General features: G+C 45.6%; 1 protein-coding gene and 2 pseudogenes across 1 annotated transcript; all 3 read right to left on the reverse strand.

Annotated features, from left to right (window-relative positions):
• Window positions 1-12208: 12208 nt before the first annotated feature.
• On the reverse strand, window positions 12209-34931 carry LOC148119089 (uncharacterized). Its single transcript, XM_087897885.1, has 5 exons — window positions 34449-34931; window positions 15510-15583; window positions 15211-15407; window positions 12753-15116; window positions 12209-12448 (listed from the first exon to the last, which is right to left on the reverse strand). Exons 1-5 carry the CDS (start codon window positions 34781-34783, stop codon window positions 12263-12265), a joined length of 3156 nt encoding a protein of 1051 aa, XP_087754011.1. The 5' UTR covers window positions 34784-34931; the 3' UTR covers window positions 12209-12262.
• On the reverse strand, window positions 30342-30540 carry LOC148119090 (Nuclear RNase P; annotated as a pseudogene).
• Window positions 34841-34987, reverse strand: LOC148119091 (small nucleolar RNA SNORA70; annotated as a pseudogene).
• Between the last annotated feature and the right edge of the window lie 24540 nt (window positions 34988-59527).

Here is a 59527-nt window from a genome sequence, read left to right on the forward strand (position 1 = left end):
AGCCATAATCAGGATATATTATGTGAAAAAAATAATATGTTTTTAATAAAAAGGAAAATATAACAGTCTTTAACTTTCTCACAAAAGAATGTGGGCTTCATCTAAAATCACTTCTTCCAGGGAGAACTTGGGGGTGGCAGAAACTGCTTCCCTTTCCGATGTTAAGAGATGACCCTTAAGGAACTTTGTGCAGGACATGTACTTCCAGTTTACAGAATGAACTTTCTTTTCCCTTTCACAAATGGGAATAGTGTGGACCCAACACTCACCTCTAGCATCTCTTCCGAGCCCTGCAGACTCTGAAGAATAGCCAATGATCTTTTCATATAGAAATTCGGTTGCGAAAATTAAAAATTTGTAGTTAATGTAAAAATATTGTGAATAGCAAGAATCACTAACATAGAGAGATGACTTCAGAATAAAAACGTGTAAGCATACCAATAAATTATACATATAGGAATGCTAATATAAAATAAATAGTGTAGGAAAATAACATGAGACAAAGTGTAATTTATGAGAAAAAATATACAATTAACTTAAAAGTTCTTACATTATTCAATATATATTTATGTGAATTGTATATTTAGCACATGTCCAAATATGTTGTGTTTATATAATATAAAATTCATAATAAGCTTATTAAATACCTGAATAAAAATTTGTGCTACAAGAGATCCAAAAAAAAAAAAGAAATTCGGTTGCGAGCCCAGCCAGAATTTGTTCAAGTTTAACGACATTCAAAGGCCATCCAAGGCTTGACTTTCTCTTGAGCTGCCTCGCTCACTTTGTGTCCTCATGTCTTCTTCCTGATGTTTGGATAAAAGAGCATCAACTTCACAAGAGTTGGGGTGAGGAATCCCGCCTTTGGAGGTGAGAGCCAAGCCCTGGTGTAAACCCAGACTCTCATTCTCTAGTGTGATCAAGGGCTAAGATATACGATTCACGGAAATCCTACTTCTTCATCTGTAATTTTACCATTTGGTAACAGTAACAAGTATTATTCATGTTTTGATATCATAACTGAAAGGACTGGAATTGGCACAGGACACCCCAAGACCAAATTCTCAACACAAAGGAGACTTATTTGACCCAGAGGAGCAAAGGGCAGGAAATAAGAGACAAAGACAGGAGACAGAGAATGAGGGAGAAGTGAAAAGAAACAAGGAGAGAGGGACAGAACATTTGTCCCTAGAGGGACAAAGGACTGCCTCTGGATGGAGAGGAAACAGTTGTGACCTATAGGCAAATGGAAGTTTATAAAAGGGAAAGGGAAACCCTGTATTAGGATGAATTGGTGTGTTTTGATTGGGTGTGTTAGAGTAGCCTAAAAGGGGGTGGGGTGGTTGACTACTAGACTTTAGTACTTTGATAACTGGATCCCGGTGGTCAGCCTCAGGAGGAGGAAGTGATCGAATAAGGGAATAGGCTTTGGTGCCTAGTAATCTAACCGTTTAGCAAGGCAGAGGGAATAGGGAAAGGCAAGGCCTGCCAGAGCCGTGTTTGCCAGGCTCGGGCCTACTAGAGTACTTCAGAAACTTTCAATATGACAATAACTGGAGGTGTGATTTTTGACTATGCGAGTTAGCTACGGTTTAGAGGGCTCTGGACCTTCACGATGCAGCTTACATCTTTATAAAAAGAGGTTCCACAGAGCCTGCTTCCTTCCATTCCTAGCTCACAAGTTAGAAATCATATAAACATAGTCCGCCAGCTCCACCAGCAAGCTAAGAGGAAAGGCTTTGGCTGAAACATGCCGCTGTGGTGGCTTGAATAGTGAACCCTCAGAGACTCAAGGGTTTACATGCTTGACCCACAGGGAACGGCCCTGTTAGGAGTGTGGCCTTGTTGGAGAAGGTGTGCCCTTGCTGGAGGAAGTGTGTCACTGTGGGGGCAGGCTTTGTGGTTCTCCTGTGTTCAAGCTATGCCCAGTGTAGGACACAGTTGCTTCTGCTGTCTGTGGATCAAGATATAGAACTCTCAGCTCTGTCTCCAGCACCATGTCAGCCTGCATGCTGTCATGTTTCCTGCCATGACAGTAATGGACTAAACCTCTAAAACTTTAAGTCAGCTCCAGTTAAAACTTTCCCTTTATTAGAGTCACTGCGGTCATGGTGTCTCTTCACAGCAATAGGAATCCTATCTAAGACACCTGCCGACTTCTTGATCTTGAACTACCATTCTCTAGATCTATAAGAAATGCATTTCTAAGCCAGGGGATCCCGGTGCACGCTTTTGAACCCAGCACTCTGGAGGCAGAGGCTGGTAGATCTCTGCGTTAAAAGCCAGCCTAGTCTACAGATTAACAGCCAGGACAGCCAGGGCTACACAGAGAAACCCTGTCTCCAAAAACAAAACAAAAACAAAAACCATTTCTAGGATTTGAATCATCGGTCTGTGGTAGTTAACATGGTGACCTGCATGGAACAAGATTCCTTTATCATCTTATCTGCACTCTCCTTGTCCCAATGTGACAGTTTTCAAATCTTACCAAATTAATAGTCTCTCCTTCCAGCCTGGAAGCCTCTCCTCTCCCCCACCCACCACCACCTCCAGAACAGCCTTGAACCCCTGACTTTCCTGCCTCACCTCTATTTGATTGTGTACTGTGGACATGCACCACCTTCCACAGTCCTTCATCTCCCTGTCCTCTGTCTTCCCCGCCATGCAGCCTGTCACCCGTGCTTGCTTTCCCAACACCTTTCATTCTTGAGAGCCAGCCTCCCCATTCAAAGTCTCCGTCCATAGAAACAGACCTGCTTTTCCCCCAGGAATATGTGATGTTCACTTCCATAAAATGTGATCCTGTTCATCCTTCCCCGTTCTTAAGGGTAAAAGGGAAGACGTGGATTCTTTCTAACTTTTTAGAACTTCATATGGCTGTGGACAACATCTGCACCCCAGAATCACAGCATCCTCCTCTCCATTCCTTAGGAGGCACAGCACAGGCACAGTATGTGGGGCTTCCTGCCCCTGCAGAGACCTCTTTCTCTGGATGCCCTTAGCAGTTGTAATTGTCTCAGTCAAGCTTTAGACTGCAGGTCTTTGCATCTATTAGGCTAAGTTCTCAGGGCCTTCAGTTATTTCTAGGGACTCTTACACATGTTTGAGACCTGGAAGCATTTTGACATGAAATACGTTTACCAAATCAAATTTTGCTGGGGACATGGTCAGTTGGTAAAGTGTCTGTCATCCAAGTGTGAGGATCTGAGTTCAATCCCTACAACCCACATAAAAAGCTAAGAGCAGTGGTGGTGTTAATTCCATTGGATGAGACTTAAGATCACTGCTACAATTTTGAATCTAATTTGAAGCAAACTTGATTTTTATAGGGGTGTACCCAAGTGCTGGCCAGCAACTGCCTCCTAAACTTGGGTTAAAGAGAGCAACCCTGAGTCCATTTCTTAAAGCCCTTTTAAGGAGCAAAACCATGAGTAGTAGCAAAGCAGGTTTACAGAATCAAGACAATGGAGCTATAAGGAAGTACAGAAAAATCTAGAAAAACAGCAGTCATCCCCATGTCGTCACCATGTGGGTAGGAAGGATTAGTAAGGCAGGGAAGGTCTGGGAGGGTTTGGGTGTTCTCAAAAACAAGTCAAGGTCATGGGTTGGAGCAGTTCAGGCTCCAGGAAACAGAGACTTAAAAACAGCACCTCAGCTCTTAGAGTAAAGAGAAACTTATTTTTAACAGTGCAGCATAGTGAGCAGGGCTTGGTGGTGCATTCCTTTAATCTCAGCAGGGGGATCTCTGAGAGTTTGAGGCAGCTCTCCAGAGTGAGTTCCAGGACAGTCAGGACTAATACACAGAGAAACCCTGCCTCTAAAAGCAAAAGCCAAAAATCAATCAAACAAACAAAAAACAAAAGCAAAACAAAACAAAAGACAATATGGCAAAATGACTCCAGCCTTCAAAATGATTCCTCATTGTCTGCCTGTAATCCTGTCACTAGGGATGCAGAGACAGGAGCATCCCTGGGGCTTGACTGTTGGACATTCTAACCAATGCGCTACAGGTACCAGTGAGAGATCCTGTCTTTAAAAACAAGGTTAGTGGTCCCTGAAGACAAACTACACCCAAGGCTATCCTCTGGTCTCCCGGCATCTCCCGGCACAGAAGCATGTGTGTATATGCACATCCTCATACAAACATGCACATATACTTGCATATATATATACATAAACATATGCACACACATATACACATATCAACCTTAATATACGTATCTTTAGATGTCTAGGATTAGTGTTACAAACTAATCGTATCCTAATTAGACTGGTAGGTTATGCCATAAAGATATTTGGAGGGCCTCCAGGAGGAAGAATGGGTTGGTGGGGATCTACCAGAGCTATAGACTGCTCTGCCTGATTATGTATTATTTTATGCTCGGTTCTAATTTCTTATGACAGAAATTAGATAGAGCTGGAAGGTAATTGAATCCCTCGACATCTTTCTGTGTCTACTATGTGTTCAGTACAGTACATATGAGGAAGGGGAGACAGAAAAGACAGTGTGGGCTCTTTAGCTTAAGGAGTTCAAGGTTTGTGTTGGTCTCTTTGTTAGTAATAGTCCTTAAAAAATGCTGGCGTGACCCCGGCAGGTTCGCAGAGTAACCACTAGTCCGGCAGAGACAGCTGTGGGTACCTGCAAGGTCCCCAGGGGCCATGTCAGAGCAGGCGGGAGCGCATCCTGGGCAGGCTGGCTGTGGGCAGGCAGGAGACAGAGACATGGACATGTAAAATGAAATTAAAATATTTATTCAGAGGGTTATGGAGGAAAGGAGGAGGGGGCAGAGAAAGAAAGGGAAAGGGAGAAGGAGAGGGAGAGAAAGAAAGACAGAAACAGAGAAAAGAAGAGAGAGAGAAAAGACAGAAAGCACGTGCGCACACGCCAAGAGAGAGAGAAGGAAAAAGGTTAAGATGGCAACAAGAGGTCAGAAGTCACTGGGAGTGGGCGTGGCTTGTCCCTTAAAGGGACCAGAGACCAAAAGGAGTAGCAGTTAGGGCTTCAATTGTAATAAAAACACCACGAGCAAAAGCAACTTGGAGAGAAAAGTTTATTTCTCTTATTCTTCCAGGTATTGTCCATCACCCGAATGACGTCAGGGCAAGAACTGAAGCAGGGGCGACCCTGCAGGAGTGGGTGCTGCTAACTGGCTCGCTCCTCCAGCTGTTTGTCTGCTTTCTTATGCGACTCCGGGTCCCCTGGCCAGGGTGGCAACTCCCACAGTGGGATGGCTCCTCTTTCATCAATCAGTGAATAAGAAAATGCACACAGGCTTATCTGGGGCATCTTCTCAAGCGAGGGTCCCCTTTCCAAAATGACTCCAGTGTGTGTCAAGTTGACACAAAACTAGCAAGCCCAGTTGGTACAAGGGGGTCTCGTCTTTCCTCCGTTTCCTTTTCCTGCCTTGCTGGGGTTAGCTCCTTCCTGTCTACCTAAGGACGGCGTTTGGAGACGCCATCTTTGGGATCTGTTATTGTTGCTCTCTCCTTGGGTTCCTAATTCCTGTCCATTTAGTCATATGCTTGTGTGGCTTCCTTTGCCTTCTCCCTCCACTCCATCTAACTCGGGGACTGTATCATTGATTCATGGTTTTGCTGACTGTGCCATTGCCTTTGTTTTTGCCTTTACAGCATGTTTGTTTGTTTGTTTGTTTGTTTGTTTTTCAAGATAGGGTTTCTCTGTAGCTTTGGGAACCTGTCCTGGAACTAGCTCTTGTACACCAGTCTGAACATCTTAACATGTAATTATTTTATGCTTGTATATTTGTTTGAAGTTTATCTTGCCTGTGGATGGTAGATAAAAGGAATAAGCCAGAGAGAGCTGTTTTGTTCATTGCTGTAGATTCGGATGCAGTCAGTGATTTTGTTTGGCAGGTCATAACTGTTCACTAAGCATTTGTTTAATACATGAGAGAGGAAGGGCACACTCCTACCGAAGTGAAATAGCAATGCAGAATGCCTAGGAGTAAAAGGTTTATTATTAAATTTATTTTTTTTTGCTGTTAACAAATACTGACCAGAAGCAATTTAATTGTTAATGTGTTTGCTGGGACACATCCACCGTGGTGGGGAAGAGATAGTAGCGGGATTGTGAGGTCCCTGGTGACAATGCATCTACAGTCAGGGAACAGAAAGCGGACAGGAAGTGGGGCCAGGCCACTACACCTCAAGGTCTGCTTCTAAAGACTCACTTCCTTCAGGGAGGCCCCATTTCTTTTGCCACCTTCCAGAACAGCACCACAGTCTCCGTTTCCTTTCTGTTTCTGTGATAAGATACTTGGACCAAATGTGACTTGTGGAGAAACATGGTTTATTTGGTTTACACTTTCAGGTCAAGTCTATCAAAGGGGAAACCAGGGCCAGGAACCGGGGAAGAACACTAGCTCATTGCTTTCTGTCTGGCTTACTCACCCTCAGGCTTATACTCAACTGGCTTTTCCTTTACAGCCCAGAACAACCAGCCTACGAATGGTGCCACCCACATTGGGCTAGGCCCTTCCATATCAATGGACAACAAGAAAATACCCCCATAGACATGGCCACAGTCAGTCTGATGAAGACAATGCCTCAATTAAGGCTTTCCTCTCAGATCACTATAATCTGTGTCATTGACAATTAAAGATAACTGAGAGGTCAAGTCTTCCCCCATTTTATAACCAGATCCAAGTTTCTGTTTTTTAAGTCATAAGACAACAACAGGGGCGAGGAAGAAAACACATATGAGACCTGACCCAGTCCCACAACATCTCTAGGTGGTGAACAAAAAAGGGTAGTTCCTATAGCCTCCTGAAACATGCCAGACTTCCCCAAATATGTCAAAACATGGAAAAACTAAAGCTCCAGCCTATCAAAAATGTACTGATATAGCTGGTGCCTTCTTAACCAGTTATGTTTGAGATGACCTAACTGTTCTGGGAGTTCTCCTAGCTATGCTGAGAAGGAGCCTGCACGCTCCTCTCTGGGAGCCATTTTGGACGTATGGCTGATCATGCATGTCTGTTGTTCCTGAAGAATAAATGCTCTTTGTTTTTACTACTATTCGAGTATGGGTCTTCAGAGTTTCTCGGACCTTTCTACAACCAGGACAGATACTATCTATGGACCAAGTTTTCATGAGCCTATGGTGAGCATTTCTCATTCAAACTACCAAAAGCTATTAGAAAAGATATGTGAAGAGCAGGGGGTAGATTGAGAAGTAATTGGTGAACCTGGCAAAGAATATTGACAGTGTTCAGAAGGACCAAGTAGCAGCCTTGCAGTCAACCCTGGGTAAGATTCCAAAGGCCCTCAAAAGGCAAGGATTCTATTTTATTCTCTTATATCTATCACCAAACTATATTGAATTCTAAGCACTTCCAGGCTTGGGTCATAGCAGAAATAGCAAAATGTACACAACCTAAATATATATATATATATATATATATATATATATATATATATATATATATATATCCCCAGCACAACAGCTATCTAGTTAGAAAAATCTGAAAACACGCATTTCTGTAAAAGTTTACATTTACTTTTATTTTTTATTTTTTTTTAAATTTTTATGATTTATTTATCTTTTATTTTATGTGCATTGGTATGAAAGTGTCAGATCCCCTGGGACTGGATTTTCAGACAGTTGTGAGCTGCCATGTGGGTGCTGGGAATTGAACCTGGGTCCTCTGGAAGAGCAGTCAGTGCTCTTAACCGCTGAGCCATTTCTCCAGCCCCTTACATTTACTTTTAATTATGTGCATTCATGTATGTGTGCCTACATGGGAATATATGCCAGTGAGTGCTATTACCCACTGAGGTTTGAAAGGGGTCAGACCTCCTGAAACTAGAATTCAGTGCGAATTCTGAGAACCAAATGTGAATCTCTACCAGAACAATATGTGCTCTTAACTGCTGAGCCATTTCTCCAGCCCCTCTTTCTTTTACTGTTATGTGTTGTTTATTTATTCTCCCTTGTATGAGTGTGTACACACACTGAGATCACAGGACAGCTTGCAGGACTCATTTCTCTACCAGGTGTGGTAGAGATCAAACTCGGGTCATCAGACTTGGTGGCAAGTGCTGTAATGGTCTGTCCTGTCCCTTTAAGAGACAAGCCCCCCCCCCCAACCAACTGCTGAGGTAGGCAGATCTTCCTTCTGCTTCCAGCCTGAGCTCTCTTCCTTTCAGTCTCTCCCAAAGAGGAGGTAGCTGTTCCCATGGCTCCTCTCTCATTGGCTCCCCACCCATTCTCTCTCTCTCTCTCTCTCTCTCTCTCTCTCTCTCCCTCCCTCCCTCCCTCCCTCTTCCCCTCTACTCTTCTCCTTTCTTCCTTCTCCCCTTTCCTCTTCCCTTCCATAACCCACTAAATAAATATCCAACCTTACTCTGCATGGCATGCCTATCCATCTGTCTCTCACCCGTGGGGGCTGTGGCTCCTCACGGGACTGGCTGCCCCACCAAGGTCTCTCACCCACCATGTGGCTTCCTGCTTAGGACCCACTGGTACTCACGGGCCACTTGGGGGCTTCGTTCTTGGGACTCGGTTGCCTTCCTGGCCTGCCGTGCTCTCAGGACCCACCACTCAGGGACCTGCTATGTGGTCTCATGGCCTGTTGCCCACTACCGCCACTTGGGGATGGTACAGAGTTTTTATTTAAACCATTACAAGTACCATCACCCACTGAAACATCTTGTCAGCCACAAATTTCCTCTGGAACAATTTGAACCTTGAACTTATTTTGTTTTATAATCAAGTGCTTGAGGTCATTAGAGCGTGAGCTTATACTGTTCTTACTAAAGAAAGAAGAAAATACTTAAACTTTCTTGCTTAAATAGAAAGCAGGGGCACATGGAAGAAATGAATATTATGCTATACTTGCTCAAGTATTGCTAAGATTTCCTGTGTGCTGCCTGCTTCAGCATCACCTGCCTGCTAAGTACTAATCTTTGTTTACAGCTACTTTATAGCCACAAGGCTCACCACTGTCCCTGTTGCTGCATGACTTTCTTACAGGCCGCTTTGGGATGCTAGACGTTGGGTACCATAAGTTACAAACTGAGGTTCTTTCTTTCCAATTTTTAGTCTCATATTAAAAAAAATCCAATAAAGAACACAAAAAGGAAAATCAAGGATAATTTATTAAAGTCTGAAAGAAAAACAACCAGACAGGCAAACTGTAAGTCCCAGCAGCTTCCTGGAATAGGAAGATGGAGAAGAGAGAGAGAAAGCAATGCTTGTTGAGTTAGGATCTAAGGAAGAAGGAAGGTTCAGCAGTGGAGTTTGGCAAGCAGCTACACAGTGGAAAGAATGAGGGGAGATTTGGCATCTGGGAGAGCATGGTTGGGGCAGCATCTGGAAAAGAGAGGGATAGAAGGGAAAGTCCCGCCTTTCTCAGCCAAGTGGGCAGGTTGCAGGTGGAGGCTCCATGGTGCTGCCCCATAGAAGCTCTTAGTGCTACCCAGGAGCGGGATGGCTGGGAGAGAAGCTGTGTAGTTTCCTTAAGGGAATTACTGCTCCTCTTGAAAGACTCCCCGCTGGGCGTCTTCCCTCGGGAGAGACCCCAAGCCCAAAGACCAGTCAAAGCACGCAGCCGGATGCAAGCAGCAAGAGGTTTATTTGGGGTACACAGGTACCTGCGGGCGACAAAGCCTCTCGGGGACTTTGCGCCCCGCAGGTTGGGGGTGAGGGGTTTTTATAGGGGAGCAAAAAGCAAGGTTTACAGAAGCGAGATGCAGGGTGGTAAATTGTTAACCTAGATAACATTGAGGGGACTGCTTGGCGGTTTATTGTTCCTCTCATCCTGCCTTCCCCTTTTCTGGCTGGCGACTAGATGTCTGATAGCATAGCCCCTGATCCGTGATGAGCCCCGCTTTCTACGTGACTCAGGCCTCGCAATCTTCTCTTTCTTTGTTCCTATGACCTATCCATAAATCTTATGTTTCGCAGCCAGATGAGGCTATCTTTGCTCAGGTGTCTTTGCTCAGCATTGTGGAGGTCCTGAATTAGGCCTGTTATTTGTTCAGCGCCCTGGAGGTCCTGACTCCGGAGGCCTTAATGGAGCTTGCTATCTGAAAACCTTTGCAGAGCGTTATAACTGTGGTTAAGGTTAAAAACCAGTTTTAACTGTGACCCCAATGAAGTTGGGGTCCTTCATTCCCTCATTTTATGTTTTTATCATGGAGTAAAACCTTTTACTCCAGTATTTACAGGATCTCTTTCTCGCTTTGGCTCAATTTTTGGTACTGGCTGGTTAAGACCAGGGTTTGAATGACTGAAAGTTTGTCCTTAGTAAATTGAATCAACCGATTTACAATGCAAGGGCCAACTGTAAGAATTAACATCAACAGGATTATGGGTCCCATTAGGGAAGAGATTAAGGTAGTGAACCAGGGGGATCGGTTCCAAAGCCCTTCGTACCATGTCTGCTGGGCCTCAAATTCTTTCTTACGTTTTTCTAGCCTTTCTTTTAACTTATCTAAGGTTTCAGTTACCACTCCGGTGTTATCAGTATAAAAACAACATTCCTCTCTTAAGGCTGCGCAAAGCCCTCCTTCCTTTAGAAAGAGCAAATCTAATCCTCTCCGGTTTTGCAGCACCACTTCGGATAAGGAAGCTAATGACTCCGTCAGGGCTCTAACCGACTTTTCAAGGGCCCTCAGGTCCTCATTCATAGCTTGATGTAAAAGCATATATTGGTCCGTGCGCACCAGGGCGGCGGCCCCAGTGCCTATTCCTGCCGCCACCCCCCCCACCCCTAGGAGCACGGCCAGGGTCAAGGTAACAGCCTCCCGCTTTTCCTTTTGGGGTAAGTATCCGTAATATTGGAGGACGGTCTCATCCGAGTGGTATGTGATGCGTGGCCAAATTTGTACCAGAACACAATACTCATGAGTTTGGTTGAATACTGCTGCCGATACACAGGGAGTCAGGCCAGTGTTACACGCCCAAATGGTCCCCTCCGGTGGAATTAAATAATAGTCCCCCTTGATGACGGTCGTGGTGGAAGTGCAAAAGGGCCGGCCAAACGCAGCTCCTATGCAAGATCCGGTGCCTGTCACCTGGGTAAGGGTTAGATGGTGATCCATGCCCTGGCAGGTGGGGGGTGGCGAAGTGACATTACTATGGTTACCCCAGAGGGCTATCCCTTCATAGTATGGGGGACTTGGGTTAAGGCAGAGCCAGCAGTTGTTGGCCCGATCTGGATCTGAATGATTTAAGGCCTGGTAAGCCCCCCTAATGAGACCTAAAAGACGATCTCCCGTTCCTCTTTCCGGCTCAATTGTGGCTGCTGGGGGGTTAGGGGTGGGAGTTGGGCCATGGGTCCTAGGTGGACTGGGCATAACAGGTAGTACATTGTGCTTAATTGATGGTCCCTTATATTCCTGTACGGATGGAAGCCGCTGGTCTGCCAAAACTTGATTAGGGCCGACTGGTATGGCCGCTGTCTTTACCTCAAGTTGTATTTTGAATATCACCCCTTTATCTGTCCCTGACATATGCCAGCGTAGTCCCCAGGTATAACCTTTCTGCCATTCCCGGGCTTGTCTACCCTTGTCAGTGAATGTAATGTTAAGGGGCAGCGAAGTGGTTCCTGCCCCATTTTTAACCCAGCCTTTCTTGACAATAATTTTGTCCCAGGAGGAGGAGGGATTCCAGTAGGCATCCCCAGTGGTTTCACATGTCCATTGAGCACAGAAGTATTGTTCATATCCGCCACAAGCATATGCTTTGTCTCTGCTTCTATCATCCCTAGGGCATACATAGAAATCTAATGAAGCCAGCCTATCTTTAGCCCAATTGTCCCTGCATCCGGGGGAAGTTTGTATGTGTCCGGATGAGCTAACCTCCATAGTCGCACGCCTGGCGCGTGGCAGGTTGTCCTCAGGGTTGGTAGGATCCTCGATGGGAACATCCCAGGTGTCTAAACCAGCTGCTAATTGGCAAAAGTCTGGGGTCAGGGGCGGCCACCAGGTGTTGAGGGCATGCTGGCCAGTTTTTTTCCAGACTATTTTCCCGGTCTGGGAAATAATCTGCCAAGTTAAGGAGTAAATTATGTGGGGGCTTCCATTACGAGCCCCCATGGATCCCGAGATCAACATTGGAAAGAGTAATACCCATAACATTATTCCCGCACCAGTCTTATCTTTAGGGGGTTCTGGGAACGTTGGGCCTTCCATCCTTTCTTCTGGCTAGTCGTCTGTTCTCCTGGGCTGGCAGCTTTCACGTGTGAGGCGTGGATCCAAGCAGCAATTCCGTCCACCTTAAGCGCCGTTGGGGTGGTCAGGAGAACAGTGAACGGTCCTCTCCAGCGCGGTTCCAGGTTCTTGGTCTGATGTCTGCGGACCCAAACGGTGTCTCCAATCTGGTACTGATGGGGCACCACCGGCTGGTTGAGGCTGTCTTGGTAGGCTGCTGCCAGGGGTTTCCAGACCTCTTGTTGTACCAGCTGCAGGGCCTGTAAATGGGCTTGTAGAGAAGGGGAGTTAGCATAGTCTGCAATGTCCGTATCGAAGAAATGTACGGCTGGAGGTGGTGCCCCATACAATATTTCAAATGGGGTAAGGCCATGTGGCCCAGGAGTATTCCTGGCTCGATATAGAGCCAGGGGTAGGAGCAACACCCAATCCTTTGTACCAGTTGCGAGTGCTAATTTAGACAAAGTCTCCTTAATAGTTCTGTTCATACGTTCTACCTGTCCTGAACTCTGGGGTCTATAAGCACAATGTAATTTCCAATCAATCCCCAGTAACTTGGCCACCAACTGACTTACCTGGGAGACGAAGGCTGGCCCGTTATCAGATCCCAATACCTTTGGCATCCCGTATCGGGGAAAAATTTCTTCCAATAACTTCTTGGCAACCATCCTGGCTGTTTCATGTTTGGTGGGATAGGCCTCTACCCATCCTGAAAAGGTGTCTATAAAAACCAGCAAGTATCTGTATCCATACAAACCAGGTTTAATTTCGGTGAAGTCTATTTCCCAGTGGATGCCAGGCCGGTGTCCTCGGAGACGCACCCCTTGGAGGGTTTTCGAGTGGCCTGTATTAATTTGGGCACAGGCCCTGCAATTGTCTATTGTCTGTTGGAGTGCCTTATCCCTGTTCAGGAGGAATTGTCCAGTCTCCATTCTGTCTAGGAGGATTTTCATTTTCTTTGTACCCAAATGGGTCAATTTATGTAAGTAGTTTATAAGTTCATGGGTTATTTTTATGGGCACTGCTATTTTTCCCCGATAAATCCACCGTCTATTAGCTGAGTTGTATTCTGCCCCCAATTTTTGGAGCATGTGTATGTCCTCTTTATCATAGGCCCAGTCTATTGTGGATTGGACGGCCTCGGATATTAGGGGAAGAATTTGTGGTCCCAATGCAGCCTCTCGGGCTGCTTCATCCGCCCGCCGATTTCCCCTGGCCTCGGCGTGATCTCCTTTTTGGTGCCCGGGACAATGCATAATGCTCAGTCTTTTGGGGAGGAATAAGGCCTCTAATAGAGCAAGGATCTCTGCTTTATTTTTAATTTCCTTGCCTTCTGAGGTCAGGAGCCCTCGTCTCCGGTATATTTCTCCATGTATGTGTGCAGTGGCGAAGGCATATCGACTATCAGTATAAACATTCAGCTTCTTACCTTCTGCCAATCTAAGAGCTTGAGTTAAAGCGATGAGTTCAGCTCGTTGGGCCGAGGTGCCGCTGGGTAAGGCACTGGCCCAGATTACCTGGGTCTCCGTGGTAACTGCGGCTCCCGCCCTACGTTCTCCATTCAGCAGGTAGCTGCTCCCATCAGTGTACCAGGTGTGGTCCGCATCTGGGAGGGGCTGATCAGTCAAGTCCGTCCGGGTTCCGTGCATTTCTGCGAGGATCTGAAGGCAGTCATGCTGGTCTGGTCCTTCCGGTGCGGGTAGCAAGGTCGCCGGATTAAGGGCGACTACAGGTCCGAACTGGATTCGGTCCGTATCCAACAGCAAGGATTGGTAGTGGGTCATGCGGGCGTTGGAGAGCCATCGGTCAGGGGGCTGCTTAATCAAGGCCTCGACGGCATGGGGTGCCAGAATGGTCAAGGGCTGTCCCAAAGTCAGTTTGCCAGCATCCTTAATAAGGACGGCAATGGCTGCTACCATCCGTAGGCAAGGGGGCCAGCCTGAGGCCACTGGGTCTAATTTCTTTGATAAGTATGCGACAGGGCGCTTCCATGGTCCAAGTCTTTGGGTCAAAACCCCCTTGGCATATCCTTGTTTTTCATCAACAAACAGTTCGAATGGCTTAGTAACGTCCGGCAGACTCAGCGCCGGGGAGGAGAGGAGGGCCCGTTTGATGTTCTCGAAAGCCCTTTGTTGTTTATCTGTCCATTCAAATGGGACCCCCTGCTTGGTAAGGGGATAGAGGGGAGCTGCCATTTCAGCGAAGCCTGGTATCCATAAGCGGCAGAACCCAGCTGTCCCCAGGAATTCCCTCAACTGGCGGGGGTTTCGGGGTACAGGTATGCGGGATACAGTCGCTTTGCGTGCGGCTGTGAGCCAACGCTGTCCCTTTTCTAACTTATATCCCAGATAAATCACCTCAGTCTGGCATATCTGGGCCTTTTTGGCGGATGCCCGATAGCCCAGCCGTCCCAGGGTCTGCAACAGGGCCCCCGTACCTTGTCGGCAGTCATGTTCTGTGGGGGCTGCCAGCAAAAGATCATCCACATACTGGAGCAGGATCAATGACGGGTGTTGAACTCTGAAGTCTGCAAGGTCCCGGTGCAAAGCCTCATCAAATAGGGTGGGGCTATTCTTATAGCCCTGTGGGAGCCGGGTCCACGTCAGTTGGCCTGAAATCCCCAATTCGGGGTCCCTCCATTCGAAGGCGAAAAGGGGTTGACTTTTGGGGCTTAATCTGAGACAGAAGAAGGCGTCCTTCAAGTCTAGCACCGTGTACCAGGTGTGAGAAGGTGGCAGGGTACTTAGTAAATTATACGGATTGGGGACGGTCGGATGTATGTCTTCAACTCTCTTATTTACCTCCCTGAGGTCCTGCACCGGCCTGTAATCCTTCGTCCCTGGTTTCTTTACTGGGAGGAGGGGAAGGCGGCGGCAGAGAAGGCGGAGGAGGCGGAGAAGGCGGAGACGGAGGCGGAGAAGGGGCCGAAGGAGTGAGACCTAGGGAGGGTTGGGATTTCCCTGGAAAAACAAAGGGAGCCACCCAGGGGGGTGGGTCGTTAGTCAAACTCTCCCAAGTAACGATGTAAGCGACTTGGTCAGGGCGCCCATGGGGCCCTTTATCGAGGACTCGTTCCTTGACCTGCAAAATAACATTCTTGCTGAAAGTGCCGTCCCGCGGCCAGCCCACATTGAATGTGGGCCATTCCGAGGAACAGAGACTCTGCCATTTTTTCTTCTTGACTTCTAGCATTTGATTGCTCGCTCGTTTAGAGACATCTGACCAGTGATCTAGAGTCAGACTTAAAGGGGTGGTTAGAGACTGCCCCATGCTGGTGTTCCAACAACAAACAGGCAAACTTCAAAGATGCACGGTAGGACAAACAGACCGACAATCAGACACGCCACTCAAACGGAGGTTACCATAGGGGCTCCGGACACCCCCACCTCCCAAACGAACCCCGTACCTTCAGACGATTGGTCGTGGGTTCAGACAAATGAGCCCGAAAAAAAAGAAAATCGAGCTTCCAAACTCCCGCGGGACGTCTCCCCGGGTGCGGGGGGGAAAGTTCGAGCCCGTCAGCTCATCTCCAAGGCCCGCCCAAATACAAACCGACCCAGCTGAATCGCACAAATTCAAATTCGCAGCGCAACAATCAGACGCCAAAGACATAGGACATAGAACATAGTAGAACATAGGACAACATAGAACATAGAAGTGCTGGCCAGCTTGCCTCACCTCCCGACAGTGATTCGGCGGTCTCCGGGATAGGGGCCTCCAAATTCCCGGCCAATGCACCAAATGAAAGACTCCCCGCTGGGCGTCTTCCCTCGGGAGAGACCCCAAGCCCAAAGACCAGTCAAAGCACGCAGCCGGATGCAAGCAGCAAGAGGTTTATTTGGGGTACACAGGTACCTGCGGGCGACAAAGCCTCTCGGGGACTTTGCGCCCCGCAGGTTGGGGGTGAGGGGTTTTTATAGGGGAGCAAAAAGCAAGGTTTACAGAAGCGAGATGCAGGGTGGTAAATTGTTAACCTAGATAACATTGAGGGGACTGCTTGGCGGTTTATTGTTCCTCTCATCCTGCCTTCCCCTTTTCTGGCTGGCGACTAGATGTCTGATAGCATAGCCCCTGATCCGTGATGAGCCCCGCTTTCTACGTGACTCAGGCCTCGCAATCTTCTCTTTCTTTGTTCCTATGACCTATCCATAAATCTTATGTTTCGCAGCCAGATGAGGCTATCTTTGCTCAGGTGTCTTTGCTCAGCATTGTGGAGGTCCTGAATTAGGCCTGTTATTTGTTCAGCGCCCTGGAGGTCCTGACTCCGGAGGCCTTAATGGAGCTTGCTATCTGAAAACCTTTGCAGAGCGTTATAACTGTGGTTAAGGTTAAAAACCAGTTTTAACTGTGACCCCAATGAAGTTGGGGTCCTTCACTCTCCTCTCCTTAGCAGGCCCAGATAGAGCAGCTCTCAAGGAAGTAAACAATAGTTTGTGATGTCCTCCCATGTCTGAGGCAGATCAGACTGTCCTGTCTCTCTGCTTCCAGGACCAGGAGATTTTCATTCTTCTGAGGAGAAAATAGCCTTCCCTTAATTGGTCTCAGAAGAGCCTTGATATCCAACCTCAGTGGAGCCTAAGATTATGGTAACGTTCCCTTCTCAAGAACGGAGAATACAAAATAATTTAGGAGATGGGCTGCAATTGGGAACTAGACATGACCCATTTCCACGGTGAAAACCCAGAAGTCTAGCTCCAAAGCTGTTCTCCCAAAGAGATTGAAGTCTGGACTAGAGTTTCAGTCAAGGCCTCACAGACAAAGTGCTCATTTAGGACAGAAGACAGGAAATGAGAATTCCCTGGGGCATTCCTGGCCTCTGGCCAGGACAGAACCAGGGGCTTTCTCTGCTGCAGACAACGGACAAGAATTAGAACCATTTGCCTTCAGGGTTCTCACCCTTAGATCTGTCCAACTGTTTTTCTGTTTTGTCCTCCGAGAGCATTTCCTCTTCTTGTTTAGTTCCTTAAAAGTTGCCCTTTGAAATAGAGATTTATCCGATAAGTGTGAGAAATGCTCCCTTTGTGTGAAACACAAAGCAGGCACTAAAGTGTCCCAGAGGGCTAGGGATGTGGCTCAGTTGGTAGAGTGTTTGCTTAGTGTGCAGGTGTCCCTGGAGTTAACTCCACGTCACCGAAACTGGGTGTGGCCGCACAAGCCTGTGACCGCAGCTAGAAGGAGGTGGGGACAGAAAGATTGGGAGTCAAGGTCATCATTCATGGATACCTAGTGAACTTGGCCAGCCTGAGACAACAAAAGACTGTCTCAAAATACACTCATTTATTTAATAAAATAAAGTAGAGCCAATGGGTGAGATGATTGGGTAAAGTTGCCTGCCACCAAGCCTCAGGACCTGAGTTTCATCCCTGGGACCCAAGCGTGGAAGTAGAGAACCAAACTTCCAACATTACTCACCTGCCTCCAACACACACACACAAAATAATTAAAATTTAATTTAAATAACATAAAGTGACCTTCAATTAAAGAGGAATGTGAAGTACAATTGTTACAGATTTGTTAAGAATGACAATATTGCTCATATTTTTAGATGTATAAAAATCCTTTGTGAGCGCAACCCCTATTCCCACTTTCCACTTAATCCATAAAACAGTATAAGGTAGATGAAAAGAAAACACAGACAAACAAGGACCCAGAGACCTAACCATCTGCTTGTAGCAACTATCCTCAACCTGTGGGTCGTGACCCCTTTGGGGGGGTTAATGACCCTTACACAGGAACTGCATATCAGATATCCTGCTTATTGGATATTTGCATTACTGTTCATAACAGTAGCAAAATTACAGTTACAAAGTAGCAACAAAAATAATTTTATGGGGTCACCACAACATGAGGAACTGCACTAAAGAACTGCAGCATTAGGAAGATTGAGAACCATTGGCTTATAGGCTGAGGAAATTATGGAGCAAGGCAGGAGTGTGGGGGTGGAGGGGGGTGAGACATGACTGGACACTGAAAAGTTTCCCTTTTTGGCCCAAGGGTGAGGAGGGATCTGCCAGTGAAAGAATATCAGATGAAGGAGAAGCATCTTCTTTGACTGGCAAGAGTCTAGAAAAATGAGTTTCTTTATTTCTGAAAAGCAAATTAATTTAGTTTGGGGAATTCTCATTGTTCAACCAAAATGGAGGAGCTCTACAAAACAGTAAAATCGTGTCTAAGAAGCAGTGAGAAGCTGGTGAACTGGTCTCTGGAGCAAATTGTTTATCCTGTCATCTCTTGTCGCTGCTTGCTAAGGACATATGTCAAACTCTTTGACGATGATGATATGTTCATGTAAGAAATTCGCATATTTTATATCATCTTCCTTCTGAGAAGGCCAAGATCTTCTTGTATGTCTTCAGAAAGAACATCTCTTTCATTAAGCTAAATTCCAATATCCATCGTGTTCATGATACTATAATTCTTCCTTCCTTCCTTCCTTCCTTCCTTCCTTCCTTCCTTCCTTCCTTCCTTCCTTTCTTTCTTTCTTTCTTTCTTTCTTTCTTTCTTTCTTTCGTTTTTCAAGATACAGTTTCTCTGTATAGTCCTGGCTGTCCTGGAATGAACTTTGTAGACCAAGCTGGCCTCGAATTCAGAGATCCGCCTGCCTCTGCCTCCCGAGTGCTGGGATTAAAGATGTGTGCCACCACGGCCCAGCTGGTACTATAACATTTCTATTAAGAAAATTTGCCTAAAAAACCAACCGTTGTAGCTAGGTTTACATAGCTCAATGACAGAGCATTTGTTTAGCACATACAAGGCCGTAGATTAGTCCCCAGCAAGAGGGGGAAGAAAAAAAGACAGACAGGACCAAGGACTTTACAATCGCCTCAAGAGAATTATTTTTTATCTACTTCAATATCTATAAATTTCTTTGAAAGAAAGCAGAACAATGAAAGATAAAAGCAAGTGTTCTAACTTCACGTTTAAATGTGCAATCAGGTGCAGCTGAAAGTCTCTTCTATGTCCCGTCTGGGCCCACTGAACCAGTTTCTCTCCCTCCCGCTGGTCACCACAGCTGCTTGTGAAATAATTATTCAGAGGCCTAATATTAATTATAATTGTTTGACCAATGGCTCAGGCTTCTCGCTGGTTAGTGCTACCTATAAATTAACCCATTTCTAATAATCTGTACATCGCCCCGTACCCGGTAATGTTCTGACATCTTACTCCTCCTGTGGCTGCTAGTGTCTACCTGCTTTCTCCCTGTCTCTCTGCTTGGATTTTCCACCTAGCTATATTCTGCCCTGCCATAGGCCAATTTTATTAACCAATGGTGATAGAGACCATAGTCACAGCATACAGAGGGGTATCCCACATCCATCATGCTTGTGACAATTATTCACAGGAAAGCCATTTAATCACCCATTTAACATTTTGATACTCAACTCAGGGTGAACAGAAACAGTCAACACTTGCGCATCTTACTGTCAGATCTGATACACTAGAAGTTTCCATCAGTCGGGTTCTCTAGTGTCAACAACAGATGCAGACTCTAGCTAATTTAAGCACAGAGGAGATTTATCTCCAATGTGTCGGGAAAAGTGTACAATTTTCCCCGGGTTTGAGAGCTGGGCTTAGTTTCCATGTTGTAGTGTTGACTTTTCAGAGGAATTTCAAGTTCTGTCCTTACAAGTAGAACTACCTAGGAAAACAAAATGTTCTGGCTGACAAAGGCACAATTTAGTGCCCCTGGTATGCCCTTGAGGGAGAAAGCATAGTTGCCTGTAAAAACAGGAAGCAGTGCCTGTAAGGATTAAATAAAGTTTACATGATAGATGATGACCACTCTTTCAAATTTAATTCAAGTGCAAACACATCTCCCATCTCATAAATCTTAACAAAGTTGAAACCATAGGACATTTTAAATAATGCATGTATACTATGCTTTGTATAACAAACACAGATTAACGTGCCCAGTGATGAATAGGCACCTAATTTATTTGTGCATATTCAAGGTTCAAAAAAATTGACCTCCCCCACAAAATTGCCGCCCTCACTGAAGCGGCTATGAGGAATATTAAGGGGATTAAAATGGGTTACTGGCAGTGCTGAAGGCTTAGTCGAGGCAAGGAGCCAGTCCTGGCCTTCTGACTGAGAACCTGGCAGCCCAAAGAGGCATGCTCAGTCCCCCTTACCCAGAGTAAAAACCACCTCTGTCCCCTCCGCAGGTGATTGTTGTGAGCGCCAAGATGCTTTCATTCTGCCTGGCTTGGGTGTGAGAGCCAGGGTGGAAACACTGAGGCTTTGTGGACTCTTGGTGCTTTCGCCACCCAGGCCGAAGGCGGACGAATAACCAGATCCCTAAATTGTGCTTTACTGAGAGGTGGGGAAGCAGCAGATTAACGTGTTTTTAAAAAGCTGCCTTATATCTCATCCCAAGCTAGCATGCTTTACTGGGATGGGGTCCCAAGCTAGCATGCTTTACTGGGATGGGGTCCCAAGCTAGCATGCTTTACTGGGATGGGGTCCCAAGCTAGCATACTTTACTGGGATGAGTGTGGGGCGAGGTGGGTGGAGTTTAAAGGTGGTCAGTCATTTTGTCCCTCTGGCCAGGTGATCAGTCGCATTTCTGCAATGTGTGATGTCTCTTTCCTTTGTCATTCTTGGCACCCTTTTACCTTCTGTGGATGCCCAGACTCGGTTACTTTTGTAAAAAGCTGTTTAAAACAGTTGTTTTATATGTATGAGTGTTAGTTTGCACATATGAATAGACGTGCACTTTATGTGTGGAGGTGCTAGCAGATGTCAGGAGAGGGTATTGGACCCCCTGAAGTGGAGTTGCGGACAGTTGTGAGTCACCAGGTAGGTGCTGGGAACCAAACCTGGTTGCGGGAGCCATTAAGTTCTCTTGACTATTTAACTGTCTGCAGTCACTCACGCACCTTTTGACCTGCTGAGTCTGGTTAGTGTCTGCTATCAGCCTGTATCCTTCCGAGGGCATCAGGGCTGTGGGAGAGAAGGTTAACTCAGCAGAGCTCATCACTAACAGTTTGTCCGTGCTGAACTACAATTGCATGGGCTTGCACACTTCTTTCTCCAATATGGAATACAAATGTGACTGCTTTTCAGTTAAAATCATGCCCTTTGGGGACCATTTTATCAGAGCATTGGTGAGGAATGGTGGTATTACTTGGAAGCGTAGGCTGACCCGTTATTCGCTACTTTTAAAAGAAGACACTCCCCACTAATCTTTACCCTTTGCCCAGCTGCACCACTTTTAGTGTAACATGAGATAATATCAATAAGATGACTAACGTTTATCAAGGTGTCTGGGAGTTGTAACTACTCAGAGGCTTTATAGTCTCTGCTTGCACAAGAATTCTGAGTAGAGGTCACTCTCTCTCTCTGTCCTAGTCTGCCTTCTATTGCTGTGATAAAACACCATGACCAAAAGCAACCTGGGAAAGATTTACTTGGCACACACATCCCAATCACAGTCTACCATGACAGAAAGTCAGAGAAGGAGCTCTGTAACTCTAGGTAGAAATCCAGAGGCAGGAACGAAAACCAGGTCATGGAGGAGTGCTGTTTACTCGCTAGCTCCCCTTTGGCTGGCTGAGCTACCTTCCTTACACAGCCCAAGACCACTCATTTAGGGATGGCACCATCCACAGTGGCCTGGACCCTCCCACATCAGTCACTAATCAAGACGATGCCTCCCAGACTAGCCTACAGCCTGTCTGATGTTGGCAGTATCTAAACTGAGTTCCCTTTTTCAGATGATCCTGGCTTGTGTTGAGTTGAGAAAAGGGAGGGAGGGAGGGAGGGAGGGAGGGAGGGAGGGAGGGAGGGAGGGAGGGAGGGAGGGAGGGAGGAAAAGAAGGAAGGAAGGAAGGAAGGAAGGAAGGAAGGAAGGAAGGAAGGAAGGAAGGAAGGAGAGAATGAACCTGCACACTATCCTTTCAGCAATGAAGGAAATGAAGCTCTAAAAGTCTACACAGCTCCTACAAGGAGCAGTGTGTGCGGTAAGACGGCCTGGGACTGCAGTCCAGAGTCACCCAACATTTGTTCTCTGCCTTTCTGCCTTCTTCAGCATTTTTCCTAATTTACTTTTCAATCTCTCTCTTTCTCTTCCCTCCCTTCCTTCACACACATTCTCTCTCTCTCTCTCTCTCTCTCTCTCTCTCTCTCTCTCTCTCTCTCACACACACACACACACACACACACACACACACTCACATCCATATATATCCACTTACATCCTTGTCAGTCCCAAGGCCGAATAGTCTCAGACTCTTGGCATGACTCACTGCTGAGAGTCAGCCAAAGGATGATGAAGTTATTGAACTAAGCACTGTCTCAGAGCTATCATCTCCTGTGCCGCCTTCTCTTTACAGATCTGGTCGAGAGAGTGCTATCTCTGCTGGCATTATCTGCCACCCCAGCCTTGCCCTCCACTTCTCTTTCTGATCATTAGGCAGAATGCCAATCCAGATTTCAAATTTTACTAACTCCAAGGAATAGGCTCCTACTTCCTTGTTTCTCTGATGTAAGATGCCCTATAGTGTACCATTATACCTCTGTTAGGTTTTCTACTTCTGCCTCCAGGCTGACATTGAGCAACTAGGTCCTTGATAGTTGCAGTTTCATAGATGCTAAGACCACCCTGTGCTAACCCTATCATTTCCCGATTTGTTTTCTGGACTTCGGGAGTCTGTGTCATTCTAGGTTCCTAAGAAGGCCTATCCTTTTCTCTGATCTTTTCTCTGCATTGGCCAGTCTTTTCTCCAGCTGACTCTAGCTGGCAAGCATAGATATAAAGTGGGAACAGAAGGAAAAGGCCACCAACTGAGTCTTGCTTCAGGGTTCTAAACCACAAGAGTGGACATCATCTCCCACTAGAAAATATAAAGTCACTTTTCTGTTTGTTTGGTATATTTATTGAGACACAGTCGTACACATGCCAGACTGGCTGCAAACTCTATCTAGCCAAGGATGACCTTGGACTCTGATCTTCTTATCCCCACCTCCAGTGTGCTGGGATTTTAGGTATGTGTCTCTAGGCTTAGTTTGAAGAGAAATTTCTTGAGGCATTTTGCATGGCATACAATTGCTTATTAATATTCAGTTCAATGATTAGTACATTGTGCAGCCATCAGCAGGGAACTGCTTTGAGAAATATCCACATCCCTTCTACAAGAGCTCTCACGCATGCACATATGCCGTTCTCCCCCCTCTCCCACCCTTTGTCACAGGGGACACCGCCTCGTGCGGTCCTAGTAGCTTGGCCGGCTCCTCCCGCCTTAGGCGCAGGGAACACTAGCCTGGTGCTGATGCAGTAGCTCGGCCAGCTAAGCATTCCATATGAAGGGAATCACCAGCTATGAGGGGTCACATGTCTGACGTCAGTCACTGAACATAGCGGTTTTAAGACTCATCTTCAGATGATGGTTCTTGGTCATTTTGACTTGTGGTTTTCTTATTGATAGTTATTGATGGTGAACATTCATGCATATCTTAGCTATTTATATGTCTTTCAAAATATTACATTAATTAATTATTTATTTGGGGGTGGGGAGTATATGTATCATAACACAAATGTAGAAATCAGAGGACAACTCACAGGAGTGGGTTCTCTCCCTTCACCATGTGCCTTCAAACTCTGGTCTTAAGGCTCGGCAGGACGCACTTTTTACCAGCTACGCCATCCCACCAGTCAGTTTTCAGAACTCTGACTTCACCAGTTTACTTAAATACAACCTGAAACTTCCAGAAAGACTCAGGCATTCCCCAAAGAAAGTAGAATGTCCCACAAATCCTCTGATATGCATTTCCTTACTCCAAAGTAGTTTATCATTTTAAAAAAGTTTGAAGATTTCTCTTTGATAGACTTTTAGGTTGTTTCAGAATTTTAATTATTATAAGAGTTATCACTGTAACAAATAACCTTATAATGTTTTGGAAGTAGAGAGCATCTACTCATTAAATTTCTGGGACTAGAATTTTGGGGGATCAATGAACTTTTTTGTATTGCAGAGTTACAGGATCTGTAATTTAGATTAGATAAGATCAATCTTTCTCTTTCTTTCTTTCTTTCTTTCTTTCTTTCTTTCTTTCTTTCTTTCTTTCTTTCTTTCTTTCTTTCTTTCTGGTTTGTCGAGACAGGGTTTCTCTGTAGCTTTGGAGTCCGTCCTGGAACTAGCTCTTGTAGACCAGGCTGGCCTCAGACTCACAGAGATTGGCCTGCCTGTCTCCCGAGTGCTGGGATTAAAGGTGTGCACCGCCACCCACCCGGCCAATCTTTTTCTTTTATGAGATTGAAATACTCAGGTGATTTCTCAAACTCTCACTGGTTTATGAAAACCAAGCTTTTTTTCAATTTAAGCCAATAGGTGAAAAATATTGTTTCAGTATACCTTGAATATTTTTATATTTTATAAACTACTACATATTTTATAATACTCACACTTACTTTCTCTTATTTTGAGGAAAGTTGAACATAGTTTTAATGTTAACTATTCACATTTGAAATCCTGGTCCACTGTAATAAAATCTCAAACTCTGAATTTCATGCCAGTGGCAGAAGGACAAAGGTGTCATGGCTGCTGCCCCAGGAGGCTCATGGGTCAGTAAAGCCACAGGTGGGAAGTTGAAGAGTGGCTGTCAGGTCTGAAGGGAGGGGAAGAGTGGGGAATTGTAGCTCTGGGGATGTGGAGTTTGAAAACTCTCTCTCTCTCTCTCTCTCTCAACAGAGTTTCTCTGTGGATCCCTGGCTGTCCTAAACTAGGCTGGCCTCCCACTCAGAGATCCGCCTGCCTCTGTCTCCCAAGCGCTGGGATTAAAGGTGTGCGCCATCACTTCCTGCCTGGCAAGTTTCAATTTTTTAAAAAAATGTTTCAAATTTAAATATATTCTAGTAAAGTAGGGGCCCCAATAAAAGAAGAAAAGTATTTTCAAGGTCAGGTTTCATGAAAGGTTCTGAGACAGAGACATGACCACAGGAGAGGTGTGCTGGAGACCAGTCTCGGAATCCACACCTCAACAGAGGTGTACTGAGATGAACAGGCAGCAAAGCTTTGGCCAATTCTATGAACTCTGGACCAAGAATAACTCTTTAGAGTTCTTCTTCAGTGGTGGGAGATGACATGGACAGGTGTAAACTAGCACCAGCTAGTTCCTGGATGTGAACTGCCTTATGGTTATAATTTTGGGTGGCTCATCTCTCTTTAGCTGACAGCCATTACTCAGATGGGGCTAAGTCAAGAGTTTATGGCCAATAACACTGCTGGTAGCAGAGGATCAGATGGAGCCTTTGCCTTGGATAAGATGTGGGCAGCTTACCACTGATATCCTTACTGTTTTTAGACAACTGCATCTGTCTGCCACTTTTATTATATGCAAAAATTCATATGCACTTGGGGCCAAGCCTAGCATGGTCCATCTAATGATTTATTCATTGCTCTGCCATTAATATAGCATCATGCTAAAAATTATAGCCTTAGAAATGGGGCTTTGTCGAGAGGTAAAGTTACTGCCTATTATGGCCTAATGGTTAAGGCTGTAAATTCAGTTCCCAGTAACACAAAATTAACAATATTAATAATAATAATAATAATAATAATAACAGTGACAATAAAAACCTTAATTTTTCTTTACATGGTGAGAAGGTGGCATAAAATCATGCCTTCGTATACTAATGTGTCATTTTCCCCATACCTCCTTTGGTATGAGGCAGGGTATCATGTTGACCTAAAACTCACCATGCACAGATAGACGACTTAGAATTTCTGATCCTCCTGCCTCCACCTACTGAGTGCTGGGATTGCAGGTGTACAGCACTGCGGCCTGTTGTATGAGGCCTCTTGTTTGTTCCTGGCTGCTCAGCCCTAAAATAACCACACAGAAACTGTATTAGCTAAATCACTGCTCTAGTTTCTGATTGGCTAACTCTTACATCTTAATTCAACCATTTCTGTTAATCTGTGTATCACCATGTGGCTGTGGCTTACCGGCAAGGTTTGGCATTGTCTGTTCCCAGCTGTGGTTACATGGCATCTCTTTGACCCCGCCTTCTTTCTCCCAGCATTCAGTTTAGTTCAGTCCCCCCCCCCCGCCACCGCCACCGCCTAGCACTACTCTGCGTAATCAACAGGTCAGGTCAGTTCTTTATTAACCAATGGTATTCACAGAGTATAGATGGGAATCCCACATCAATGGCCAGCCAGTTTATGAGACACTAGGGCTCACACACAGGATTTCACACATTCTAAACAAGCAGTTTACCAGCTGAGCTACATCCCCAGCCCCATATAGTCTTATGGTATGTTTTAAATATAGTCTACGATGGGGACTTCACTGTTTACAGTATATGTAAATGTCAGAGCTTACGGGAGACATCTTTATTCAAACTATCACACCTTTTTTTTTTTGATGATTTTTATATTTGTAAAGCTATGATGGAAGCCATGGCCTGGCACGTGCTAGGCAAGAGCCCTACTTTGATTTACAACCCCAGTCAGAATCTGAACTACTTGGAGGTCTCTCAAACTTTGAGACACCCAAGTCTACCATAGTGACACATGCCTAAAATGCCAGTACTCAGGAAGCAGAGACAAGAGGATCACTGCAAGTTAGAGGCCTACTTGGCTCTGCAGAGACCCCATTTCAAATAACCATAAGTAAATAAATAAATGTATGTGAAAGGTTTCTGTACCCTGATATTAAGTCTCTCTGCCGACACAGCCAAACTTAGAAGTAAAAATTCAGGTTTAATGAGTGAAACACTCCCAGATGGTCTCCTGCCCCCTTCCTACTCCCAGAAGAGACAGGAAGAAGGAACCAGAGAACCATGTGGTAGGTTGGGGGACCACAATTTAAACAGTCTGTGGGCATGATCTTAAGCATCTCTTGGGGAGGAGCTGCTGTTTCATGGTCTTTCTGAGACTGGACAGGGTTTGGAGTGAGGGGGGCCCAAGGCAGAGCTCCATCCTAGACTGCTTGTGTGTATGGGTACCCGGTTCATGTCTAGCTACTTCCTGTGGGCTTGGGATGATGTGGGAAGGAGGAGTTGGGGAGTCAGTTGGGGAGTGGGTGAAGAGCTAGCTGCCATCCATGAGACCTAGGCATCTATTTGTTCCTTGAGAAGACAAAGAAGGCACATTATTAGGAGAAAAAAAATAGACTACTATAAGCCTTGTTTTTAGGACAGGACAAGGATTATCACATAGAAATCTACCCTAGTCCAAAAGAACTTGGAGACCTGGTGTGGTCGCCTCTATCTAAGATGGAGGTGAAGTCATACTTAACTAAGGGGTGGAATACCACGTTGTTATAGTTAATGGATGCTGCTCACTTTTTGCTAGGTATTGGCAGATCACATGGTGTTTTCGAGAGCAGTTTAATCTGGATTTATAAGTTTTACAGATTTCATTACAACAGATTCAGGGCCAGAAAAACCCAGAGGCAAAATCTGAGCCCCAGCAGTAGTTATGATCACAGCTGAGCTGTTACCAAGACACAAAGAACACAGAAATTCAGGCATTCAAAACCAGTCGAAAGCAAAGATACTGTGGTCACATTTCCATCCATACACACAGAATAGGCATGGTATTTTTTAACAGAAAGTCAGACAGAACCTTCTGTGGGAAACCATATCGGATGGCCAACTTAAAAACCTGGAATAAGAATTTGTAGTATAAAGCAACATGTATGAAACCATAAGAATAAAAGACATTTCCTGGACGGGGTGATGGAGACAATGGCACTGGATGCTACTCCTATTGGGCCAGTCCACTGTGGGCGCTGGTCATTTTCTTTCTACAAGCAGCAGCACTTACTGCACCAGAGGGAGCCCAGAAAAGGCGCTGCAGAGGAAACAGAAAACAGAGTAGCGGTGCAGCCTGCCTGAAATTGAAAGAAAGCCCCGATGGGCAAGCTGGAACAGTAAGTGGAGGATTTAGAAGGGGAGATTTTTAGGAGAGAGGAAGGTGTAGCAGAGTTTAGGAATCTCAGCATGGCCAGACCACATGCCAGGAATGAGAGAGTCAGACAAATAGAACAGGGAAGGGAGGGGGACGGGGGCTCAAATTCTCTAGCCCCAATTTGGATATATTTCATAAAAGATACCCCAAAGGAGGTGGGGATCTGACTTTTGACCTGCAGCTACCCATTTCACAATCCCATGTCAGACCCAGCAGCCTAAAGCACTGCGTCCAGAACTGTAGGCTTTGGCTCAACAAAAGGGAGATGCAGGATGTACCCTTCGTTGGATGTCTCCTACAGAAGGGGTTCCATGGAACAAAGCCTGTGAATTGATATGAGTGACAAAGGCCAGATAACTTTCTGGAATCAATCCTTTCTTTCCACCTCCATGCGGGCTCTGGGGATAAAGTCAGGGGCTCCATCCTTTCATGGTGTCCTGTTTGACTATTGTTTTCAACTTGACACAGCTAGAGTTACCAGGGAGAAGGAATCTCAGATGAGGAGACAGGCCCAGCTGAGGGGCGCATCCTGACCAGCAGGAATGAACGCCACCAAAAACGAGAATTCCTTCTCTGGTCACATCTTTATTTGGAGCCCTTTGATTGAGGAAAATTGGGGGAAGGGAAGATAGAGCAGGGATGAGAGAAAGCTTAGAGAGAGGAAGTTGGGCCCCGAGGCAGCTGCTTTTAAACGGTGGAGAGGCTTGAACACTGTCCTGATTGGTTAATGCCATTCTGCTGGTCTGAGCATGTGCAAGCAAGGGTGCAGGCAAGGGTGCTCAGCCCCACATGGCTAAGCCAGGTATACCTCCAAACTGCAGGACCACCTGTGCCTCCAGGTGGCTCCCAACAGCTCCCCCTATTAATGTCTTTAAGAACAATAAGGCAAAACTATTTTCCAATCTGGTCCCCACCTCATGATGTGTGGACCGATTAAAGAAAAGAAAAACAAGACACACCCTTCCCGTGCAATGGGACACTACCCTGGGAGTGCTAGGGCTGTGTCTGCACACCCTCCGCCTATGCATACCTTCCTCAATGCCGTGGGATTATCTGGTCCCTAGAGGGTACTAAGGCTATGCATGGCTAATTGCCTATGAGCTCTTTAGAAGCTGAGAGCCAAACTTGGGGTGAGGATACACATACCAAGGCTGCCAAGGCCAGTGCCACAAAGACCTTGTCCCTCCTCACTTGGGCTAGCAGGTAGCACACCAATCAAAGACATGCAGCACTTCCACCTAGACACAGCATGCCAAGAATATCTCTGCTCCCACCCATTCCTAAGGAAGGAAAAGGCAAAATAGAGTCAGTCAGAAAATTGTTAAGAGATAAGAGGTTGCACAGGGTGTTGCTCAAGGCGATAACGTGAGACAGCTGCTCTTGACACCGCCCAGAGGGTCATCTCTGCTGCCTCAGCATGAATCTTTCCTTGCAGGACACTCAGCATCCACTGGGTCATCTTCTTTATCTCTCTGGTCGGTCTCGCTGGCATCCAGATGTATGTCAGCATTCCTAGAAAAACATAAACAAAACTCTCCTCCCAAATTAACATTTAAGAGTATTAAAAACTCTCAGTGTAAAAATTCAGCACAATCAGTACTGGAAGTAGGCTGGTTTTGAACTTAGAGATCTGTAGGTCTCTGCTCTAAAGAGCAAATCTTGTTTGCCTGTACCAGCAAAATTTTGAATTAAAAATTAAGTGTAAAGAATGCAAGAGAAATCCTTTCTCTGGGGGAAGCTGTCACTGGTAGTCCCCCTCTAATGTCTAATACCAAAACAGTTGTCACTGGGAATTGAACTCATGACCTTTGGAAGAGCAGGCAATGCTCTTAACCTCTGAGCCATCTCTCCAGCTCCCCTATTCAGATGGAAAAACCTCTAGGTAGCATAGTTTTATTCCACCCGTTGCCTCAGGCAAAAGGTCCGCCTATGTTACCTAGGATACGGTAACCAGGTAGACACGCCTTTATTATGATAATTACGACCAGTTCTTTAAGGGAGAATGGGCGTAGACCATCAATCTGACTACTTCCTGCTGACAAAGGGACGTTGTGAATTTTTGGGGGATAAATGTTTTTATCTGACTGAATTTTTGGCGACAAATGTTTTTATCTGACTAAATTTTTGGCGGCTGTGGCTGTGAGCGGCGGCGGCAGCAGCAGACAGCGGCGGTTGCCCCGCCTCTGAGGCCCATTGTGGCGCGCTCCGCATGGCCCGAAGGCATGGCCCCGCCCCGGGCTGTGCGCAGGCTCGCCGAACTGTGCACCCTGCCTCACCTCAGGCAATGAACTCGCACTGCCGGCCGTGAGTCTCCGGCGAGGGGGGGCATCCGCCCACCCGTGGAGGGCCCGGTTAGGGCCGCGGGGGGCCCCAGTCTCAGACCTTCCCAGGGGCCGGGGAGTGACGAGCACTCAGCACGTGGCCCCGCCGATGAGCTTCCTCCGCCCGCCCATGTTGCTATGGAAACGCGGTTCAGAGTTTGACCCCTCTCCGTCTTTAGGTCTTTAGCGGCGCTGCTGCTCACCACGCAGCTTCCGTCTCTGCCTCCCGAGTGCTGGGATTAAAGGCGTGCGCCACCACCGCCGGCTACTTCCTCATTCAAAGTTCAAGTTTTCTGTACGTGAGAGCCAGAGACTGAGCTCTCTTATCAAAATTAGGCGAAAATCACCTCCAAAAGCTCTGTGGCTCTTTAAGAACAGGAAAGGCAGTCTTTGAACACTCAAACTCGCCTCCCTATGAGACTGTTGCCTCCAGTCTCTAACAGCGAGTACGCAGGTGGACGGAAAGGGAGCGGAAGCCGCGGTCTCCCGTACCCCATCGTCCTCATAGTCCCGCCTTAGTTACCTCACCCTTTTTGCTGCTGTTCACACTCCTCCTGCACTGAACTTAAGGAATTTTTCTTCCCCGTTGCTTTCTGTACCTTCTTTTAGATACCTTAACTTTGATTTTTTTTTTGTATTTTCTTTTCTTTTTTAGGCCTACCTTTTTCCATTCTTTTTCCTCCTCCTTTCTGGAGGATTTAACTGACGTCACTCACCGCTCCACGTGTTCAGAGTTCTGAAATTCACGACTCTCTGTGTCCTGGTGTCTGATTTCGGCTTTTTCTTCCGGGCTTTCAGCACGTTGCTGGGCGCTTCCTTCTCAGGGTCCCCCGGCGTAGTTGTCAGGGTCCCTCAGCGTCCCGGGATTTTGAGCACCAGTTGCGGGGCGCATCCTGACCAGCAGGAATGAACGCCACCAAAAATGAGAATTCCTTCTCTGGTCACATCTTTATTTGGAGCCCTTTGATTGAGGAAAATTGGGGGAAGGGAAGATAGAGCAGGGACGAGAGAAAGCTTAGAGAGAGAGGGTTGGGCCCCGAGGCAGCTGCTTTTAAACGGTGGAGAGGCTTGAACACTGTCCTGATTGGTTAATGCCATTCTGCTGGTCTGAGCATGTGCAAGCAAGGGTGCAGGCAAGGGTGCTCAGCCCCACATGGCTAAGCCAGGTATACCTCCAAACTGCAGGACCACCTGTGCCTCCAGGTGGCTCCCAACACCCAGCCAGATTGTTTGTAGGGGCATTTCCTTGATTGATAATCGATGGGCAGAACCTAGTGCGTCGTGGTTGGCGCCACCCCTGGGCAAGCGATTCTGGAGTATGCCAAAAAAACAAGCGAAGCAAAGCAGTGGGAGCAAGCAAATAAGCAGCATTTCTCTTCTTCATGGCTTCTGTTTTCAGTTCCTGCCTCCAGGTTCTTTGGTCAAGGCTCCTGCCTCTATGTTCTTGCCGGAATCGAGTCCCTGACTCGGCTTCCCTTAACGACTGTGACTCAGGCTGTGTAATCTAAATTCTTCCTTCCAAAAGTTGCACTTGGTCAATGTTTAATCACAAGAACGAAAAGTGGACTAAGGCACAAGGCATGTGTCTTTACCTATTGAATTACCTTAAAACCTTTCCTGTTCTCTTTTAACTGGTGATAATATGAGAGAATGCATTCTGATTTACAGAAATGCTGTCAGAAAAAAAATGCTATCAGCATTTCAAAGAGAAAAGTGAGATAACGATAAACAATAATTACAGTGAAGAGTATGGGAAGAAATGATCAACAGTAAAGACCTTTGAAAACGCATATATTAAAGGCATGTAAATGGCATTATCCTATAACAAGGAAGAGGAGACAATGCCTCTCCCAGATATTATAAACTATAAAAAAAAACCCAGTGCCAGATCTAAGTAATTTCTCTTTGAGTTGTTAGTCAGTGGAGTCTCAGAGACCACCCCAAACATGCCATTGTTTTGGTTATTCCCCAGAACTCGACAGTAAGACCCTATAGCTAAACACATGATGTACCTGAATGATAGCATGTGGGGAAATCAAGCTGATCTTGACCTGGCAAGTCATCACTACTGGCTACTTTTCATAATGCCAGACATTTCTGTGCACGCTATTGGGGGAGAAAAATTGTCCATAGTCTTACCCAGATGTGAACCTGTGAGCTACAGTAATTACTGGCTTGGCAAGACGTGCCCACCGGTGTAACAGTGACACACATATTACATGTGTCATTAACCCCTTTTTATTGTATTTAAAGAGCACTCTACAAGATAGAATTTATGATTGGTACCATTTACTAAGCCAGAAACCCATGGCGACCTAGGTCCTGGACCCTAGGGGAGAACCCAATACTATTATTCTGCTAAACGGATGTAGTATTAAATTCAGAATTCAATTCTTATCCTCATACCCTTGGTTAGTACATCTCTCCACCCTCATCAGAAAAGTTTCTTTTTACAGTAGATATAAATACAGAGACCCACAACTGTAAATAAGTGACCGTGAGGTACTGTGCTCTGAGTGGAGCGCATATATCATACTTCGTCCTGGAAAGGCTCAGTCGTCTCAGAAGAGGGGCCAGAAGGGATTGCAAGAGCTAGAAGTAGTCGATGAGTTCCACAGAAGATCAAGTCAGCCCAAATCCCACCGTGGATGACGGAGGGCCTCATGGAGTCCCACCCCTAGCTGAAAAGCTATTGGCAATTGGTGGCTTCTGGGAAAAAGGGAGAGTGTTCTAGTTATCTTGCTTTCACTGTGATAAACAGCACAGCCAAAAGCAACTTTGGGAGAAAAGGTTTTATTTGATTTGTACTTTCAGGGCAAATTGCATTATTATAGGGAAGTCAGAACAGGGGTTTGAGCGGGAACTGAAGCAGAAACTGCATATTGACTCGCTCTGTACCTCTCTCTCTCTCTCTCTCTCTCTCTCTCTCTCTCTCTCTCTGTTTGTTTGTCTGTATGTAACCCTGACTGTCAGAGAACTCACTCTGTAGACCAGGCTGGCCTTGGACTCACAGAGATCCACCTGCCTTTGTCTCCAAAGTGCTGCGATTAAAGGTGTGCACCACCATGCCCATCTGGCCACTTTTCCTTTCTATCATAGGACCCCTGCCTAAGAATGGGGAGTCCAGAGTGGGCTGGGCTTTCCTATATCATATAACCCCACAGACGTGCTCACAGGCCAAGCTGACTGAGGCAATTCCCTGTAGTGGCATTTCATTTGTATTTTAATAAATAAAGCGTGCCCGAAGATCAGAGAGTAAAACAGCCCCACTGGTCAACCTCAGAGATTAGGCAGTGGTAGCACACACCTTTAAAACCAGTAGCCACACTAGTTGCCATAGAAACTGGGTGGTGCATGCCTTTAATCCCAGAATTAGAGAGGATTATAAAACAGGAGTGTTAGACCCCGCCTTCCTGTGGATATCCACACCCGATCCAGGCGCGCGCCTTCCCGAACTGGGGCCCACGAGAATGGACGACTGTCCTGAGGGTTTAAAACAGACACACACAAAAAAGAGACCTTTGCTCATTTACCAAGAGTAAATGGCAACTTTATTAAACTCAAGTCGGGTATTTATACCAGTGGGCAACCGGGATCAAAAGGGCAAGGCCTCCTCCCATCCAGGAGCAGGAGGAGAAGATTAAAGGCCCCCCAGTGCTTCAGGCAGAATCAGCTGGGGGAGGCAGGCTATGGGCCCACTGCTAGAACCTTGAATACAGGTGGAATCACCATAACAAAGAGAACCAGGTTCTAGCTAGGTTATCCCCTCAAGCCAGTGCTAGTGCAGAATCTCCAGGGAGCCGGAGGTCACATGGCCCTGCTAATCGCCAGGAGAAGGGAAAAAGACCTTGGTAGCTACACAGGAGGAGACATCTCTCAGACACAGTCTCATTCTGAGGTTTCCTGGAGACAGAATTGCCATTTTCAGACTGAGGTCAAGGTAAGAGCCAGTGCCTGACTGCTTTGCTTTTCAGGTTTTCATGTTGAACCCCAATTTTTCTCTCTGAGTTTTTATTAGTCATGCTTCAATTACCCAGTGAGACTCCCTCTTTTTTTTTTTTTTTTTTTTTTTGGTAGGGCTCGCCACTTGTCCAGGAGACCACGATTAGAAATATATTTGACCCCACAGCCATCAGGAATCAGTCGCTTCTCAGCAATCATGTCTTCAAATTCATCTGCATTAAACTTAGTAAAGCCCCATTTCTTTGAGATGCGGATCTTCTGGCAGCCAGGGAACTTGAACTTGGCTCTATGAAGAGCCTCAATCACATGTTCCTTATTCTGCAGCTTAGTGCGGATGGACATGATGACCTGGCCGATATGAACCCTGGCCACTGTGCCCTGGGGCTTCCCAAAGGCACCACGCATACCTGTCTGGAGCCTACATTGGAGACAGCATTGAGATCAAAGACAGCATTGAGATCAAATTGTCTCCAAGGTCCCTTAGAGCAGCCCATACAGGTAACAGGCTGCATACACTACCAAGGAGGCTGCTGTTTGCAACCACTGCACACCAGGCCCCCATGAGACTCCCTCTTATGACTCTAATCTGTGTCAAACTGACAACTGCAGAAAACTGGAGAAAGGGCAATGTTTTCTCAGGGGTCCAGCCTGAGAGTTTCCCCCTTCCCTAGTAGATGATCCGACATCCATGCATACATAGGAACCACTCGAGTAGATGATCTGACATCCAAGCACACATTGGAACCACTCCACTGGTAATATGACATCCGTGAACACACAGGAATCACTCCACTGGTGATCCGACATCCAAGCACACACAGGAACCACTACAGTAGATGATTTGCCATCCAGGAACACACAGGAACCACTCCAGTAGATGATCCTACATCCATGCACATAGAAACCACTAAACAGATTCAGTAAACTTTTGTTTTTCAAGACTACGTGAAATTTGGAGGGAAACATGGTATGGGGGGTACTAGAGGAGAAGAAATGGGGGCTAGCTTTTTTATCAAAACACGTCATATACATGTATGAAATTCTCAAAGACTGAAAAAGAATTTTTAAGAATTCAACCACAATCTGGTTAAATTGTCAGTGGTCTTACCCAGCGCTGTATTCTGCATGGTGTGATACAAAGCAGCGAGGCAAGATATACCCAGCAGTGCCATCATAGCAGGGTGGTCATGGAGTAACTAACCACATTCTGATTGGACTTGAGGCCTGATCCTCAGGAAGGCATCTCAGGTCGGGTACTGTAATCTTGAACAAAGGCCACAGCTGGGAAGTAACAGGCCCCAGGATAGAATGTGCCGTTGTTACTTTGCAAAATGGTCATCAAATTGCCTGCTAAATATTTCTGTTATACCCGTAGACCTGGGCTGCCCTCAGCCTCGATTAGAGGAACATTTCTAAATTTTTATTTTGTTGTTTTTTGGCAGGAGCAGCAGTCAAGGGAGAGAGTCATAATTGGTAAAAATGCTGAGACTAAAAGACTGAGCGCTGAGCCCTAAACAGAACATCTTATCAAGTGTCGTCTCTCACCGTGACCAGGGTTTGGGGACTCTCCCAGAAGCAGAGGTAGAAAGTGTGCAAGTCTGAGAACGGGGACAAACATGTGAGATGCTGCTTTCTGTTTGTGGCATAGCTGTCACACTCACGTGTGACACTCATGTGAACCACACACGGTTGTGGTTCCCTGCAGAAGATCCAGCTAGATAGCATCCCGTCATAGATGCGGCACATGGTCTCCAGGTCCCCGTTCCTTGCGGGGAATGAATGTGCTGTTGGCACAGGTGTGGCAATGTCAAGGATGCTGATGCTCTCAGGCCCACAGGAATGGAAAGGTCTTCCCCTGTCCAAGTACTGATGTCGACAGTGTGTGCAGAAAGTATCAGCTACAGTGTCCTCCTAGATGACAGCATCATGACACGGCTCCCCCATGGGAACCCTCTGCACGGAGACTAGCTAGCCCACACCCTCCATCAGCTGTACATAATAAACCCGCCTCCACCTGCCTCCTCTTTCAACTCTGTGTCATAGATGTGCTGAGTTTCTGGCTGTGAGTGCCGCTCCATCACAGCACACAGCCCACTCAACCCCTTTTCTGTAGGGTATGTCAACCATTTCTTCATTCTCTGTTACCCCAGTCAGGTCAGTTCCAAATCCTTTACTGAAGAACTAGAGGCAGTTGATAGATGCTGGGGGAGGGTGAATCTCTCTCTCTCTCTCTCTCTCTCTCATGGTCATCGGTAGGAATTTCCTGTCCTGTGGATGGTCCATGCACAAATGCAGAGAATCAACTGGATTTAGTGGTTTTAGAAAAATTTTAAGACATGGAGTTCAGAGAAGGACCTGTTGAGAGGGATGTGGAGAAAGTTGGAGGTGGGAAAAGGGCTAAATATGATTATATTACATTACATAGCTGTATAAAATCCTCAAGAATCAACAAAAAATTCAAAAAAATTTCAAGAAGAAAAGTGAAACAAAATAAAGCAGTAGTCTACATTTATTTAATCAGATCTTTCTACAGTGATCATTTCCAGTGCTGAGAAAAGACCGTGTTGAGGGCACCTTGGTCTATTGATATAAATTGTTAGGGTTTGGTTTTCAAAACAACTTGATAACCAATAACAGAAGCCCAAAAGCGGTCCCTAAGGATGGCTGGACCAGTTTGTTTGCTCCTCCTGCTGCTTAGAGTTTATGTAAGGAGCTAATTCACTGGAGAAGATGATCAATAAATATTAATTCCTTCTAAGACAGCCCCTTCTAAGACAACAAAAATAAATGACACTATCCTATGGCAGAGGAGTCGCTTAGAAAACTCTGTGCCATATCACACTATGTGATGTTATGTTAAAATATAATCAGATGATTATGTGATAAAATATGGAAATCATATTTTATGACATAGATAAATTCCAAAAAAGAAAAATAAAAGCACGTGCACAAAGCTGAAGAGGCTGCTGCCGAGCCTCCCACATATATCCCACCTACCCAGCTTCAGCTTCCCTGACTGTTAGGTGTGGTGAAATGACCCAGATTGTTATGCCCTAGGGGGCTCAGCTCCTGGCCACTCTCTCCTTTCTGATCTCTGACTGCTGCAAGAGATGCCATGCAGATTGCCTGAGGCTGGATCTATTTCTCCCTCTGTAGCAATAGCCCTATTTCCACCAGGTTATTAGGGTCAACTACTCCTTCAGGCCAGCAACTTCTTTCCATGCCTGCTGCTTGCTTGGCACAGAAAGCCTAAAGTGACTGAGCAACAAATGAAACTTGAAATTGAGGGGGATTCTTCCTGGGTTCCGGGCAGAACATCTTATTTCTTGGAGCCAAGATTTTTGAACATGCGGGTTGCAGAGTTATTGGGATGGAAAGTAAAATTTTCTTTTTACCTGGGTTCCTGGTAGGGCAGGTAATCAAGGCCACTGCTGCTTCAACCTTTGTTCCAGAACTCTGCAGTCTACCTAGGCAGCAAACCCTGTGACTGCTGGCTCAGGAGCTCCTGGAGAAGCTATGCTATTGCCATTTTTATATATTTTATATGGTGCTGGATGGGATAGAACCAAAGGACTACATGGACACACACTCACTGCAGCATCCTGTTCTCTGGAGTAGCTTTTATTACAATGAGATTCTTTAAGGATCTCTACAATGGAGCAAACATTCTTTTTTTTCTGTTTTCTTTTTTTTCCTTATTTATTTATTTATTTATAAGAATTTCCACTTCCTCCCTTCCTCCCAATACCCTCCCGCTCCCCCCACTCCTTCTCCTCCTCCCTCTCCAATCCCAAGAGCAGTCAGGGTCTCCTGCCCTGTGGGAAGTCCAAGTTCCTCCTCCCCTCCCTCCAGGTCCAGGAAGGTGAGCATCCAAACAGACCAGGATCCCAAAAAGCCAGTACATGCCGACGAAACAAGACCCAGTGCCATTGTCAATGGCTTCTCAGTCAGCCCCATGTCAGCCACATTCAGAGAATCCAGCCACATTCAGAGAATCCGGTTTGATCACATGCTCGTTCAGTCCCAGTCCAGCTGACCTTGGTGAGCTCTCATTCGATCAGTCCCCTTGTACCAGTAGGTGAACACACCCTTCGCGGTCCTGACTTCCTTTTTCATGTTCTCCCTCCTTCTGCTCTTCATTTGGACTTTGGGGGCTCAGTCCAGTGCTCCAATGTGGGTCTCTGTCTCTATCTCCATCCATCATCAGATGAAGGTTCCCTCTGGTTCTGCCTTCCTTGCTCACGTTCTCCCTCCCTCTGCTTCTCATTTGGACCTAGGGAGTTAAGTCCAGTGTTCCAATATGTGTCTCTGTCTCTATCTCCATCCTTCACCAGATGAAGGTTCTATGGTGATATGCAAAATATTCATCAGTATGGTCATGGGCCAAGGCCAGTTCAGGCACCCTCTCCTCTGCTGCCCAGGGAACAATCTGGGAACCTCTCCTTGGGCCTGGGAACCCCTCCAGAATCAAGTCTCTTGCAAACCCTAAAATGGCTCCCTTAGTTGAGATATATTCTTCCCTGCTCCCATTACCATCCTTCCTCCCTTCCCCCTCCCATTCCCCCAAGCCATCCCCAATCCTCCCCCTCTCCTGACCATCTCCCCTTACTTCCACCCCTCCACTCCCCCATCCCACTCCCCCCGTGCACCCAAGTTTGCCTAGCAATCTTGTCTACTTCTAATATCCAGGAGGATAACTATATGATTTTCTTCAGGTTCACCTTCTTATTTAGCTTCTCTAGGATCACGAATTATAGACTCAAATACCTTTAACTATGGCTAGAATCCACTTATGAGTGAGTACATACCATATTCCTCTTTTTGGGTCTGGGTTACCTCACTCAGTAAAGCGTTTTCTATTTCCATCCATTTGCATGCAAAATTCAAGATGTCATTGTTTTTTACCGCTGAGTAAAACTCTAATGTGTATATGTTCCACACCTTTTTTAACCATTCTTCTATTGAGGGGCACCTAGGTTGTTTCCATGTTCTGGCTATTACAAATAGTGCAGCTATGAACATAGTTGAACAAATGCTTTTGTAGTATGATAGGGCATCTCTTGGGTATATTCCCAAGAGTGGAATTGCTGGGTCCTGAGGGAGGTTGACTCCCAGTTTCCTGAGAAACTGCCACACTGATTTCCACAGTGGCTGCACAAGTTTGCATTCCCACCAACAATGCATGAGTTTTCCTCTCACTCCACATCCTCTCCCGCATAGGCTATCATTGGTGTTTTTGACTTTAGCTATTCTGACAGGTGTAAGATGGTATCTCAAAGTGGTTTTGATTTGCATTTCCCTGATCGCTAAGGAGGTTGAGCATGACCTTAAGTGTCTTTTGGCCATTCGAAGTTCATCTGTTGTGAATTCTCTGTTCAGTTCAGTACCCCATTTTTTAATTGGGTTAATTAGAGTTTTGGTGTCTAGTTTCTTGAGTTCTGAAACTGAGAAGCTTCTGTAAAGCAAAGGACACTGTCAGTAAGACAAAAAGGCTGCCTTCTGACTGGGAGAAGATCTTCACCAACCCCTCATCAGACAAAGGTCTGATCTCCAAAATATACAAAGAACTCAAGAAACTGGAGCAAACATTCTTAAGCCCTCGGGTAGTGGTCCTTTCTGGGGCTCTGTCAACTGGGAACATAATGTGATGGTTAGTATTGTCACCTGGGCAGAATTGAGAGTCGCCTGCGAGATGGGTCTCTGTGTATTGTCTGTGGAAGATGTTGGGATTGTTGTTCATTGATGGAGCATGTCCTGCCCACTATGGCTGGCGCCATCCCCTGACTGGGATCCTGAACTGCATGAACGGAGAAAAGGAACTGAGTGGCGGCAATTGAGTGAGTAGCAGCATGCGTTCTCTGTTTTCTGACTGTAGGGGCAGTGTGACTAGATGCTTCAATCTCCCGCTGCCTCGGCTTTCCTGCAGGACGGGCTATGACCTTGAACTGAGATGAAAGAAATCCTTTTTCCCTTAAATTGCTTTTGCCAGGTTTTTTGTTTTTGTTTTTATCACAGCAACTGGGAAAGAAACTAAGACAGGTAAACAGAGACAGAATTATTGACTGATTCCCATCCAGATGAAGTATCTTTCCAATTATAGTCGTCTTCAGTACTTTGGTTAATAAGGTGTTCTCTGAGCTTCACCATGGAAAATGGGCTCTTAAGCATGCCCCCAGCTCTGTTCAGTGTGCTGCTGAGAACTGAGCCCTGGACGGTCCTAGCAGTGTGTCCAGGGTCCGTGCCAAGCACTAAACTCTACACATCGGGAGACTGCTTCCACATCAATCAGTGTTCTTTGAGTCAATGTTAGATCTTCTCGATCCCAGACTCTTCAAATCTAATCCCGTGGAAGCTGTCTCAGCAGGGCTGAACATATTGAGCAGATCCTGCCTTTCTTTTTGGATAGATTCCTTTTCTTTCCTGAGACCCCGGGAGTTCAGTTTCCTGGAGGTAGGCTGCTTTTCATGCTTCAGTGGCAGGTCTGATCTTCATCTGCCCTCCAGCCACAGCAGATGAAAGCCTGGTTGGAATCTGCCAAGGATCCCTCAGACTTCTATGTTACTGACTTAATTACTGATTAATCACCTTCAGCCTTGGCTTGGCTTGCTCCGGCACATCTTATGCCCACAGCAACAGCCATCCTATTTCATTGTCTTACCAAGGCGTTCAAATACGGATTCTGTTGCTCTAGCCAGTGCATTCATTTCCAAAGCTAGGACATCCCCAAGCGTACTAACCACACTGCCGCTGTGTGCTGAGCCCTGCTCCAACTACCTCCTGAGACGGGTTCTTATTCAGCCAGTTGATGGTACCCACCTTCACTTTTATTTATTCATTTGTCTGTCTATATTTATTTATTGGGTTGTTGATCAAACCCAAGCCCTATCATTAAACCACGTCATCAACCCCAGACCTCCCTTTTTTGGCTGCTTTCTGCCGTCACTCCTGTCACCAAGAGTCATAAGCTATGTTTCCCAGGAAGCCCAATGTGGGATGCAGATCAACATGTGAGATGTTCATAGGCCAGGGTGTTGTTTCCAGAGCCCTACTTAGGAGGGGAGTACCGCGCCTGCACGGTCTGGAACCACGAGTCTCGGCGGAGGGTGTCCAGGTTGAATGAAATCCACAGAGCACGAGGTTTAGGTGAAACAGCAGCTCGTTTATTGTTCTGCTGGGGCTAGCTTTTATACTGTGGCACCAAATGGGGAGGGGGCTGCGAAGGGACTGTCACCTGACCCAAGGAGGAACTCTCACCTGACTCCAGTAGGGGTCAAGGACTGATCACGTGCACTCCACCTTCACCTGTCCCCAGTAGGGACTGTCACCTGACCCCAGCAGGGATCAAACTTCCTCATCCAACTCCAGGAGCAAAGGGAAGTTAAGATTCTTTGCAGATAAGCATCTCGAATGGGGGCAGGGAAATATAACTCGGGGTAGCAATTCCCACAGGGGAGTGAGCAGAAAGAATATGGCTGAAGAGTTCAAGAATAAGAACACAGATATGTAGATTCCAAAAATAAGAATGTAGAAATAAAGAAATATAAAGTTGCAAGCCTAGGAGAATGAGCACAGGCATCAGCAGCTTTCTCAGCAGTTTAAAGATTAGCTATTAACAGTGAGTTACTCCGCTTTACAACCATAGCTATGTCTGCAAGGCTGAAGCGGCCCTCTGCAAACTGAGAGCCAGCTTTTAGACAACCCCTGGCCACTCCTAATCAATTGATATGAGGTGAGTTAACTTTTAAATGACGGGATGGATGTGACGTTTTGGTTGTGCGTTTCCCCATACCCTTCCCTGCTGTGCAAAACTGGCAGTCTCGGGGGAGCGCAGAGCTTTGGTAAACTCCATCAGAGAGTGCCAGAGAGAGACAATGGATAAACACAAACTCTAGGTGAGCTAAAAAAGCTCTCTAAATGGAAATTGCGAAGAAGTATCTGAGTTTTACCTCGAAATTATAAAAATCCCTTTGTTATTGCCTAATGCTTGTTGCTTTTTGCTATGAAAAGGACGAGTTCGGAAACGGTCCTTTGCCACAAGTCCATCTCGGACTGTGGTCTCAGCTAACTGATGAGCTTTTTGTGCCCCGTGGAGATTTGTTTTTGTTTTTTTTTTTAAATTTTTCATTTTTTTCCTGGCATAAAGTTTGCTTCTGGTTTAATAGACTTTGGTGGTTTGTCTCCCATCTGCAGGACCCCCATGGATCCAACAATGGCTATGATGCTTTCAGACTATAGCAACATACTTGTTATAATTTAAAAATGGCAGGCAGTGGCCTTGGCAGTTGGAGCCAAGAGGCCCAGACTATAGCAACATACTTGTTATAATTTAAAAATGGCAGGCAGTGGCCTTGGCAGTTGGAGCCAAGAGGCCCCGCATCCTATGTGAGAGAGAGAAGCTTCATGAACACAGTGCTCGCATGGAGAGTTTTATTGGTGGGGGAGAGGGGAGAGGGAAAGCAACCTCCTGGTAAAGTGGGGGCAGGGATTGGGGAGAGGGGAAGAGAAGAGAAGGCAAAGGGGAAGAGAGAAGGTGAAGATGCTACCTAGTGGAGAAAGAGAGAGAGAGAGAGAGAGAGAGAGAGAGAGAGAGAGAGAGAGAGAGAGAGAGTCAGGGCCCACCTCTTAAAGGGAACTTTGTGTCTACACAAGCAGGCTATCAAATGGGCTATGTAGAATGACATTGTCAGGACCCTGGCCAAGGTACTTACTATACTGCCTGCTTATTGGCAAGGTTCCCAAGGGGCTAGCCAGGTAATGCTTAAATGCTAACAATACTCTGTAAAAGGTCTCTTGAATTATGCCCAGACTAGACAATGTAGGCGGATAGCTGGGCCATCAATACATGTCTCTTGAATGAACTGATTGTCTTCACTGGAAGATAACACAAGAAGCAGAGCTTGGCTGGAAGCTGCCAACCATCAGCTATTCCAGTAACTGAGGGATGGATGTTTCCCGTCTAAAAGGAGGAGCTTAGGCTGGGAAAAACTCTACAATGTCTGCTATAAACAATTTAAAATTGTGTTGCATGTTAAAAGTTAAAAAAAGAGTCATTAAAATTTTCTCTCTCTCTCTCTCTCTCTCTCTCTCTCTCTCTCTCTCTCTCTCTCTCACACACACACACACACACACACACACACACACACACACACACACAAATCCAAAAATTGTCTAGTGACTTGGTAGTTTTTAGTGAGGAAGTTTCCCAATCTGAAGAATGACCTAAGCCTCCTATAAAACCAATAAGAACCTAGGAGAGGCTTGGCTAGTGAAACTTATAAGGGCTCATTAGCCTCTCACCCTACACGCTCACTCCCGATCTGTCTATCTTAGACTCTAGGTAGGTGTGTTGGGGTGTGGTTTCAAGCTGTACCACTGGGCCAGCAGGGGAACCTGTGTAACCTGAATGAATAAATCAGGGCCTGGTGCCTCTGGTTTGAACCCAGTTATCATGTGACACCCACACCAAGAAACATGCATACCTGATTCCCAAGTCTTTGAAAATAGCATGTCTTTACAGAAGTCTGACTTTTTTAAAAAGGATAGAAGGTTGCTTTTGTTTTGTTTTATGGGTATGGGTATTTTGCCTGGTGTATATCTGTGTAGCAGCAGACATTAGTGTATTCCTCTGAGTCTGGAAGAGGATGTCAGACTCTATTGATCTGGAGTTACAGATAGTCGTGAGCTGTCATCTGGACGCACACCTGCATCCTCTGCAAGAGCAGCCAGTGCTCTTAACTGTTGAACCATTTCTCTAGCCCCAGGAAAGAAGCTTTATTATACTTTGTAGAACTCCTGTCTGCTCAGCAAGTTTCTAGGTCCCATCCGTTCTGCTTCTCTCACAAATGTCTCTTTGCTAAAGCCTTAAAAGTGTTTCTTTCCTGCATGACTATACATGCAACTTATTTTGCATGTGTATCAAGTCAGTCTTCTTGGCTTGTCCCACAGCTACATCCTTCTAGGGCATCAAAATCAGGTCCTCATGCATCCTCTGGAGACAATCTTCCTCTGAGCATTTCTGCCCCTCCCCCAACCTCCAGCGCTGAAGGACAACCCCAGAGTTTTGGGTATTTTACTATTGATCTGTATTCCCAGCCCTTTCTTTTCTTTTCATGTCTTTACAATGTTCTTTCCTTCTCTTCCCTTTCCTTGTTTTCCCTCCCTCCTCCCCTCTTTCTTTTTTTCTTTCTTTTTCATCCTTTCTTTCTTTCTTTCTTTCTTTCTTTCTTTCTTCCTCTCTTTATTCTTTCTTTCTCTCATTTTCTGAGACAAAGTCTCTCATTTTAAAAATCCAGGCTGGTATAGAACTCACTATGATCCTCCTGCCTCCTAAGAGGGATTACTGGCATGTGCCATTGTGCCTGGCTCTGTTTTTTCAATTCTTTCCCCATGACAATCAAAGGACAAACAAACTCCTTAACAGAGTGGACAGAAAGACAAAATTTTGATCTGTCACACTTTAATGCAAAAGTATTATATTTTTCATGCCCTTTTGGTAGTGGCCATAGTTGTCCAGATGAGATCTCAATAATAAAAAGAGTAAGTTGATTTTCTGGGGAACTGTCATCTCACCCATACGCTTGCCTGCCTTCTTTCTGGACCTTCCATCAACTATCAAATGGTTTCCTTTGTGCTTTGTCTGAAAGAGACCTGGTTGCCCTGCACTCTTCCTTTAAAAGGATGCTTATTGGGGCTGGAGAGATGGCTCAGCGGTTAGGAACATTGCCTGCTCTTCGAAAGGTTCTGAGTTCAATTCCCAGCAGCCACATGGTGTCTCACAACCATCTGTAATGAGGTCTAGTGCCCTCTTCTGGCCTGCAGGCATACATGCTGACAGAATATTGTATAAATAAATAAATAAATAAATATAAAAAAAGAATGCTTATTAATCCGTATAATAGAATGGAACATATGGATGTAAGGTATAGACTTATGCATGCACACATGTTATTGCTTATGATTTCAGTGAGCTCACAGATTCCTAAACCAGCCCTGTGTAAAGACCAATTAGTTATTTTTGCTGCTCAGCTTGGCTCCCAAAATACTGACTCCCAAGTTTTGAAAATCTTGTTTGTTTGAGACAGGGTTTCTTTGTGTAGGCTTAGCTCTACTGGCATTTGCCCTCAGACTCGGAGATCTGCCTACTTCTGTCTCCAGAGTGCTGGAACTAAAGGTGGGCACCACCATTACCCAACTCACATTTTTAATTTTGTGTATATGGGTGTTGTTTTGCCTGCACATTCTTTAGAGGAGAAAACTCGTAAACTGCATCTGAGGAAGCTCTTGGAAAGGTTTCTGATGGAGAGGATGGGAGAGAGATGCCCCTTGAGAGGAACAGCATTTTCAAAGACCCAGATCCAGGGGAGGCCATAGCGCTTCAAAGAACTTGTTGATTAGCTGTGTTCAGTGACTTGTACAGATACTAAAGTAATGATTAGATGTAAAAAGGTCACTGTGAGTTGGGTGGTGGTGGCACATACCTTTAATTCCAGAACATGGGAGGCAGAAGCAGGTGGGTCTCTGTGAGCTCAACGTTAACCTGTTCTACAGAGTGAGTGCCAGGACAGACTCCAATGCCACACTGAGAAACCCTATCTCAAAAAAAAAAAATCAAACCAAAACTAAAAGGTGACTGTGAAGAGGGTATGGAGGTGGGTTCTCAGCTAATTCCTTGCCGAGACTAGATACAGAAGGTTCACACAGGAAGATGGACTGCTTATCTTAGAGTGCCAAAACCAACACAGCTGTAGGAGGGAAAGAACAATTTTTAGAAGTCTTTGGAGTGTGTTTACAGTAGAGAATACAACCCCATGTTGTATTATGTGGAAAAACAAAGGTTGGATTCTCTCCCTGTGTTGACTCAGGCCCTGTGAGAAACTTTTCTGATGAGATTAGGCATACAAGAGAGCTGTTGAAGGAAACGTCTGTGAGCAAAAAGGAAAAGGAAACCACAGCAAAGGAGGTTTCAAGATGCAAGCCTAACGTCTGTGACGAAGAAAGTCAAAGAAGCAGATCTGCACAGGAGGCATCCTGGCTGTCAACACAGACAAGCATCCTTCATCCAGACCAACAGAGAACCAATCCAGAGTCAAGGCATGACTGGAAAAATCCCGTGCTTTACAGGAACGGGCTGAATTAGAGTCCTCAGTACCCTGCTAGTCCTTGTTGGAAGAGTCCAGGGGAAGCACAGCCTTGGAACAGATACTCTGAGAGACGAAGCAGGGGGCAGCATTTGCTACGGTAGTCAAGTCTGCTCACTCTCGAAGAGCTCAGTGGCGCTTTCATAACCACTGTACCGCTTTCTCATAATATGACGCTGATCAGTTCCGAGGGCTACAAAGATCCTCTAGGTTATTCGGGGACTCAGGCTGCCAGCATCTATGGCTCTGTTCTTTCCAAGAGTCCTCCATTCTTTCCATGTAGCTGGCAGAAGAGGAAGGAACATGGATGTTATAGGAGTTTTCATGAATTTCACTCAGACTTCATTCATGTGATTATGTTTATATTTCACTGGCCAGGACCTAGCAGTTGGATAACTCTATCTAATCACAGGTAACCTCAAAAATACACAGAAGCTACCCAGAAAACCATCTGTACGATGCAGATGAGGCTAAGGAAAATTCCCAGTGTCGGGTATGAATTACTGGGTAGGTACTCTGCAGTTCACCAACACAGAAAGCAGAGAAGCAGACCACGACCTAAAGAACTTTAGCAGTCCTGAGCATGGTAAACACAGGCCCAAACTTAGCAAACATGGTGCAGACAGGTTTGCCTTTTACCTTTCTCCCCTTTGCAACTTGTTAGATTGCATTCCTAAAGCTAGCCTCCAAGTCTATTCCCTTATTTGGCCACTGACTCATTCCTGAGGCTGAATACCAAGGTCCAGCTATCAAAGTATTAAAGTTCAGCCATCAAAAACATCCTTTTGGCTGCCCTAACTAACCAGTTCATTCAAAACTAACTAATTCATCCTAATACAGGGTTTCCTTTCGTCTTTTTATAAACTACCATTTGCCTATGGAGCATGTCTGCTTACTCTCTATTCAGAGGATGTCCTTTGTCCCTGAAGGGGCAAATATCCCTTCACCCTCTTCCTTGTTTCTTTTCCCTTCTCCCTCATTCTCTATCTTCTGTCTTTGTCTCTTCTTCCCTGCCCTTTGTCCTTCAGGAACAAATAAAACTCCTCTGTGCTGAGAACTTGGTCTTGGTGTGTCTTAGGCTGTTCTTCCTTTCATGAGCTTTGTTGAGTGAGACAAAGAAGTCAGCTGGACGTTTACATCCGGAGCTCAGGCAGGGGATCTGGTTGACTATAGCCCAGATGTTGTTTGAAACAGTGAATTGTCCTGAGGAAAGACTAAGAATGCAGTGCCAGGAACATCAAAATGTAAGGAACCGTATGGATCAGTGTAGATTTCATTCTCTTGTTTAGGATATCTGTAACATACTGGAAAGATTGGGTAGACTTGTAGCCAGATGTCCAAGGGTCTGACTTAGATTCTGGCAATTAGACACTCTCTTACAGCTCCCATTTCGGGGCTGTATAAGTGGGGGAGAGAGAAGACAGTAAGGGCAGGATGAAATCTCTGGGCCGATATGCACCACAATTCCAGGTCTTGATTGGCAGTTTGGAGGTAATGTCCTCAACACCCATGTTGGACTGGACGGAACCAAAAGGCAAAGCAGTCTTAGGCCTAGCCATGTCGTTTAGCATTTTAAGAAGTAGTCCTGTGCAGAAAAGGATTACAGATATGCAATAAAGACAGATTCAGATGAAAAAGACCTCTCAATGGGCCACAGTGTTTGGTAAATATGTGTAGGCTTGGGAGAGAGAGAAAAAGGAGTGTAGACAGGTATAATATAAAAGAGTACACAGAGTCATAGCTTAAAGGAGTAAAGATAATAAGATAAATATTAAACTTGTAGAAAAAGGAATAGAGTAAGAAAAACTCCATTGACAAGTTAGTTCTGAGTTGGCCTTGTCCTGGAACTCAATCTAGAGTCTATTCCTTTTCTCCCTTACCTCATAAGCCAGTGGTACACTTGGCACTAGCTCTTTCTACATAAACTGGCTCTTAGCATTTGAAACATGACTGATATGATTAGAGAAACTGAAGTCTTTAAAAGGAGCTGAGGGGAACCCAGAGAAGCATTCGTAAAACCAGGAGAGACTGCTGAAACCCAGGCAAGGAAGGCTTTCAATCCATGGTCACTCATGAATCACTGCAAAGACGTCAAGACAGGCAGGGTGGAGAACTATAAACGGAGCTAGGGCGTTACAGGCTGCCTTGACGGGGCGGTGCCAAAGGTGGGGTAGAGGCAAAACCTTATCTCAGGAGGTTTGGGGGCCTCTTCCACTTGACTTGCACTTGACCGAAGAATCAGATGCCGACCACGTAATTTAGGAGGCACAATAAGATGATTCTGCTGCTTTTTAGTGTCCCTGACATTCATCGTGACAGTCTCATCCGAATGTAGGAATTCTATTGGTTGAAAACAGCTCTCCCTCTAGCCACACCACTTGTGAGTTTACATCTGTGAAACAGGAAGAAGGAGATGAATGCCTAGGAAGCTGGTGCGGGGAGAACAATTCTATATCTGTCAATTATGTTTTAAATAAACGCTGATTGGTCGGTAGCTAGGTAGGAAGTATAGGTGGGAAAGCCAGACAGGAAGTAGAGGCGGGGAAATAAGAACAGGAGTTTGTATTTGGCCCAGCCAGACTTTCATCTTGATGTTGGTGGCAGCTGAGGGCCTTGGGCAAGTTGCACGCAGGAAGCTTTCTTCTCTGGACAGCGGCCGTGATCATTTTTCCCTTACCGAATGGCTGTGATGTTTCACTGCATTGTGGGAGGCAGTCAGCATTGAGACCAGCCTGTAAAAAGTACTCAGCGAGTTTTGTAAGTGTTTAAGAACACCTTGGAGGAGAGCCTCCCCATTACTGCTTTCTTCACAGGGACTCTGGCCAAATGGGAGGATGTGCAGGAAAGCCAACTGCAAAGCCTATTATTAGGATGAAAACATGCCATGGGGTAGGGCACACCTTAAATGAGAAATTCCCTGAGCACCTTAGTGATTGGGCATTGCTATGGAGTTGGTACGGAGGTCAAGGGTCAGCAGGAAGAAGGGGGAGAGGAAGATAAATTAAAAACTTTCATGCTGTTTTTTCTCTTGCCGCAAGAGGAGACGCCGCCTTCAGAGGACAGGTGTTTAATCTAACCCGGTTGAGGAAGGAAGAGGCTGTCTGTTGTGGTGGGGCTGTGTATAGATATTGGAAAGTTGAGGGAACAGATGGTTTATTGCTTCAAATGAAGTAAAAGACTCATTTATCAAAATCTGCAGTGTGTCTGCTTTCGATCACAAACTCTCCTCTTCTTGCCTTGTGGAGCTTTGAATGTTTGCAGGAAACAAGGACAAAGCCTGTGCTAATCAATAAACCAAAATAGTTAATTTGGGAAGCAACTGCCTGCCTCTTTTGCTGCCTGGCTCAGACCTACCTTTGGCCCCTCATTGCCACACAGGTAGAATTAATCTCTGATTTCTTCAGCTCTTCCCCTTTCTATTTATCCCCTCAGGAACACAGAGATCACAGTACCTGCTGAGAGCCAAAGAAGGTACCTTGCAGGCGTTCCCCACTCCACCCCCTCCCTTTGCTGTATCTTTGTTCCTGTTACAGACTATCCCCAAGGGGCGGTTCTCCCCACCACAGGCTACCCAATCCTTTCAATTAGTGTTCTCATCAGCACTCTTCCATATTCCTCGTTACCTCACTCTAAGATGTGAGTATTTAAAGCCTGCCTGAGTTGAATATCAGGCTGCCTTCCTCAGCTGGTGGTTCTCCTAGCAGGCCTAGGCTTTCATCTGCAGCCTGGTATGGAGCTACGGGGATACACAGCGGGTAGGCAGAGAGAGGGTGTGTGAGCAGAAGCTGTATGGCCCGCTCTGCCACCTGATGGAGTCTTGTTGGCTGAGTCAGTCTCAGAGGGACAGTCTTGGTGCTGGCCCAGGGGAGACGTAATAAATCTTCTGACCTCAAAAGTTATAATTTCCCTTGACAGGCCTACTATTACAAATCCGCAACCCGACTGTCACAGCCCAAGCTCAGGTGTTTGGATGAAGGAGGATGTACATTCCTAACATAGAAAATGAGAGGATTAATTGGCTTGCCATGGCATTCTGTAGAATAGATGACATGGACACATTGTATTGACTTATTCCCAAAAAACCCTCTTGTAGCCCCTGCAAGCCAACAAATTATATGATATTGTGGCTGCCTTTTGCATAGGCTGTACTCAGGTGTGTGTGTGTGTACATGTGTTTATGTTTATATGTATATTTGTGTACATGTGTGAACAGTTATCAATCCTACCACGGCTGTGGTGGTCTAGAACTGACATTGGGTCTTCCTCCATGGCACTCTACCTGAGGTACTGAGGTAAAGTCTCTCTCTGAACCTGGAGCTCACCACTGCGGCTCATCTGGGCTGGTTTGCTTGCTCTAACTAGTTTGCTCCAGGATTTTGTCTCTGCTGCCAGCACAGGAATTACAGGGGATCTGGGCACATTGAGCTCTTGGGTGGGTACTGGTGATCTGAATTCCGGACTCTAACTTGCGTGGTAATTGCTGTACCCATGGAGCTATCCCGCCAGCTGCTGTGCTCAGATGTAGAGATTGTATGTATACAATTCAACTCAATGAGTGTATACATTCATTCTGTATCTATCCTATGCCCAACACCGTAGACACAGAGCATGGATTAAAATATTGAGTCTGACTGGGTGGTGGTACGCCACACCTTTAATCCCGGCACACTAAAGACAGAGGCAGACGGGTCTCTGTGAGTCTGAGGCCATTCTGGTTTACAAAGCAAGTTCCAGGACAGCCAGGGCTACACACAGAGAATCCCTGTCTTGGGGGAAAAAACATGGAATCTGCTTGAACAGAGTTATAGTAAGAAGAACTTTTTCATTTGTCTGTTTCGGCAATGAAGACCCCAGACGAGCAGACAAAGTGCTGTTGGCTCTTCTCTCCTCTGCTCCAGACTCTCCAGAGGTCATACTTGTTTGGGGGAGAGAAAAGCTGTTTCCTAAGGCTTCTCCTTTCCTTAGAAGGACTTTACCTCATCATCATTATCATTTCTCTCATTATCAAGTTCAAACTTAGCTGATTCTGTAGTTCTTGATCTCCATTCCTGTGTGGGGACGGCTTTTTCGTCCAGCGTTCTTGCAGCTAGTCCTCACCCGACTTAACAAATACGCCGTGACAGGATCTCCAGGGCAAGCCTAACAGTATGCGCTACCTTCCTGGTCGTTGACTCCGAGGAGCTGGCTTTGTGATTGAAGTAACACGCTTAAGCGGGTGCTACTTCCTCCTCACCACCATCAACTGTCCTGGAAGAGAGGCTCTCTGTTCACGCCTCCATGCCTCTCATCCCTCAGGGCTGTTCTGAAACAGCCCTCACAGAAGTCAGTGGTCGCTTCCCAGCTGCCAAATGTCAGGCCCCCTGGCTCCTCAACCCTTTCACTGCATTTCACACCTCAGTCAACTCTTGCCATTCATGGGGACAGATGCTGGTTCCTGCTTCCTGTTTCTGTTGTACCTCTCACTAGCTAAGTGGCCTTGGTGAGTCACACAACCTCTGACACACAGTTTACCTTGACACTCTGTCAACTAGGGTGAAAACGTCTTGTAGATCAGGCTTATGATGAGGGTGAAACCTGCTATTGCAGATAAATTCCTGAGCTCTGATCCGTGCTAAGCAAATATTCGTCCCCTTCCTATGACTAACACGATGCACTCCTACTTTCCTGCTTGTCTCTCAAACAACTAAAGCTGGAATTTCATTGCTGATTGTTTGTCTTCCAGGCCCTCTGAACTGTTGATTTAAAGAAAATCTGATTTGAGCTGTGTAGTGATGGTGCCCAGCTTTAATGCCAGGACTTGGGAGGCAGAGGCAGGTGGATCTCTGGGTTCGAAGCCAGTCTGATCTACAGATCAAGTTCCAGGACAGCTAAGGATACACAGTCTTGAAAAAAAAAAGGGGGAAATTCTATGTCTGTCTGTCTGTCTGTCTGTCTGTCTGTCTGTCTGTCTGTCTATCTATTTATTTTGGTGTCACTCAGGATCCCCTCACCAAAATCTCTGGGAAATGGAGAATTTCCTCTTTGCAGAAGCTGCTCTCTGCCACCACCCACTCCCTTCTTCATCACCAGTCTCAGCTGGTTCTACAGAGCAGAGCTGAGATCTGACCAAGGTCTGACCAACCCCAGGCTTCCGTTTTTCTAGACAAATAGTAATTGGTGCTGGAACAGGCACGGGAGAGACCCCTACCGGGATGTCTGGAAGTAAAGGAAGCATTGTCTTTTTGTTTGAATGTGCTAAGATAAAAGAAAAGAAGTCGCTTGGCCACCTGGTTACCCGAAGCCCACACAACTCATGAACGGAGCAAAATGGAGGATGTGGAACCAGGGGTGTGAAAAGAAATTACGGCATTTGGTGACATCCTTTGAGTCCCTCTATCCAGCCATCTGTGCTCTGGCATTTAGCAGCAAAGAAGGTTTAACTGAAGTGGAAATATGCACTCTCTTGTCCATGCAGCAGGTGTCTATTGAGCATCTACGATATACTGAAGACATAGGGGCTAGAACAGTGGGCAGGCCAATTCCCGGCCTTAGAAAAGCAAAAGTAAGAGAAAAGTAAGAAATGCCAACACAGTATGGTTGAAACTACGGAAAAGAACTACAGTGTTCTGCAAGCAGAGAGGACATTTGAAGAAGGCTTGTGTGTGTGTGTGTGTGTGTGTGTGTGCGCGCGCGCACGCGCGAGTATGTGTGTTCTATATGTGTGTGTGAGCACATGCATGAGTGTGTGTGTTCTATATGGAAACCAAAGCTATGTAGCAGGGAAAGATGAGAAGAGGGATGGAGAACATTTCTTGCAGTAGAAAAATGGTAAGTGAAGAATTGGCGAAAATAGGAGTTGGGGCAACTGGGGAGGCTTCTCCCTCCTGCGAAAGAGGAAGAACGCTTCCTCAAGACTCTAGTGGTAAGCAAGAGTTCAACCAGAAAAGGACTTGCCAATGCGTGGGGTTTTCGGGGCAATTTGAAAGGCTTTCAAAATAGAGACTTGTGTAGAGGTCACCTACTCCTGTGCTAATAAATGTGGACCCCACTCCCGTACGTACTGTTTCTACACAGACGTCATCCTGACGCAGAAAGTTGTACCAGAGCCTTTTGTTCCAAACTCCAAGGAGATGACTCCATGTAGATACCATGGATCTCAGAAGAAACTCCCCCTTCCTTCCTCCTCCCTCGCTCTGTCGGAGCTCCCAGATTCGGTAGCAGGATTCTCATCTTCCCAGTCACTGGTTTCAAAGGCCTGAGTCATCTTCATGTCTTCCCTTCCTGCATGATCCTCAGTTGCTGCCAAGTCATAGAAATTCTATTTCTAAGGTGTCTCCCACTTCTGTTTGAACTGAAGAGCTATTTTTTTAACTCCCCCCCCCCAGCCCAGAAAGGTTCAGCATTTCCCTTCTTCTTCTATCTGAAGTGGCTGTATGAACCACACCTGACTAAATGCACCTCCTTGCAGGGTTCATCTTGCTGGGAGAGTTGCTCTAGATGGAGTCTAGAGAACTGGCTCTCAACCTGTTGGTTACCACTTGTTTGTGTGTGGGGTCACATATCAGATATCCTGCATATCAGATACTTACATTACAATTCATAACAGTAGCAAACTTACAAAATTACACAAAAAATAATTTTGTGCTGGAGGGGGTCACCACAAGATGAGGGGCTGTATTACAGGGCCACAGCATTAGGAAGGTTGAGAACCACTGCTCTAGAGCTATCTCTGAATGTTTGATGATACAAGTAGGCATGCCAGGAAGACCTCCTGGCAAGGGATTGTGGGTAATCTCTGGCGTTGAAGACAGCCTCCAGCTAATAACCAGTCTCAAGCTAAGGACTCAGTCCTACAACTTTAAGAAAATAAATTCTGCTAGCAACCTTAGAAGCAGCCTTGGTTCCTGCTGAGCCTCCAGATGGAAAACAGTATTGGCCAACTTGATTATAGCCTTGCAGAGAAGCCAGTTCACGTATGTCTATACTCCTGGTTTCCTGAAACTGACACTAGAAACACCGAGGCAACTTTTTTTGTGCAGCCGTATTGCATTGCCCTGTTTGCACCGCAGGGCAGATTTTAACTGCATGTTTACTGACCACTTCCCCCTATGCCCTGTTAGAACACTCACTGTGTTTCAGATAAGGTCTGACCCTCTGTAGCTATGTGTTCAACATCTACAGACTCAACCAACCACAGATTGAGAAAATAACCTCCAAGCCCCAGTCCCAGAAAGTTTCAAAAGAAGAATTTGAATTTGCTACATACTGAACACCAGACAGCATACCGCATGCGTGAAGTGACATAGTGACATCACCTTCTGGAGCCGCTTGCCATTTCACACATCCTCTTTCTTTCTCTCCAGCACTTACTATGTGTCTGGCTTATTATTCCTGTGCTGTCTAATGACACCTAGGATGACTGGCAATGCTGAGCATGTGAAGATTTCCATTTTGTAGCTATCCCCCAAACAACATAGTTCTACAGTTTGGTTTCCATTGTTGGAAACACCAACTTGATAAACACCAAGACCAAAGTGACTTGCCGAACAAAAAGGCCTTATTTGGCTCACACTTCCACATTATACTTTATCACCGATGGAAGTCAGAGCAAGATTCCAAGCAGAAACATAACCGCACAAACAGAATTAGAGGCTGTGGAGTAAGGCTGCTTTCTTGCTGCTCAGCTGGCTTCCTTATACAGCCCGGGTCCATTTGCCCAGAGGTAGCACCATCCACAATGATCTATGCTCTCCTCCATCAATTAACAACCAAGGAAATGCCCCCCAAAGACATGCCTATAAACTCATCTGATGGAAGCAATTCTTCGGTTGAGATTCCGTCTTCCCATGTGTGTCAAGTTGATCACAAAATGTGGCCATCGCCTGTAACATGAGGGCCGGGTTGTTGGGGTATCTGTCCTGTCTGGTACCCTACAGCCAGCAAGCCCAAAAGAAAATCACACAGAGATCTCCATAAGTTATAAAACTGATTGGTCCATTAGCTCAGGCTTCTTATTAATTCTTGTAGCTTATATTAACCCACTATTCTTATCTATGTTAGCCACATGACTCGGTACCTTTCTCTGTGGGGCAGCTTACATCTTGCCTCTTTGGTGGTCTGGGCAGAACTGCTGAGGGAGCTTCCTGCTTCCCAGAATACTCCTGTTCTCCTTGCCCTGCCTCTACTTCTTGTCTGGTTGACCCACCTATACTTCCTGCCTGGCCAATCAGTGTTTATTTAAAACATGGTTGACAAAATACAGACAATTCTCCTGCACCAATCGCCAAACTGAATGTGCATAGATTTCCATTTCGTAGTTACTACCCAGACAATACAATATAACAAATAATATTTTATTGCATTAGTATGGGGTTAGGATTTTAAGTAATCTAGATGTGATATAATATATTCAGGAAGATATGGGCTATGTTTTCCTTTAAAACACTATAATAACATTATGTTATTTTATGTAAGGAAGCTAAATACTTGTTGATTTTTGGTATCCATGATTTAGGGAAGATGGGGAAAATCCTTAGACCAATCCTCCTCGATACTATGGGGCAATGACATTGGGTATTAATGTGCTTCAAGGGCTTCAACTCCTTTACCATTAGTAATAAAGCTTTGTGACTGACCTTTCTTTGAAATTTTAGCACCCAAATAATGACACAGAGACTTCTCATTAAGTAGGAAAGCTTGGCCAAATGGCTCTTGTAACTTAAATGAACCCATTTGTATTAATCTACCTTATGCCATGTAGCTCATTACCTTTCCTTAGTACTATGTAGCCCACTTCCTCCATGTCTGGCTAGTGAATCTCTGCCTCTTCGATTCCTTCCCAGAGTTTTTTTTTCCAGACTATCTGGAAGTCCTGCCTATCCTTCTCCTGATTAGCTATTGGTGATTCAGATCTGTATTAAATCACTCAGAAGTTGCCTTGGCAGAGACACATCTTCACAGTGTACAAAAAGATCATCCCCCAACAAAGGTTGATTGTGCCAAGACAATCTCATCAACACATCAGTTTCATTCAACTCTACAAGTAATATTTTGCATTCAAGGCAGGGGATACCCACTGAGGTCCCCCACTCGCCATGAGACCTGTCAGGGTCACTCATGCTGTAAATCCCAACAGCCACGATTGTCTCTGTCACTAAAAACATATTTTCAAAGCCACAGTTAGCAGACCTTTACTTCAGTTGCATGGGCTACAACTTGCTTCATTGTTTCAACTTTAGATAGTATCTTCCGAATGTGATCTGTAAGCCGATGGCCCACTGGGTTTACATGGTCCCTATGAAAAGGATGGTCCCAAGAAAAACTGGATACTGCTAAAAGTGGAGGAAACAGCACACAGTCTACTCTGAGTGACATCTCATTCTCTAGGCGGCAGGGATAAGAAACTGTGTATTCCTTTCCCATCACCAGGAATAATATTGACATCACAATTAAGTGCAAGAATGAGAACTCGTGAGAGAAAAGGAGCCAGGCAGATACGTACCTCATGAGGACATTAATTGAATTTTGCTAAATTAAAGTATGATTATATAGTCATTATGCGCAAGATTTTAATGGATTTTTAAATGCTCTTATCCCAGAAGCATTCTGGGAAGTAAACAAAAAATTAATTGCATTTTCCCCCAAGAAGTATACAGCTTGTGAGAGAAAGCAGTCATCTGGCTAAAATTATGTTAATGACAAATGAGGGCTATTTAATGAAATGTAGCCATAGGTTTCAGAACAAAGAAGTAAGTCAGTGGTATATTTATGCACAGTACATTAAAAGTCATGACTCAGATGAAGTCAGAATAGAGAGTTCTTGCCTTGGCAAGACTGGACTTATCTTGCTTGGACTTTAGACTGATCCTTGGGTGAGAGATACTCTGACTGAGCAACCATGGGGAGTATCTCCATATCATGGGCCTACTTCCCCTGGATTTACTCAAGCATTGACCTAGACAGCAGGCATGAGCTATTCCTGGCAGAATACATGCTACCAGCAGCCTGGTTGGGACTCAGCCAAAAACAGAATCATCTTACAACCTTTGACACAGGATGCTCTCAATCAGTCAAAACGTCTGCATTGCCCTGCTCCCTTTGCCAAGTTTTGAGTCGGAGAAAGGACGAAGAAAGGGGTGCCAGAAACTGTCATGAAATGAAAAGACAGGAGCTGGGAAGGCCATCACAAGGTGTGAAGATGCTCAGGAAGCTTGAGAGAAGCAGAGCAAAGAGCTTGCAACCCTCCCAGTGGGTCCTAGCACGCTGAATGTTTTATTAGTTAATAATTACTGAGTTAAACCACAGTACCACACTGTGCTTCCAATCTCTGCTTGCCAGCCCGCCACAGGCTTCCAGCTACTCAGCGAGGATTGATTCGATGTGATCACACACTTCGTCATACTCTCCTCACCAGTCAAGATAAGTAGGGCAAATAGTCAGAGCACCAAATCAAGTTTCTTTTGTGATTCAATAACGCGAGCATCTTCCATATTTGCCCGATTCAGGTGTGTGAGCTGGGGGAAATCCTTGAAGGTAGTGAAGGGGATAAAAGTGTCGGAGGTGATAAAGGGGATGAAAGAGTGGCCACTGCGGTGGAAATGAAACCCTCGTCTCCATTCTAGCGCACTTGTGGCACCAGAGACATTCCTTAACTTCTGAGCCTCAACTTTTTCCCTGTCGAATAATGATGGGATTTCAAATGTCTCTTAGAATCTACTTTAAAAAAATATTTATGCCATATTAAAAACCTTCTGGTGCTGAATAGTGGTGGTGCACACCTTTAATTCCAACACTTGGGAGTCAGAGGCACGCAGATCTCTGGGTATGAGGTCAGCCTGGTCTACGAAGTAAGTTCCAGGACAGTCAGACCTACATAGAAAAATTCTGTCTTAAAAAAAACAAAACAAAATACCCCTCCCCCCAAAAAGCATTCTGTATGTTGAGAAGGTAGCTCAGTTGATAAAATATTTCACTTTTAATCACAAGGTCCCAAGTTCAATCCCCAGAGACCACATAAAGAAAAGATGGGTGTTGGTACCATTTTGTGATCTCAGAGCTGGGGAGGCAGAAATGGGCAGATTCTTGAGGCTCACTGGTTGGCCAGTCTAACCTAATGGGTGAGGTTCATGACAATAAGAGACTCTGTCACACAAAAAAGGCATATGGTACCTGAGAAATAAGATTTAAGGTTGTCCTGAAGCCTACACACACATGCACACACACATCCTATATACACACAAATACTTGAGCAATACAATCATAGAACATTTTTTAAATTAAATTCTGACTGCTTTTAAGTCTTGTGGTATCAGAAATTCACCTGAAATCCCAGCAGTTGGGAGGCAGAGGCAAAGTGGATCTCTGTGAGTTTGAAGCCAGCCTGGTCTATAGAATGAGTTCCAGGGCAGCCAGGGCTGTTACACAGAGAAACCCCGTTTCTAAAAACAAACAAACAAACAAACAAACAAACAAACAAACACCTTATGTACCCCACCATGGCAATTTCTTTATTTCGTTTTCTTTGCCCCTGGATCTTAGTCATTGCCCGGGGAAGAAGGTGGGCAGTGCCCTAGCCCTTGGACAATGAGGAGCCTTTAATGAGACTGATACCAAAAGTTTGCAGAAGGAAACCTTTTTATTTTTCATTCTACCCAACTCCAATTCTACCCAGGTTGCCTTCTAAAAGATTTTGCAGGGAAATCTCTCAGATTTGGTACTAGAGGAAAAAAGTCACATGATTTCAATCCAGGGTAGAAAACGGAGAAGTGTCTCTCTGGGCTTTGCCCCCCAGCACCTCTGTCTCCGTCAGTGCATTGACAGCTGTGGGAAATCACTCAGTTCCCTATAGCTTATGCTGTTCAGACATCCGTCATTTCGGTGCAGCTGAGAAACAAAGGCATGGCCCACCCTTGACCTCTCTGCTGGATGCTGTGGGTCAGAATCTTCTGAAAGGACAGTGTGTTCTGTCCATGACTTCTTAGTTGCAACTTATCTCGATGAAAATGGCTGTTTGGGACAAGTTCAGCAACAATTG

The sequence above is a fragment of the Myodes glareolus genome, chromosome 18, assembly GCF_982192425.1.
Source record: "Myodes glareolus chromosome 18, mMyoGla1.1, whole genome shotgun sequence".
Lineage (NCBI taxonomy): Eukaryota > Metazoa > Chordata > Mammalia > Rodentia > Cricetidae > Myodes > Myodes glareolus.

What these genes read in the sequence shown, in the direction of transcription:
- LOC148119089 (XM_087897885.1), bottom strand. Translation starts at nt 34,783, where the DNA reads ATGCGTGGTGCCTTTGGGAAGCCCCAGGGCACAGTGGCCAGGGTTCAT. An exon ending in TTTGAGTGGCGTGTCTGATT is followed by an intron (nt 15,408 to 15,509) that starts GTCGGTCTGTTT and finishes GTCTGACTCTAG; the next exon opens with ATCACTGGTCAGATGTCTCT. An exon ending in CCCATGGGCGCCCTGACCAA is followed by an intron (nt 15,117 to 15,210) that starts GTCGCTTACATC and finishes AACCCTCCCTAG; the next exon opens with GTCTCACTCCTTCGGCCCCT.